Genomic DNA, 68650 nt, shown 5'->3' with positions numbered 1-68650 from the left:
CACTCTTGAAAGTAGTGTCGTAGCTTCCGGGATGCCATGAATACCGCATACGCAATCTTTTGATAATGCAGGTACCATGATTTGCAGGGAGTAAGGACAGTGGACACATAATAGACCGGCTTTTGAAGGGGGAATTTGTGTCCGTCCGCTTCTCGTTCGATGACGAGCACTGCGCTTACAACCTGATGTGTTGCTGCAATGTATAATAGCATTGGTTCGCCAATGTTTGGCGCGGCCAGGACTGGGTTTGTTGCCAGTATGGCTTTTATTTTGTCGAGTTCGGCCGTGGCTGCATCCATCCATTTGAAGTGTTCGGTGCACCGAAGGAGGCGGTAAAGGGGTAGGGCCTTTTCTCCCAAGCGGGAGATAAAGCGGCTTAGAGCCGCCACACATCCGGTTAACTTTTGTATTTGTTTGAGGTCCTTTGGGATATCCAGTTGCGACAGAGCTCGGATCTTGGCTAGATTTGCTTCAATTCCTCTACTGGATACAATGAAGCCCAAGAGCTTTCCGGCTGGAACGCCAAAAACGCATTTTTCCGGGTTGAGCTTGATGTCGTATGTTCGGAGGTTATCAAATGTGAGCCTCAAGTCGTCTACTAGAGATTCAACATGTCTTGTTTTGACGACCACATCATCTACATATGCCTCCACTGTTTTGCCGATCTGGCTTGCCAAACATGTCTGAATCATGCGCTGATATGTTGCGCCGGCGTTTTTGAGCCCGAATGGCATCGTGTTGAAGCAGAATGGGCCGTATGGTGTGATAAATGCCGTTGCAGCTTGGTCTGGTTCTGCCATCTTGATTTGATGGTAGCCGGAATATGCGTCGAGGAAACACAACGAATCATGTCTTGCGGTAGCATTGATAATTTGATCGATGCGAGGAAGGGGGAAGGGATCCTTTGGGCAAGCCTTGTTAAGGTCTTTAAAATCAACACATGGGCACCAGGATTTGTCCTTCTTTGGTACCATCACCAGGTTTGTTAGCCAGTCCGGATGTTTTATATCTCTGATGAATCCGGCCTCCAATAGCTTTGCTAGCTCCTCTCCCATGGCCTGTCTCTTAGGTTCGGAAAAACGCCGAAGAGCCTGTTTGACAGGTTTGAATCCTGTTTGGATATTTAAGTTGTGCTCGGCCAACCTGCGTGGGATTCCTGGCATGTCTGAAGGGTGCTAGGCGAAAATGTCCCAGTTCTCTCGTAGGAACTCTCGCAGTGCAGCGTCTACATCAGGGTTTAACTGTGCCCCGATGGAAGCTGTTTTATTGGGGTCCGTTGGATGGACTTGGAATTTGACTATTTCGTCTGCCGGTTTAAAGGAGGTGGACTTGGATCTTTTGTCGAGTACCACATCGTCCCTATTCACCGTAGAGCGCAGCGCAGTCAGTTCCTCAGTCGCTAGGGCTTCGGATAGTGCCTCGAGGGCCAGTGCGGCTGTCTTGTTTTCGGCACGGAGTGCTATGTCCGGATCACTAGCGAGAGTGATGATCCCGTTAGGCCAGGGCATCTTGAGCTTCATGTACCCGTAATGGGGTATTGCTTGGAAGATTGTAAACGCTTCCCTCCCTAGCAGAGCGTGATAACCGCTACTGAACGGAGCCACATGGAACGTGACCTCTTCGGACCTGTAATTATCCGGCGTGCCGAACACCACATCTAGTGTGATTTTTCCTGTACAGCGCGCTTCCCGACTGGGAATTATTCCTCTAAAGGTTGTGCTGCTTTGCTCAATGCGGTTCCAGTCTATTTCCAGTTTTTGAAGGGTTTCCTCATAAATGAGGTTCAATCCGCTGCCGCCGTCCATGAGTACCTTGGTAAGACGAAAGTCGTCCACTATTGGACTGAGGACCAATGCGGCTGGTGCTCGGGTTGTTCGAAATTTAGGTTCATCACTGGCGTTAAAGGTAATAGCCGTGTCACTCCATGGGTTTATTGTTGCTACTTGGTAGACTTCGGCAAGGCTGCGGAGTGTCCTTTTTCGCATATTATTTGATGCGAAAGTCTCGAAGACTGTTAATACCGTATTGGTGTCTCTGGGGTGGCTTTCTGTGGCCTCCGAAATTAGGAGATTTTCGCCAATTTTGGCCACCTATCGGAGTATCCAACATGCTCTGAGGCTGTGAGTTGGTGTGGCGTCCTCTGTACTGTGAATTTTACAGGGTCCATTGAGCCATCCTTCCAGTACGGTTCCATGCCCTGTAGAGGGTTTTTGCTTTTTAGTGCTTGACCCGGGTGTCTGGTGATGATGCACCCTTTTATTTCGGACTGGGTTTGTATTTAGGGCCGGATTGTCCCAAAATTTGATCTCGGTTTTCCAGGCGCTTTCCATCGCACAGTACTTTCGTACAATGGACGCCAAGTCAGCGAAGTGTGTAATATCATGGTGACTTATGGCGTTGAGTATTCCCTTGTCCGTGCAATTATTGCAGAAGATTGAGATTGCATCTTCCTCGCAGCAGTCCCTTAGCATGTTCTTAACCAGGAGGAATCTGGCCCAGTAATGATGTACTGTTTCATCGGGCTCTTGCCTGATTTTGGATAGATCGCTTATGTTGGGGTGGGTGGGTGGAATTAAATCTGAAGCCTCACCCCATCTGAGGCTCAGAGGCCGAGGAATTTCCGAACTCGAAAATTTGGATTCCTGGATGTTGTCCAATGAATCCAGCCCGTCGCCTGACTCTAAGTTCAGGTCTTGAGTGATATCCTCCCCTCCGCGGGTATCCGGCTTGGAGGGATCGGGAATCCGGACGTAGCGAGTCCTTAAGATAGATGAAGGGTCGCCGCACTGTCCCTCTACCACGGGAACATGATGGGTGACTTGGGGAGAGTTAATCTCTCTCAGATCGGGTTTAGGCCCAATCTGGTTGTAATCCGTAGCGACTCCCAGGGCGGCGAAGCGATCCAACAGCACGTTTATGGAGGAGAGATCCATTGGATCTAACTGCTCGGCGAGTTCCGAGCTGACATGAAGATTGTTTTCGATCGCTCGAGAAGTCATCGTCGCCACAGAAGCCGAACAGGCGGTCATAAGAAAACCACCTAGCCGGAGGGTTTGGCCGACAGCCAAAGCTCCCTTGGCAACGGTGCCATCTTTAAAAACGGGGCGAGGCATCCTTCCTGATGGCGACGACACATAGGAACTCTCAATGAAAGCACCAATGTCAGTGTCAAAACCGGCGGATCTCAGGTAGGGGGTCCCAAACTATGCGTCTAGGCCGGATGGTAACAGGAGGCAAGGGACACGAAGTTTTACCCAGGTTCGGGCCCTCTCGATGGAGGTAAAACCCTACGTCCTGCTTGATTAATATTGATGATATGGGTAGTACAAGAGTAGATCTACCACGAGATCGAAGAGGCTAAACCCTAGAAGCTAGCTCTATGGTATGATTGTTGTTGTGTATGTTGTCCTACAGACCTAAACCCTCCAGTTTATATAGACACCGGAGAGGGTTAGGGTTACACAGTCGGTTACAATGGTAGGAGATCTACATATCCGTATCGCCAAGCTTGCCTTCCACGCCAAGGAAAGTCCCTTCCGGACACGGGACGGAGTCTTCAATCTTGTACCTTCATAGTCCAGGAGTCTGGCTGAAGGTATAGTCCAGCCATCCGGACACCCCCTAATCCAGGACTCCCTCACAGGGGACACGATGTTTTACCCAGGTTCGGGCCCTCTTGATGGAGGTAAAACCCTACGTCCTGCTTGATTAATATTGATGATATCGGTAGTACAAGAGTAGATCTACCACGAGATCGAGGAGGCTAAACCCTAGAAGCTAGCCTATGGTATGATTGTTGTTCATCCTACGGACTAAAACCCTCCGGTTTATATAGACACCGGAGAGGGTTAGGGTTACACAGAGTCAGTTACAATGGTAGGAGATCTACATATCCATATCGCCAAGCTTGCCTTCCATGCCAAGGAAAGTCCCTTCCGGACACGGGACGAAGTCTTCAATCTTGTATCTTCATAGTCCAGGACTCCGGCCGAAGGTATAGTCCGGCTATCCGGACACCCCCTAATCCAGGACTCCCTCCGTAGCCCCTGAACCAGGCTTCAATGACGACGACTCCGGCACGCAGATTGTCTTCGGCATTGCAAGGCCGGTTCCTCCTCCAAGTACTTCATAGAAGATTTTGAACACAAAGGTAGTGTCCGGTTCTACAAAATAAGTTTCCACATATTGCCATAGAGAGAATAATATTTACACAAATCTAATCTGCTGACGTATTCCATAGTGTGACATCACACCATGGCCAAGTCTTTATTCGAATCGTTTTACTGTCCCACCTCAGCGCGTTTAGCGAGGCGGTTTCCTTGGCACGTCTTGTCAAAGCAGAGATCGTGTCCCCTTACTCTGGGATTCTCATCAATACGGGCGTGGGTAACCCAACCGCGCCATTGATTACGGCGCTTGGGAGATAAGCGAGTTTTACCAGGCTGGTGGGGACGCATAGTCGCGTCCGCCCATATAAGGGGATAAGGATCCACCTTTTCATCCACGCCTTCTTCCTCCTTTGCCTATCCATTTCCGCGCACTCGAGCTCCAGCGCCCAAGTCCGAACATCCCACCTCAACCTTCTCCAGCCATGTCCGGAGCGGGAGGCAAGTGGATGGTCTCCTCCGTCACGGAGGGACTCATCAAAAAACTGAGGAAGGCTGGATACTTGTCTAACGACATTGCGCACCGGCTTCCCGAAGAGGGGCAACTCATCCCCACCCCTAGGCCCCATGAGAGGGTGGTGTTCCTCCCCCATTTCCACCGCGGATTGGGCTTCCCTCTCCACCCATTTGTCCGGGGGCTCATGTTCTACTATGGCCTGGATTTCCACGATCTGGCCCCGAACTTTGTCCTCAACATCTCGGCGTTTATCGTCGTGCGCGAGGCTTTCCTCCACATCCGCCCCCATTTCAGCCTATGGCTCAAGACTTTCAATGTCAAGCCGAAGGTGGTGCGTGGCACCCAGGCGGAGTGCGGAGGCGCCATGGTGGGCAAGATGCCCAACGTCCTATGGCTCGAGGGCTCCTTCGTGGAGACCCTAAAGGGGTGGCAATCGGGGTGGTTTTACATCACCGAGCCGCGCGACCCTGAATGGGTCGCAGCCCTCGAGTTCCGATCCGGACCCCCTACGCGGCTCACCTCCTGGAAAGAGACGGGCCTGTCGTGGGGTAAAAAAGGAGAGCTGACCAGACTCCAAACATGCGTCCAGACCCTGGTGGACAAGAAGCTCAAACTTTTCAACGTAGTCTAGGTTATGCTCATCCGCCGGATCCTCCCGTGTCAACAACGGGCTTTCAACCTGTGGGAGTTTGACCCGGCGCAGCACCAAACTCTGAGCAGGCTCTTCGACACGACGTACGAAGATGCCTGGAAGGTGCTTTTCAAGGGCGCCGAGGCCCCCGCATCCGCTACCTAGGATCGCGGATTCAGCATGCAGCATCACGCTAGGGCGGTAAGCTGTTTTTACCTTTTATAGGGCATTAGCTTTTCATAGTTTTTCTCCATGTGGGATCTAAGCTCCCTTACCTTTGACAGGATTGGCAGGAGACGTCCGGGCAGATCAACTGTCCGGCTCCTTTGCCCGAAGGCCTAGCGGACGATCGCTTGGCGAAGCTGCTGGTTCCGGCACCCTATGTGGTGCCGTAGAAGAAGGCCAAGAAGAAGACCACGGGGACTCGAAAGAGTGCCCGGCGCCGGGAGGTGTCGGATTCATCATCCGACGACTCCAAGGCGCACTCCTCCCGTGAAGACGAGGAGGAGGAAGAAGAGACCTCTCCCCCTCCAGCGGGGGAAGGGAAGAAAAGCAAGGCCGCCCCAACTGGGGAGGCCGAAGGGTCCAAGAAGGGGAAGACCCTTCCTCCGAACTACTCCACCAACGCCGACGACGGCGAAGAGGAGTGGCCGCACAGGGCCAAGCCCCTGGCGAGATCGTAACTATTCAGACACCAGAGTAATTCATAGTGTTCCTTTCTTGCACAGCTCCTCCTTACGCCGAATATGACTATGTAGTCCGCCCAAGGCCGGGCTCGACGAGTCGTCGAGCGGCTCCCTGGATTCAACGGATGTGAATTCGCTTCCGACGGCTACCTCCCCCCATCCTACAGACGACACCGAGGTGGCGTCCCAACAGGTTCCAAGCCAGGAGGAGGTGGTCCTGGAGGCGCCGCAAGGCGACCTCCCGGACTCCAGGCGTAAAGGGGATAAAACCCCCAAGGGCTCCGAGTCCGGCCTTGAGCCGGACACCGCGCCGGAACGATCAACAGTTCTGGACTCCGGCAGGCAGCCTCCTTCCAAGAGGAGCAAGCCTGTCGAGCCAGTGACCTCCATCCAACCGGAGGCACCGGACAATTTGCTAGAGGTGCTTAACGGCGCCTCCATCGACGAGGAGCACCGCACTATTATGAGTGCAGTGATCCAGAAGGTTCAGTCCGCCAAGAGCGGACTGACTAAAGCCTGTGCCAGCCTTTTAACAGGCTTTGAGGTAAGTAAAGAATATGTAAAAATATTATCGCATAGACAATAGCCCCTGATGCTCTGTTCGGTGTTCGGAAAGAAAAGCCGAATAGAGGATCTAACAACATTCGCAGGAGTCTAACATAATCAAGTCAATATGCGTATGCAGGCCTCGCTGCTGGCCTCCGCTGCACTGACTGCGGAGGTGGATACGCTGAAGCAAAACCTCGCGCGGTCCGAGAACGAGCTCGGCCATGCCAAGAGGCAACTCGAGGAGAAGGAAGGTAAGTAATACCTTGCGCAAGTATATAGAGAAGATGCGGTTGCAAAAAATGACAGGATCAACGTGCTATTAGAGGGGCCATGACCGAGGTGGCAACCCTTAAGGAAGCGCTATCCGAGGCCGAAAACAGAGCGGCCGCGGAGCGCACAGAGAGAGGGAAGCAGGAGGCGCGGGTGGAGGAGGTGCAGAAAGAGCTCCAGGCTCTCGTGAAAAAACATGAGAGTTTGGAGCTTGACTCAAAGACGCAAGCGTCCGAGCTTGCGGCAGCCCTCGAAAGTGCGAAATCTGCCAAGGCCGAAGCCCATAAAGCCCTCCAAGAAATTGCAGCGATGAAGAATATAGCGGCAGGTAAGGCATTCATTATGCAAAGCAAGCACGTGAAAGTGAATTACTTGTTACTTACCCGAGTTCGGAGCTCTCCAGGAGCATTCGCAGATTTGCCCCACAGTGCGTCTGATGCCGCCGCCTATTACCGAGCCGAGGAGGGGAGCTCGACGGAGAAGATGTTCTGGTCTCAGTATGCTGAGGCCGGACACCTGGTGCCTTTGAGCGACCAGCTGAAGCAAATGGTTGAGCTCCACAAGGTGGCCGAACAGGCCATAAAGGGCCTCATAGTTCGGCTTTGGCCTGGAGAGGCTCTGCCTGGGAGCTACTTCGGGCTGGTGAGGCGGCTGGTGGATGCCTGTCCGCGGCTTGAAGTAATCAAGCACTCCGTCTGCGTCGAAGGTGCCCGTAGGGCGCTTGCCCGTGCTAAAGTGCACTGGGGCAAGATGGATGCGGAGAAGCTGGTGAAGGACGAGCCGCCGCCGGGCAAGGAGCATCGCGTCCCGGAAGCGTATTATGAGGGCGTCCTGAAGGGTGTCCATCTTATAGCAGATGAATGCTCCAAAGATGTAATTTTTGAGTAAACTCGCATTTGTGATCCTGTGCGCTGAAAACTTGTTCATATGTGCTAAGCAACGCTTTTGAATTTAAAATATTACCTTCTGTGCGGCCGTTTATCAAATTTGAGAGATGGCGAGTCGTCGGCTTCTGCCCCCATGCCACGAGTGCTGGGGTGTTTGAGATAAACATGAGCGCTCTTTTTCCCATTCTTGGGTCCTTCGAGGGAGGCGCTCAACACAACGAACAAGGCAATCGGACTATAATGCTTGAACACTCTCACTTAGCCATAGAATTCTATAATTTTAAATTTCAGCGAAGCCCCTAGTGTTCGGAAGACCGAGTTCGGGGCGCTATCCACGCCTAGGCCGGACAAAGCCGACTCCTCGCTCTAAGCGGCATAAGTCTTTAGGGACTCGAAAACCTCTCGAACAGCGACCAGCTCTCGCCTCATCATGACGGTCAGTTTTAGCTTTCTCTACTGAGGTGCTTAGCCCAGCTCAACTGGGGCACAATCGCTGTAGTTCTCCTAGTGCTACCTTAGCCGATATAATGGAACGTAAGGTACCAAAACATAGGAGCCGGGCAAACCCAACTATTGACCCAAGACATGATTCGGAGCCGATGCATATAATGCTATAAGTTCGGGGTGCCGCACTTGTGAAAGTGTTCGGACTTCTCACACCGTATTGTGGGGTACTTAAGCCCCTGGCGTATTGGCCGTACCAAAGTGTATGGGTGCAACATGTCATTAATGAACATATATTTGTAAAAAAGAGTAATGCAATAATAGACGGAAGCTATGCATTGTTTATTTAAAAAAAAGGCTGCGATCAAAGCAGAACGATATAAATAGTGCAATAAGCAAAAGATGGGACTATTTAACATGTCCTTTCCAGGGGCGAGCTGCGGAATGTTAAGTGAAACAGGTATACTGCTCATTATAGAGACCACCTTAGAGTTCCATAGTGCGGCGTAGCTTTCTGCTTCCCTGGTTGTATCGTTTGTGCGACAATTGTACTGCTGGACAAGCCTTCCGAAGAATGGAGTCCTGAAAATAAGAGAAAATTAAGAAATCGGCAGCCCCTAGTGCGGTTTAAGCTGCGTTTCGGGGGTGCCGTGATGGTGCCCCTCCCCCTGTGCCCATGGAATTTCCAGAGCGTAGTTATGTACGTGCAACACTAGTTTCGCAAGTTCGCGAGGGCTGGGGTTGCGGCCGCATTGCTACGCTTGCTCGGAACATGCCAGGCGGTCTTGTTGTAGGTTACTCCGGGCACGCTTGACGGTGTCCAGACGTTTAATGGCCGGACTGGAGAATTGCCTTGAGAGGCTGCTTTGTACTTCCGCTGCGATAGCCGCCGTATGCTCCTCCGTTCGGAGAGAGCGTTCGGTGTTTCCATTGACCGTGATGACTCCTCGAGGGCCTGGCATCTTGAGCTTGAGGTATGTGTAGTGCGGCACCGCATTGAACTTGGCAAATGCGGTTCGCCCGAGTAGTGCGTGATAGCCACTGCGGAACGGGACTATGTCGAAGATTAACTCCTTGCTTCGGAAATTATTCGGAGATCCGAAGACCACTTCAAGTGTAACTGAGCCTGTACAGTTGGCCTCTACACCTGGTATGACGCCTTTAAAGGTCGTTTTAGTGGGTTTAATCCTCGAGGGATCGATGCCCATTTTCCGCACTGTATCCTGGTAAAGCAGGTTCGCGCTGCTGCCGCCGTCCATAAGGACTCTAGTGAGGTGAAATCCGTCAATAATTGGGTCTAGAACCAATGCGGCGGATCCACCATGACGGATGCTAGTGGGGTGGTCCCTTCGATCAAAAGTGATCGGGCAGGAAGACCATGGGTTGAACTTTGGGGCGACTGGCTCCATCGCGTATATGTCCCTTAGCGCACGCTTCTGCTCCCTCTTGGGGACATGGGTTGCGTATATCATGTTCACCGTCCGCACTTGTGGGGGAAAACCTTTCTGTCCACTGTTGTTCGGCGGCTAGGGCTCCTCCTCGTCATCGCTATGCAGCCCCTTGTCTCTGCTTTCGGCATTTAACTTGCCTACCTGCTTGAACACCCAACAATCCTTGTTGGTGTGATCGGATGGTTTTTCGGGGGTGCCATGTATCTGGCATGAGCGGTCGAGTATTCGGTCCAAACTAGACGGGCCCGGAGTATTTCTTTTGAGTGGCTTTTTCCGCTAACCAGGTTTAGAGCCTCTGAATCCGGCATTAACTGTCGTATCCTCAGCATTGTCGTCGTTAATGCGGCACTTTTGCCTTTTGCGACGCGACCTGCCACTGCTGTCCTTGGTATCCGAATTACCAGGGCTCTTGGTCATGTTATTGCTGCAAGCTAGCCAGCTGTCCTCTCCCGCGCAAAAGCGGGTCATAAGTGTCGTGAGGGCTGCCATAGATTTCGGCTTTTCCTGTCCTAGGTGCCGTGCAAGCCACTCGTTGCGGATGTTATGCTTGAAGGCTGCTAGGGCCTCTGCGTCCAGACAGTCGACGATTTGATTTTTCTTGGTTAGGAACCATGTCCAGAATTATCTGGCCGATTCCTCTGGCTGCTGAATTATGTGGCTAAGGTCATCGGCGTCTGGTGGTCGCACATAAGTGCCCTGGGAATTGTCGAGGAATGCGGCTTCCAGGTCCTCCCAGCAACCAATTGATTCTGCCAGCAAGCTGTTAAGCCAATGCCGAGCTGGTCCTTTAAGCTTGAGTGGGAGGTATCTGATGGCGTCTAGTTCATCATCGCGGGCCATGTGGATATGAAGGAGATAGTCCTCGATCCATACCGCAGGATTTGTTGTGCCATCATATGATTCTATGTTCACGGGTTTGAAACCCTCGGGGATTTGATGGTCCATTACTTCATCTATGAAGCATAGTGGGTGTGTGGCGCCTCTGTATTGGGCTATATCACGACGCAGCTCAAACGAGCTTTGTCTACTGTGTTCGGCCCGGCCAGATTTACTGTATCCGGAGTGACGATTACCGTCTCGTGCCGTGGGGCGCCCATGCGATCCGTAGATCGATCTTGTTTGCCTTGCCTTGTCCTCCAATATATCTCGCAGGTCTGGCGCATTTTCCCGTGCCTTGGTATTTTTTGAGCGGCGCCGGGGTGCGGCTTGAGTGGAGGGCCAAGAGGCCTCTCTGTCGCGGCCACGGGGCGGTCGGTCGGCTGCATCATGCACTGGTGATGTAGGTTTAGGTGCTTCCTCCTCTAATCGGGGTAGCAACCTGCACTTTGGGTAGCTCTTGGAGGGGCGTTCGAGTTCATACTCTTCGGCCGCAAGGACTTCAGTCCATCTGTCGGCTAGCAAATCTTGATCAGCTCTAAGCTGTTGCTGTTTTTTCTTGAGGCTGCTCGCCGTGGCCATAAGCCTGCGTTTGAAACGCTCTTGTTTGACGGGATCCTCCGGCACGACAAATTCATCGTCGTCGAGGCTTGCCTCGTATTCGGAGGGAGGCATATAATTATCGTCCTCGACCTCTCTGTCTGCCGCTCTCTCATGAGGGTTGGCTTCTCCATCCTCCTGTGCTGAATCTTGCTGGAGGTGGTTGTCTTCGGCACTGTTCGGGGTGTTATTATCTCCCGTGCCGGAATCACCGTTTTTTCTTTGGCGGGATTTAGAGCGACACCGCTGACGCTGGCGCTTAGGCTGCTTCTTGGAGGGGTCATCCTCCGCTGTTCCATCGCCATTGCCTTCTTTTGGAGTGTCCACCATGTATTTGTCATATGACGAGGTGGCTTTCCAGTGCCCTATAGGCGCTGGTTCTTGATCTTCTCCTGCATCGGCGTCCATACCGTCGATGTCTTCGGAGTCGAAGTCGAGCATGTCGGTTAAATCATCGACAGTGGCTACGAAGTGGGTGGTGGGTGGGCTTTGAATTTCTTCATCATCCGCATCCCAACCTTGCTGACCATAGTCCGGCCAGGGCTCTCCTGATAAAGAGAGAGACTTTAGTGAATTCAGAATATCGCTGAAGGGCGAGTGCTGAAAGATGTCCGCGGTGGTGAACTCCATGATCGGCGCCCAATCGGGTTCGATCGGTAGGGGCGTGGAGAGCTTGGAGTCTGGAGAGGAGTCCGGCTCCTTGGAGTCACGGGCTTCACAGAGAATAGGGCTGGTGTTCGGCTCGATTGCCATAGAGATTGCAGCCCCCGAGGCGGTGTCCAACCACCCATCCTCGATTGGCGCAGTTGGCTCCGAATTAAGGGTCGGAGCTGATGCGGGTGCGGCCTCCAGGGCACTGTTCGGCGGCAGAGCTAGATCATGCCCATCGTGATAGTGTGGCGTGCTCGGCTGCGGCTCGAATCCGTCGAAGATCAAATCTCCGCGGAGGTCGGCCGCGTAGTTCAAATCTGACCTGATGGCCAGGGGCGTAGCTTTCGATCTGCTCCAGATAACCAAGCGAATTGGCCCGCAGTGCAAAGCCGCCAAATATGAAGATCTATCCGGGGAGAAAAGTCACACCATGGATCGCATCATCGTTGATGATCGGAGGAGCCATCAGGCCTAAAAGTGACGACATAGAGGAACTCTCAATGAAAGCACCAATGTCGGTGTCAAAACCGGCGGATCTCGGGTAGGGGGTCCCGAACTGTGCGTCTAGGCGGATGGTAACAGGAGGCACGGGACACTATGTTTTACCCATGTTCGGGCCCTCTTGATGGAGGTAAAACCCTACCTCCTGCTTGATTAATATTGATGATATGGGTAGTACAAGAGTAGATCTACCACGAGATCGAGGAGGCTAAACCCTAGAAGCTAGCCTATGGTATGATTGTTGTTCGTCCTACGGACTAAAACCCTCCGGTTTATATAGACACCGAAGAGGGCTAGGGTTACACAGAGTCGGTTACAATGGTAGGAGATCTAAATATCTGTATCGCCAAGCTTGCCTTCCACGCCAAGGAAAGTCCCTTCTGGACACGGGACGAAGTCTTCAATCTTGTATCTTCATAGTCCAGGAGTCTGGCCAAAGGTATAGTCCAGCTATCCGGACACCCCCTAATCCAGGACTCCCTCACTAGCCATAGACATGAGTTGTCATTTGATTAACGAGGTCACATCATTAGAGAATGATGTGATCGACTTGACCCATTCCGTTAGCATAGCACTTGATCGTTTAGTTTGTTGCTATTGCTTTCTTCATGACTTATACACGTTCCTATGACTATGAGATTATGCAACTCCCGTTTACCGGAGGAACACTTTGTGTGCTACCAAACGTCACAACGTAACTGGGTGATTATAAAGGTGCTCTACAGGTGTCTCCGAAGGTACTTGTTGGGCTGGCGTATTTCGAGATTAGGATTTGTCACTCCGATTGTCGGAGAGGTATCTCTGGGCCCTCTCGGTAATGCACATCACCTAAGCCTTGCAAGCATTGCAACTAATGAGTTAGTTGCGAGATGATGTATTACGAAAAAAGTAAAGAGACTTGCCGGTAACGAGATTGAACTAGGTATTGAGATACGACGATCGAATCTCGGGCAAGTAACATACCGATGACAAAGGGAATAATGTATGTTGTTATGCGGTTTGACCGATAAAGATCTTCGTAGAATATGTGGGAGCCAATATGAGCATCCAGGTTCCGTTATTGGTTATTGACCGGAGACGTGTCTCGGTCATGTCTACATTGTTCTCGAACCCGTAGGGTCCGCACGCTTAAGGTTTCGATGATAGATATATTATGAGTTTATGAGTTTTGATGTACCGAAGGAGTTCGGAGTCCCGGATGAGATCGGGGACATGACGAGGAGTCTTGAAATGGTCGAGGCATAAAGATCGATATATTGGACGACTATATTCGGACATCGGAAAGGTTCCAAGTGATTCGGGTATTTTCGGGGGTACCGGGGAGTTACGGGAATACGAGGAAGAAGTAATGGGCCTCATGGGCCAAGTGGTGGAAGAGAGGAGGCAGGGCGCGCGGCCCCCCTAGCCCAAACCGAATTGGACTAGGGGGCCGGCCCCCCTTTCCTCTTTTTCCTCCTTCTCCTTTGTAGGATCGAAGTATGTCTAGAGGGGGGTGATTAGACTACTTGACCAAATAAAAACTTAACCTTTTCCCAATTTCAGTTCTTGGCAGATTTTAGGACAAGTCAAGCAATCATCACACAATTCAAGCAAGCATGCAAAGAGTTTATGGGCAGCGGAAAGTAAAGCATGCAACTTGCGAGAATGTAAAGGGAAGGGTTTGGAGAATTCAAACGCTGTTGAAGACACGGATGTTTTTCCCGTGGTTCGGATAGGTGGTGCTATCCTACATCCACGTTGATGGAGACTTCAACCCACGAAGGGTAACGGTTGCGCGAGTCCACACAGGGCTCCACCCAAGGGCAACGGTTGCGCGAGTCCACACAGGGCTCCACCCACGAAGGGTCCACGAAGAAGCAACCACCCACAAAGGGTCCACGAAGAAGCAACCTTGTCTATCCCACCATGGCCATCGCCCACGAAGGACTTGCCTCACTAGCGGTAGATCTTCACGAAGTAGGCGATCTCCTTGCCCTTACAAACTCCTTGGTTCAACTCCACAATCTTGTCGGAGGCTCCCAAGTGACACCTAGCCAATCTAGGAGACACCACTCTCCAAGAAGTAACAAATGGTGTGTAGGTAATGAACTCCTTGCTTTTGTGCTTCAAATGATAGTCTCCCCAACACTCAACTCTCTCTCTCATAGGATTTGGATTTGGTGGAAAAAAGATTTGAGTGGAAAGCAACTTGGGAAGGCTAGAGATCAAGATTCATATGGTAGGAATGGAATGTCTTGATCTCAACACATGAGTAGGTGGTTCTCTCTCAGAACATATGAGTTGGAATGGTGTGTGTGTTCTGATGCCTCTCTCCTTGAATGAGGAAGGAGGTGGAGGGGTATATATAGCATCCACACAAAATCCAACCGTTACACAGTTTTCCAATCTCGGTGGGACCGAATCAATAAACTCGGTCGGACCAAAAATGTAAACCTAGTGACCGTTAGAGATTTTTGGTGGGACTGACATGCAACTCTGTAGGACCGATTCGGTTAGGGTTTGGGCATAACTTAATCTCGGTGAGACCGATTACACAAACTCGGTGAGACTGAATTTGGTAATTAGCTAACCAGAGAGTTGGTCAGGCAAACTCGGTGGGACCGATTTGCTCTTTCGGTGAGACCGAGTGGAACTCGGTGAGACCGAAAAGTTACAAAGGGGAAACACTGAGTTTACATTGCAATCTCGGTGGGACCGATTCGCTCTTTCGGTGGGACCGAAAAGTTACGAAAGGGAAACAGAGAGTTTGCAACCCCATCTCGGTGGGACCGAGATCCTTATCGGTAGAACCGAATTGCTAGGGTTTGGCAGTGGCTAATGACAAGTGAAACTCGGTGGCGCCGGATAGGAAGAATCGGTAGAACCGAGTTTGGCTTAGAGTTTAGGTCATATGTGGATATGGGAAAGTAGTTGAGGGTTTTTGGAGCATATCACTAAGCACATGAAGCAAGAGGCTCATTAAGCAACACCTCATCCCTCCTTAATAGTATTGGCTTTTCCTATGGACTCAATGTGATCTTGGATCACTAAAATATAAAATGAAGAGTCTTGATCTTTTGAGCTTGAGCCAATCCATTGTCCTTAGCATTTTGAGGGTTCCACTTTCACATCCATGCCATGCCAATCATTGAGCTTTCCTGAAATAATCATCTTGGAATAGCATTAGCTCAATGAGCTATATGTTGTTATGAATTACCAAAACCACCTAGGGATAGTTGCACTTTCAATCTCCCCCTTTTTGGTAATTGATGACAACATATAGATCAAAGCTTCGACAAAAGATAATAAGCATGAAATATATCGTCGCTTTGAGAAGTATGTGATAAGTAAGAGCTCCCCCTAAATTTGTGCATATTTAAAATTTGCTTTGGACTGCAAATGCACAAAGAGTTAGAGTCATGGGTTACTCTTCCATGTCACATACATCTTGGTGGAGCGCTCAAAATGATAAGAATGAAATACATGCACTCATCACCAAGAATAATAAATGATCACACAAGATAGATAGGATAATAGCATTAAGCAAGCATTAAGTGTAGCTTATGATCAAACACATGATCATCAATGTCTCATAAGCATAGTATCTCAAGCACTCAAAAGCAAACAAGTTCGAAAAACCACCAAATAAAGCAAGAGAGAAAAAAGCAACACTCTCTCTCTCTCGAAGCCTATGATCTATACATCTTCTCCCCCTTTGGCAACAAGTTACCAAAAAGTTCCTAGAAAATGCATAGCACTAGATTGACGCTCAGGCTTGATCTTCTGGTGGTGGTGGAGTCCGGAGCACTCCAAGGACAAAGCCTTTGGTAGACGTGGTCGGAGTCGAGGCTGAAGTGGATGCTGGAGCTGGTGGAACGGAGGCTGTGGCTGGTGCAGACGTTGTAGCTCTGGTGTCAGCAACTGGCAGTGCATACGACCTCGGACCTCGTGGCACCCTCGCAAAAGCATGAGTCATGGTCCTGCCTCTCCTCTCATTCATGTCGTCCTGGAGCTGCTCCACGGCAGTCTGTATCTCTGTCACCTTGATGTCCAAGTCATAGAATCTTTGTTCCATGATCCTCTCTAAGCTCGCCTGGTTCTGAGTCAGGGTGGCTATACTCTGCTCAATCCGCAGGGTGGACGCAATCAAGTAACTGAGCTGCTCTTGTTTGGTTTTCAGGAAGTAATCAGATGCCTCCGCTTGAGTAGGCATCCTGGCAGCTTTCTCCTTCTTCGCCTTCTCCTTCTGAGCTTGTGCATGGGCAGATGATGGTTCATTCTCTGTCATCACAACTTCATTGTTCTCGAAATCTGGACGGATGGGCAGGTGTTCCTTATCCAACAAATATACGCCCGTGCCCATCTTGGAGTTGATGAGCTCCTGAATCTGAGGGGCATATCCACAGCTCCTCTTCTGATCTGCCGCAGTCCTTTTGATCGTTTCCACTAGGAGGCTCATAACTTTCAATTTTTGAGGCACGTCAAAAACATGAAGCAAATTGATTGCGTGACCTCTGATCATCTTGTGATCTCCAGACTTGGGCAGAAGGGTGTGCCTAAGGATCCAGTTGATCGTAGGCAATTCTGAGAGCAGATAATGCACTGAGCCAAACTTGAACGTGTCAAGTGCTTCATTCGGAATCTCCTTGTACATGTTGGACATGGAGTTGTGGTCCATCTTTTTCTTGGCATAAATGTCCAAGTCATCTGCTTGCTCCTCTGGGGCATTGATCAGCTTCGCCCATTCCTCAACAGTAGAGTGGTACCTCATACCCTCAGACATCCATGTAATCCTCCCATCTGGATAAAAGTGAGCTGTGGAGTAGAACTGCATGATGAGTTCCTCGTTCCACTTTGTGAGCTTCTGCCCAACAAAGTCCTCTACTCCACACGCCTTGAAGCTGTCCTGAACTCCTGGGTAGTACTCTTCATTGTCCTTGATATAGGTCCAGTCGACCCATCTCATGTCACATACGATTGGCTTCTTGTCAAGTAGCACTGTCTCATAGAAATCTTGTTGCTCCTTGGTATGAAATATGTAGTCCACTGCAGTCCTTCTCCTAGAAGCATATGGATCTGCTTCTCTCCACTTCCTGAGCCCTGAGTCTCTCCTGAGCTTCATATCCTCAGCCACAGGATGAGCATCGTTGTGGTCTGGGATCTTGGGCTTGAGCTTCCAAAGGACACTCTCTTCCTCTTCCTCTGCAACAGTCTCGGGTACTGGGGCCTTGTTCTTCTCAGTGGCTGGGATGCTTCTTGTGTTTCTCTTTGGTGCACTCTTAGGCTTAGATGCAGCCTTAGGTGCTTCCTTGGGCTTGGATGCAGCTCCCCCTGACCTTATGGCATCTCCTATGAGTTTGGCTGCCTTGGGCGCTGGTGCAGCTGCCTCTTCTTCCTCCTCCTCTTCTACCATGATGGAGGCTTTCCCAAGCACTCTGGCTACAGTCTTCTTCACTCTTTCTTTCCTCTTCTTGCCCTCAGCTGCAACGGGCTCAATGGGAGCAGGCTTCTTAGTTGAGGCTCTAGCCTTTGACATGGGTTGCCTGCCTGCTGGCCTCTTGATTTTCAGGCCTGGCTTTGAGCCTTGAGCTGGCTCAACTCTCTTGGAGGTGGCCTCTTCCTCTGCCACATAGTCCTCATCTTCAGAATCTGAGGTTTTCTTCTTCCTTTGTCTCGTGGCAGCTTTAGGCAGGTTGCTGGGTGTGCTCCTGCTGCCATCATCTGAGGAACTTCAGGGGCTAGTGCCCTCACTCAACTGCACTTGCTGCTCTGACAAGTTTTGGCTGTCACTCTGGTCTGACATGTTGCAAACTGACTGCTGACCCTGTGAATAGATTATAGAGGAGATAGAGTGGGTGAGCATCACAAAATGCAGAGATTTTTGCAAAAAGAATGATCCAAAAACTTAGTTTTAGTTTCCCACTGAAATCATCTCGGATCTACCGATTTTCAAACTCGGTGATACCGAAGCAGTTTTGGAACCTAAACTAGTAAACTCGGTCAGACCGAGTCACAGTTCGGTGGCACCGAGACTGCTAGGGTTTCACTGAGTTCAAAAATCGGTCACACCGATAGTAATTCTCGGTCAGACCGAGTTTTACTTGTGCAATGGCATAAGCCAAATCGGTGGGACCGAGTTTTTCAACTCGGTGGGTCCGAGATGGTTTCGGCAGAAACCTAAACCTAGAATTTTCAAATCAAACCTAATCTATGAGCGTTTTGACTGGATAGAAGTTTATCAAACGTGGCCAGAAACAATGTGATCACAATGTGCTAGGAATCAGATTGAGGAATAGCACAAAGATCAAGTCCATACCCTAGTTCGGCGGGGACTTGCTACGGCAGCAACGGCTGGGCAGAAATCCCGTTGACGGCGACGGAGACCAGCGACTAGAGGCTGCTGGCGGCGAGAAGATGATCCGGAGACCTCGGGGGCAGAGCAGGCTATCGCGCGGGCGAAGGGGTTCGGAGAAATTTCCAAATTTTGCCCGTGACTATATATAGCCCGACCCTGTCGGTGTGACCGAGTTGAACAACTCGGTGGCACCGAGATTCATAACTGCGTGCAGTTACTGAAACTCGGTGAGACCGAAAGGTTCAAATCGGTTGCACCGAGATTGAAAACTTAGATCAACTTAATGATCTCAGTAGGACCGAAATGCACACAAAAGATGATGTCCATGAAAACTTTTAGGTTACCTTGTCCCTTGTCTTACCAACAAGAGGGTTTGTGACTCCTTGAACTAGTGCAAGATGTGGAAGTTGATTGCACTTGTTCTTGCCAAAATGATAAGAGTGAAGTATGTTGGCGGAGTCACCCTCAAGAACTTTCTAGTTCTTCTTCTTTTGGATCCACATCATCTTGATGGGAATCCTTGGAGTTGTAGTCGTACTTGATGAAGTGGACCTTGAAGTAGTCTTGGGAATCCACTTGACTAAGGTCTTAGGAGCTTCTTCAAATGCATCAATTTCCTCTTGAAGCTTGTTCTTGCCTTTTTGCTCGTAGTCTTGTGGTGGAAGATCATCTTGAGCTTGTGTCCCCTTGAAAAACTTCTCTTGTTCAGGGACAAACTTTGTCGTGGGGTATTGATCTTCTTCCCATTCAACTCCATTGGCATTGAACTTTCGTTCAAAACCAATACCTTGATTCTTCCGGTGCATTCCTTGCTTGCGCACAATTTCCTCAAATTGCTTACTCCCGGCAAGGCTTTTGTACACTCCTTTCTCTATAATTCCCTTCAATAAGCTATTTTCTTGCTCAAGTGTAACTTGGCTAAGAGAATCATTAGTGGAATCAAGAGAACTACTAGAAGCAACAATATTGGATTTAGCATGATCATTGTTACTACTAGCGGAAGAATCTTTCTTGTTAGATTTGACTTGAGGCATGTAAGTGGATAAGAGTAAATGCTTGGCAATGTAAGAAGAACTTTTCTTGCGGAGATCATCATTTATTGCCCTTAAGAACTCATGCTCTTGCTCAAGATTGAGCTTTTCAAAGCGTAGCTTCTCATGAGCTCTTAAAAGTTCTCGATGATCTTCGAAGATAGTGTCATGAGCTAACTTAAGAGTTTTTAGTTCTTTAGTTAGAGCCTTAATCTTCTCCTTATCATTGTCATTCGTTTTATCTTGATTAGCATGATTAATTGGTCTTTCATCATAGTATTCATCACTAGAGTTGTCACCAAGCAAATCATCACCTAACAAGTCATCTTCATCACTATTGAAATCAACATACTCGGGGTGTGTTACCTTAGGACCTTTGGCCATGAAGCATCTTCCAATTCCTTCATTTGGTGAGTCAAATATGTCGTAGGAGTTGGTTGACACAAGTGCTAGACCGGCAACACCTTCATCTTGAGTATCTTCGGAGTCGGAGTGATAACTTATCTCGGAGTGCCTGTCGGAGTCGGAGCCGGATACCCATTCACCAACATGAGCTTGATGTCTTCGTCTTGTGTAGCTCCTTGATGATTTTTCCTTCCTTTCCGAATCCTTGCTTCTCCGTGAGTATCTTCGTTCATAACGATCATCTCTACTCCTTCTCTCTCTTGGTGGTGATCCTTTGCTTCTTCTTTTTGGAGAATCTTCTCTTCTCTTGTAGGGAGCCGTACACTCGTTGGAATAGTGTCCGGGTCTTCCACAATTGTAACAGTTTCTCTCTCGACTAGAAGATCTTTTTTCATTGTAGGACCTTGACTTGGAGCTTCTATCTTTGCTTCTACTCTTGTAGAACTTGTTGAAGTTCTTCACCATTAAGCTCAATTCTTCATTGAAGTCTTGTTTCTCACTTGATGATGTAGGGGATTCACATGAGGCTTTATAGGCACCACTTGACTTGTTGTGAAGTTCCTCTTTATCCTTAAGTGACATCTCATGAGCAACAATTCTTCCAATCACTTCCGTTGGCTTGAGATCTTTGTAATTGGGCATCATTTGGATCAATGTGCACACGGTATCATATTTTCCATCCAAGGCTCTTAGGATCTTCCTGATGATGAATCTATCGGTCATCTCTTCACTTCCTAAGCCGGCAATCTCATTTGTGATGAGAGCAAGCCTAGAGTACATTTCAGCGACACCTTCACCATCCTTCATCTTGAACTTGTCAAGTTGGCTTTGAAGCACATCCAACTTGGATTCCTTGACGGAGTCGGTACCTTCATGCATATCAATCAAAGTGTCCCAAATTTCCTTTGCATTCTCAAGGGGGCTGATTTTGTTGAATTCTTCTGGGCATAATCCGTTGAAGAGAATATCACAAGCTTGAGCATTGTATTGCAACATCTTCAACTCATCCGCAGTAGCTTCACGGTTTGGTTCTCTCCCATCAAAGAAGTCACCTTGCAAACCAACACACACAATAGCCCAAACAGCGGGGTTATGTCCAAGAATATGCATTTTCATTTTATGCTTCCAACTAGCAAAATTAGTACCATCAAAGTAAGGACCTCTACGGTGATAATTTCCCTCGCTAGACGCCATACTCTCCTAGGTTGTGAAACCAAGGCTATGACCACCAAAAGCTATGGAGATCAAGCAAATGGAGACCAAAGCTCTGATACCACTTGTAGGATCGAAGTATGTCTAGAGGGGGGTGATTAGACTACTTGACCAAATAAAAACTTAACCTTTTCCCAATTTTAGTTCTTGGCAGATTTTAGGACAAGTCAAGCAATCATCACACAATTCAAGCAAGCATGCAAAGAGTTTATGGGCAGCGGAAAGTAAAGCATGCAACTTGCAAGAATGTAAAGGGAAGGGTTTGGAGAATTCAAACCCTGTTGAAGACACGGATGTTTTTCCCGTGGTTCGGATAGGTGGTGCTATCCTACATCCATGTTGATGGAGACTTCAACCCACGAAGGGTAACGGTTGCGCGAGTCCACACAAGGCTCCACCCAAGGGCAACGGTTGCGCGAGTCCACACAGGGCTCCACCCACGAAGGGTCCACGAAGAAGCAACCACCCACAAAGGGTCCACGAAGAAGCAACCTTGTCTATCCCACCATGGCCATCGCCCACGAAGGACTTGCCTCACTAGTGGTAGATCTTCACGAAGTAGGCGATCTCCTTGCCCTTACAAACTCCTTGGTTCAACTCCACAATCTTGTCGGAGGCTCCCAAGTGACACCTAGCCAATCTAGGAGACACCACTCTCCAAGAAGTAACAAATGGTGTGTAGGTAATGAACTCCTTGCTCTTGTGCTTCAAATGATAGTCTCCCCAACACTCAACTCTCTCTCATAGGATTTGGATTTGGTGGAAAGAAGATTTGAGTGGAAAGCAACTTGGGAAGGCTAGAGATCAAGATTCATATGGTAGGAATGGAATGTCTTGATCTCAACACATGAGTAGGTGGTTCTCTCTCAGAACATATGAGTTGGAATGGTGTGTGTGTTCTTATGGCTCTCTCCTCGAATGAGGAAGGAGGTGGAGGGGTATATATAGCCTTCACACAAAATCCAACCGTTACACAGTTTTCCAATCTCAGTGGGACCGAATCAGTAAACTCGGTCGGACCGAAAATGTAAACCTAGTGACCGTTAGAGATTTTCGGTGGGACTAACATGCAACTCGGTAGGACCGATTTGGTTAAGGTTTGGGCATAACGTAATCTCGGTGAGACCGATTACACAAACTCGGTGAGACCGAATTTGGTAATTAGCTAACCAGAGAGTTGGTCAGGCAAACTCGGTGGGACCGATTTGCTCTTTCGATGAGACCGAGTGGAACTCGGTGAGACCGAAAAGTTACAAAGGGGAAACACTGAGTTTACATTGCAATCTCGGTGGGACCGATTCGCTCTTTCGGTGGGACCGAAAAGTTACGAAAGGGAAACAGAGAGTTTGCAACCCCATCTCGGTGGGACCGAGATCCTTATCGGTAGAACCGAATTGCTAGGTTTTGGCAGTGGCTAATGACAAGTGAAACTCGGTGGCGCCGGATAGGAAGAATCGGTAGAACCGAGTTTGGCTTAGAGTTTAGGTCATATGTGGATATGGGAAAGTAGTTGAGGGTTTTTGGAGAATATCACTAAGCACATGAAGCAAGAGGCTCATTAAGCAACACCTCATCCCTCCTTAATAGTATTGGATTTTCCTATGGACTCAATGTGATCTTGGATCACTAAAATATAAAATGAAGAGACTTGAGCTTTTGAGCTTGAGCCAATCCATTGTCCTTAGCATTTTGAGGGTTCCACTTTCACATCCATGCCATGCCAATCATTGAGCTTTCCTGAAATAATCATCTTGGAATAGCATTAGCTCAATGAGCTATATGTTGTTATGAATTACCAAAACCACCTAGGGATAGTTGTACTTTCATCCTTCCTTCTCCTTCTCCTCCTTCCTTTCCTCCTCCTAGTAGGAGTAGGAAAGGGGAGTCCTACTCCTACTAGGAGGAGGACTCATCCTCCTGGCGCGCCCATAGAGGGTCGGCCGGCCTCCCCCCTTGCTCATTTATATACAGGGGCAGGGGGCACCTCTATACACACAAGTTGATCTCTCCCAGCCGTGTGCGGTGCCCCCCTCCACCATATTCCACCTCGGTCATATCATAGCGGTGCTTAGGTGAAGCCCTGCGTCGGTAGCAACATCATCACTGTCACCACGCCGTCGTGCTGACGGAACTCTCCCGTGAAGCTCTGCTGGATCGGAGTTCGCGGGACGTCATCGAGCTGAACGTGTGCTGAACTCGGAGGCACCGTGCGTTCGGTACTTGGATCGGTCGGATCGTGAAGACGTTCGACTACATCAACCACGTTGTGCTAACGCTTCCGCTTTCGGTCTACGAGGGTACGTGGACAACACTCTCCCCTCTCGTTGCTATGCATCACCATGATCTTGCGTGTGCGTAGGAAAATTTTTGAAATTACTACGTTCCCCAACAGGAGCATCCTCCGTCCTTTCTTGTCTATGCAAAAATGTTGTGTTTGCTGATCTAGGGCATGCGGTAGTACTGCTCCTAGGAGCAGTAGTACCGCAGGCCCTTGCGGTAGTACCAGCCTCTGGTGCGGTAGTACCGCAAGTGCCCACGGTAGTACCGCTTCCTTCGAGCGGTAGTACCACGCGAGCTGCTGCTATTGAGGTAGTAGGGGTGGATGTAATTTTTTACATCCGCGCCCTATGCGGTAGTACAGTGCGCTTTGACCAAGCTTAGCAGCTGGCATGGCAGTAGGAGCGGATGCAATTTTTTACATCCGCACCCCGCGCGGTAGTAACTCTCCTGGCTTGCAGTACTACCGTGTCGGATTTTTGCATAGATCCCATCTCAGCGGAAGTTGCCACATATGTATTTTTATATGTCCGTGCCTTCCCAATATCTGGACCATCCCAGCCTTGCGGTAGTACCGCAAGAGGGAGCGGTAGTACCGTGCCAGCGATTCTACCGCCCTCTGCCTCACAGCTTCAGGGTTGTTCTGGTTTCTGCTGCTCGGGCGGTAGTACCGCGGGGCACAGCGGTAGTACCGTGTGCCCTTGTGGTAGTACTGCGTCCCCGGCGGGGTAGTACCGTGCCACGCAGGCTGAGTTGGTGGATAACGGTTGGATTTGTTCTTCCACTATACAAGGGGTGTCTTCTTCTCCGAGTTGACTATCTCTTCCATCCCCAAGCCCCATTATTGCTCCAAGCTCCATTTTCCCCCGATCTCTCTCCCTAGCCAATCAAACTTGTTGATTATCTAGGGATTGGTTGAGAAGGACTAGATCTACACTTCCACCAAGAGAAATTTAATTCCCCCACTCATCCCTTGCGGGTCTTGTTACTCTTGGGTGTTTGAGCACCCTAGACGGTTGAGGTCACCGCGAAGCCATATTCCATTGTGGTGAAGCTTTGTGGTATCGTTGGGACCCTCCAATTAAGTTGTGGAGATAGCCCCAACCTTGTTTTTAAAGTTCCGGTCGCCGCCTCCAAGGGAACCAATAGTGGAATCACGGCATCTCGCATTGTGTGAGGGCGTGAGGAGAATACGGTGGCCCTAGTGGCTTCTTGGGGAGCATTGTGCCTCCACACCGCTCCAACAGAGACGTACATCCCCGCAAAAGGAAGGAACTTCGATAACACATCCTCGTCTTCACCGGCTCCACTCTTGGTTATCTCGTGCCTTTACTTGTGCAAGCTTATTCGTGGTGTGTCCCTTGCTTGCTTGCGTACTTGTTCTTTGTGCATCATATAGGTTGCTCACCTAGTTGCATATCTAGACAACCTACTTTGATGCAAAGTTTAAATTGGTAAAGAAAAGCTAAAAATTGTTAGTTGCCTATTCACACCCCCCCTCCTCTAGTCAACTATATCGATCCTTTCAGATGTGTTATTCTCAAGATGAGTGTTTATTCACTTGTCATTACATGAGAGTACGACAAAGGTATTAGGGATGCCCAGTCCCGAAATGAAAAATGAATTTACTTTATGTTGTCAAATAATAAATTCCTTGGAAAGTGTTGGTATGGAAGGCACCCGTGGATACGTTTAGCCATGGAAAGTGAAAGTATGGTAGAAAAAGGAATAAACTTTATTTTCTGTTTGGGAACCGCCTATGATATATCTAGCATGGAAAGTATTGGCAACTACTCGATCGTTTTCGTTGACAGGAAAAGCATGTCACCCAAAATGTTTTATCTCTATCTTTTTCGCTTTGAGCTCTGGCACCTCTACAAATCCTTACTTCCCTCCGCGAAGGGCCTTTCTATTTACTTTATGCAATTTTTATTTTTACTTGAGTCTCCATCTTCTCTTATAAAGCACCAACTAAGAGGCACTATGATCTTACTTGAGCATTGGGTGTAGCTAATATGCAAGTGTGTTTCATGAATGGATCAATGATTCAGCATAATAGGCCAGGGATATTTTGAAAGACATGGTTGTTTGTTGATATGCTTGAGTATTAAAGTCCAATTGCTTTGAACCATATAAAAGTCCAATTGTCCATGCTATAAAAGAAAGAATATGTGATGAACATGTTAGGCGGCATTCCACATTAAAAATTATGTTTTTATCATTTACCTACTTGAGGACGAGCAGGAATTTAGCTTGGGGATGTTGATACGTCTCCAACGTATCTATAATTTGTTATTGTTCCATGCTATTATATTATCATTCTTGGATGTTTTACAATCATTTTGTAATCATTTACATTATTTTTGGTACTAACCTATTGACATAGTTCCCAGTGCCAGTTGCTGTTTTTTTGCTTGTGTTTTACATCGCAGGAAATCAATATCAAACGGAGTCCAAATGCAGCAAAACTTTTTGTGGAATTTTTATGGACCATAAGACACCCAATGGGCCGGAGAAGCACCTGTGGTGCCCCGAGGGGGCACAACCCACCAAGGCACACCTGGGCGCGCCCAGGTGGGTTGTGCCCACCTCGGTGGCCTCCCGCATCGCCTCTTTGCTCTACAAATACCCCAATATTCCAGAAACCCTAGGGGAGTCGACGAAAATCAATTCCAGCCGCCGCAAGTTCCAGAACCACCAGATCCAATCTAGACACCATCACGGAGGGGTTCATCATCCTCATTGGTGCCTCTCCGATGATGCGTGAATAGTCCTTTGTAGACCTTCGGATCCGTAGTTAGTAGCTAGATGGCTTCCTGTCTCTCTCTCTCTCTTGATTCTCAATACAATGGTCTCTTGGAGATCTATTTGATGTAACTCTTTTTGTGGTGTGTTGATCCGATGAACTTTGAGTTTATGACCAGATCTATGTTTTTATCCATGAAAGTTATTTGAGTTTCTTTGATCTCTTATATGCATGATTACTTATAGCCTCGTATTTCTTCTTCGAAACTTTGGTTTAGTTAGGCCAACTAGATCAATTTTTCTTGCCATGGGAAGAGGTGCTTTGTGATGGGTTCGATCTTACGGTGCTTGATCCTAGTGACATAAGGGGAAACAACACATATGTATCGTTGCTATTAAGGATAACAAGATGGGGTCTGTTTCTACATAAATAGATCTTGTCTACATCATGTCATCGTTCTTATTGCACTACTCCATTTCTCCATGAACTTAATACACTAGATGCATGCTGGATAGTGGTCGATGTGTGGAGTAATAGTAGTAGATGCAGACAGGAGTCGGTCTACTAATCTTGGATATGATGCCTATATAATGATCATTGCCTGGATATCGTCATAATTATTTGAAGTTCTATCAATTTCCCAATAGTAATTTGTTTACCCACCGTATGCTATTTTCTCGAGAGAAGCCACTAGTGAAATCTACGGCCCCGGGGTCTCTTCTTTATTATATTTGCCTTCACGATCTATTTGTATTTGCTTTTATTTTTAGATTTATTAATTCAAAAATACCATGCTGCAATTTTTATTTATTTATTCTATCACGCGTTCCCGCAAGATCTATTTATCTAATCTACTACAATTTTACCTATCTTTTTACCCATGAGAGATTGACAACCCCTCTCTTACGTCGGGTTGCAAGTATTTGTTCTTTGTGTGCAGGAGCTGTTTACATGGTGTTGTGTGGTTCTCCTACTGGTTCGATAACCTTGGTCTCATCACTGGGGGGGAATACCTACCGTAGTTGTGCTGCATCATCCCTTCCTCTTTGGGGAAATACCGACATAGTTCAAGCTGCATCATGCTACAACCGATGTCATGGGGCTGCCTGGACAGCCCTGTGGGGACAAATGAGGCTAATCGCCTGGAATTGCCGGTGTTTGAGTAATGGCCCAGCGATTCGCAGTCTTCTGGAACTCCAGAAGAAGGAGGACCCCGATGTTCTGTTCTTGTCGGAGACAAATATGGAGCAAAGAAGGTTGAAGTGGTTGAGGTGGAAGATGAATATGACATGCATGATAGCGAAAAACTGTGAGGGCCAAAGCGGTGGATTAGCGATGTTCTGGAAGAAGGATGTTAACTTGAGAGTTGTGGGTTTTATGTCCAAATACCATATTGATTATGAGATAACCGAAGAGGATGGTTTCAAGTGGAGGTTTACGGGCATCTATGGTGAACCAAAGATGCAGGAGAAACATAAGACATGGAGGCTCCTAAGAACTCTGAAACATCTGAACCATATACCATGGCTTTGTGCTGGTGATTTCAATGAAGTGTTGCATGAATGGGGAAAAGAAGGCAGTGTGCCAAGGAGTCAAGTGTACATGGAAAGATTTAAGGAGGCATTGGAATTTTGCGAGTTGGGAGACCTTGGCTTTGTGGGAGATATGTTCACCTGGAGGAACAATAGTCATACAGCTGATAAGTATATAAAATAAAGGATTGATAGAGTTGTTGCTTCTCAGGCTTGGTGCGACCGGTTCACCGTGTCATAAATGGCGACCCCCGCCATTCATACCACGGGTCGATCATAATTGATACAGCAGGTGCAGCAGCTGTTAGACGTGGGTAGAACGAGCAAACTACCCAAGGTTTGAGGGTGGCTAGCTAGAGGAGGAAGGATGCAAGGAGATAGTGAAGAATGCATGGGAAAGGGAGACTATGTTGGAAGGAAAGGAGGTGGCGCGGGCGATGAGAGGCGTAATGCGAGAGCTAATAGACTGGAGCAGGAATGTATTGGGTGATCTGGAGAAACGCATACATCGGGTCAAGAAGGAACTGGAAGTGGTGAGGAGGAAAGAAATCAGCGAGGCGCAGGTTAGGCGGGAGGGCGTACTTCGCTTCAAGCTGAACCAACTAGAAGAGCAGCTGGAAACATACTGGAAGCAACAATCTCATGTCAATTGGTTAATGAGAGGAGACAGAAATACAAAGTTTTTCCATGATGTAGCCTTGGAAAGAAGAAGAAGAAGAAGAAGAAGAAGAAGAAGAAGAAGAAGAAGAAGAAGAAGAAGAAGAAGAAGAAGAAGAAGAAGAAGAAGAAGAACAAGAAATAAAACCAGGACGTTGCGGAGGGAGGATGGTACTATTGTTGACAAGGAGGAGGATTTGAAAGAAGTTGTTACTAATTATTTTCTGAACCTCTTCATTTCACCTACAGGTGCTAGGCAGGATGAGTTGCTGGCTTGTATTGAGCCACGTGTTACCCCGAGTATGAATGAGCTCCTCCAGAGAGAATATACCTGGGAGGAAATTTTCAAAGCCCTACAGAGCATTGGTGACTTGAAACTCATGGCCCTGATGGTATGCCCTCAGTTTTTTATAAGCAGTGCTGGGATGTGGCGCGAGACAACATTGTGGCAGAAGTGTTGAATGTGCTGAACGGCGGCCCTATGCTAGAGTGATGGGATGAGACTTGCGTAGTACTCATCCCAAAAGTAAATAATCCCGAAAGCATGAAGGATCTAAGGCCGATCAGCCTGTGCAACGTGGTTTATAAGTTAATCTCCAAAGTCCTGGCCAATCGCTTGAAACAAATTCTACCAGACATCATCTCCCCAAATCAAAGTGCATTTGTGCCCGGGCGACTCATTACACACAATATACTCCCAGCCCACGAGTGCACACACTATATGAAGAGGAAGACGAGGGGCCAAAAAGGGTATGCAGCTATGAAGTTGGATATGAGCAAAGCTTATGACCGTGTTGAGTGCCATTTTTTAGAAGATGATGTACAAGTTGGGGTTCAATGAGCAATGGATAAACTGTATCATGTTATGTGTATCTTCGGTGTCATATAGAGTCAAGGTCAATGGGGAGTGCATAGAAGTGATTGTACCACAGCAAGGGTTGAGACAACGGGACCCACTATCCCCCTATTTGTTCCTCATATGTGCGTAAGGATTTTCATCACTGTTGAATAGGACGGAAGTGGATGGAGATTTGACTGGAATTCGGATTTGCAACGCTGCTCCAAGATCTAACCATCTTTTGTTTGTGGATGACTCCCTAGTACTCATGAAAGCTAACCGTGAGAGTGTTATGTCTCTGCAACATGTACTAAAATTGTATGAGGTTTGCTCAGGACAGGTTGTGAATTATAAGAAGTCGTCGGTAATGTTTAGCAAGAACACAAGAGAAGCAAAAGGAGAGAGGTGTTGGACGCTCTACTTATTAGGGTTAAAGCTTGGACTGAGAGGTATTTGGGACTCCCAGTATATGTTGGTCAACCTAGAAAGCAAATTTTAATATTTAAAGGACATGATATGGCATAAAATACAGGGATGGCAAGAGAGATTACTATCAAAGATGGGAAAGGATTTTCTTATAAAAGCATGTGCACAAGCGATTCCGACCTTTGCAATGCCATGCTTTGACCTTACCAAGCCTTTGTGCGAAGAGATTGGGATGATGATATGTGGGTTCTGGTGGGCTAAGCAAGAGAAAAATAATACGATGCACTGGTTGAGTTGGGAACCGCTGACTAAGCCGAAGAAGGATGGCGGGATGGGCTTCCGGGATATATATATATATATGGTTTTAATCTCGCTATGCTGGCCCAGCAGGCTTGGCGCATGCTGTCCAATCCGGACTCTGTGTGTGCCAAAATGCTGAAGGCGAGATACTTCCAAAACACCACCATTCTTAATGCAGTGCCACACCCAGGCATCTCTTATACATGGCGTAGCATCTTGCGGGGTGTGAAACCGTTGAAAGAAGGCATCATATTCCGTGTGGGTGATGGAGCTTCGATCAATATCTGGTCCGGCCCATGGATGAACAAGGATGGTGTACGAACTCACTTATACATGGCGTAGCATCTTACGGGTGTGAAACTGTTGAAAGAAGGCCTCATATTCCGTGTGGGAGATGGAGCTTCGATTAATATCTGGTCCGACCCATGGCTGAACAGGGATGGTGTACGAACTCCAAAGACCCCTCGTGGAAGATGCTTGCTAACCAGAGTTTGTGAGCTTGTGGACCCGGATACCCATGAGTGGGATGAGACCCTTGTAAGGGACATATTCATTGCGGAGGAAGCAAGGATTAACTTGGCAACCCAAGTCCAGGATGATTATGAGTATGACAGTAAGGGCCAGCTGTTAGGTCAGCCTATAAGCTATATGTACAGAAGAAAGACAAAGACTAGCCAGAGTCACCCAGCCCGCACTAGTATGGCTGGGACTGGAAGGAGATTTGGGCCCTGCCTTGCCAGCCAAAAATTCAACAATTTATATGGCAGTTTGCACATAATAGTCTACCCCTGAAGCTGAATTTGAAACGCGGGGGTGTTGACTGTGACACCTGCTGTGTGTGCTACAAGAGATTGGATGAGGACGGTGGGCACCTATTTCTTCGTTGTAAGCTTGTCAAACCCATTTGGCGATCACTGCAACTGGAGGACATCCGAGAGCAGATGTGTGCGTGCAGTAATGCAATGGAGGTGATGCTAGTAACCCTCCGGCTACCAGAGAATAAAAAAGTACTTGTTGCATGCCTCTTGCGGAGATGGTGGACCTGGAGAAATAAAATAAACGCCAGTTAGCGCAAATGATCAGTGGATGGCCTGCCAGCTGAGATAAATTATTGGGCCATGGAAGCTTCACTACTCTGCAAACAACCTTGCCCTGAACCACCAGCGCAACGGGAGCAGCAATGGAGGAGTCCTGAGGCAGATTGGCGGAAGATTCATTGTGATGGGGCGTTCTTTGCGTCTACTAGGACTGGTGGATCGGGCTTCGTTATCCCGGACCACTCGGACGATGTACGAGGTTCTAGAGCCGGCCGTCTCCACAATGTTGCGACAATAATTTAGGCGGAAGCTGAAGCTTGCGCGGCTGCTCTGGCGGCAGCAAATTGTGGCATGACAAACATCCAGGTTGAGCTGGATTGCCAGGAGTTGGTCAGAGCGCTTCGGGGCAAGGACTCAGACTTGGCAGTTGAAGGTCTCCTCTAGTCCTCTTTAGAGAAATCCGTGACTTCGCCCGATTCAATTTTAATCATGTACTCTTTTCTTTCGCCCCAAGGGCGTGTAATAAGCTAGCACATGCTTTAGCTGCTTTTGGCGCTCGCCATGCTGTTGACCGGGTGTTATGGACTGACGACATCCCAAATGATGTAAGTGTTTGCGAGGCCAGCATTTAGACTAGACCAGTATAGTGTATGGAATAGCAGTGTTCCATCTAAAAAACGACAACATGTGGGTGAGAGAATGAGAGTATTTTCATTTTTTTGTTTTTTTTTCTTAGCCAGGTGAAAGCAACATACTGGAGGTAGTGCACGCCCCCTGGCTTGTGGACCCAGCGAGGGTCTTCTCCGGTACTTCTTTATTTTTAGTATTTTTTTTATATATTTCAAAATAAATCTCCCTAAATTTGCACATTATTTTCAGCTCTGGAGAATTGCTATATGTGGAGTAGCTTTTTCAGGTCAGTATTCCAGCTACCGGTAATCTCCCTCTTTTAATATATCTTGCATTTTAAGAGAGAAAAGACATTAGAATTGCATCATAATATGGAATATCTCTTCAAAACAATATAAATAACAATAGGAAAAAATAATGCAAAATGGACGTATCAAAGTTGCTCACCTTGAATATCGATGCCGTTGTGCTTGGGCCACCGGTTGCAATGGGGGCGCGTGACCTCCCCTTCAACTTCAGATAATTCCGAGCTAGGGTCTCAGTGCCATTGTTTGGCTAAGCAAGCGTCCTCCGTGGTGCAATAGTTTTTCATTAGGTCAGAGAGTTTGGCGAACATCCTCAGACGTTGACTGTAGACTTCCCTAATAACCCCTTAATTGTAAACGTTTAGGCGGAATGCTGCTAGGGCTTCCTGTTGGGAAACATAGTAGAAAACAAAAAAATCGCCCTACGATCAACCACGTACACTATGAAGATGCAATAACGGTTTGGATCAGATCGTTACCAACTCTGAGTTGCAGGGGAAGAAGACGAGTCGGAGTAGGTCGTACTTGAAGTCCCTCGAACCGTCGATGAACAATCCCTCGAACAGAAGACCGAAAGCACAACCTCTGCACAATTTGCAAGTGTACAGTCTTCGCTTTCCGGCAATGCTTTGTCGTCCAGAGCTAATCGTCGCCAGGGAATTAGAGGGATAAGATTAGAACCACATTGGGCTTCTAATTATGAGGATTAGAGGATCTAGATCTACCTCTAATTAGATCAACTAGAACTAGAACTAGAGAACTAGAGGAGCCTCCAAAAACTTGTGTATCCAAAGGGCCAACTCCTCAAGTATATATAGGTTGGAGGAGAGGGGAGGGGCACCACAGGGGGGTAAAGAATCCTTCCCCCTTTGGTCGGCCAAGGAGGGGAAGTTCCCCTCCAATTCGGCCTCCCATTGGTTTCTCCAAGAAGCAAGGGGGCGCCTCCCCTATGGGGCCCAAGTGGCCCAATATTATTTCCATCACTTGGCCTTTTTAGACCCGTTGATATTTCATTAAATATAAAAGTCTCCTAACTATTATGAATTTAACATCTTCGGAAACATTTTCACCTATAGATTATTTATCGGTATTACCTGGTAAACCCCGAAACCCTTCTAGTAACCCCGAAACGCTTCCGGTTCCTCTCGAAACTATTTCGAACATTAATGAAATAATTTCATAAATTTTCCTCATTACTCATGTCCTACTAGTACTCAGCAAATCAGGATTTCCTTAAGCTTGTGACCATATAGGTTCGGTAAAACATAGACACGAACAAAACCCCTTTCGTTCAATAATCGATAGCGGAACCGTGGGCATCCATATCGGTCCCTATGAGTACATGAATGACATTAGAGTGAACATTTGGTTATCATGTGCTATTCCCTTAGCTTCGTGACACTTTACAAAATCCAAGGTGAGATATATCGGTATCCTCTTGAGTCATACGCATACTCACTATACCGGTCTCCTCGTTGCCGGTTTTGTTCTTCTTTCTCGTTGACATGTTCCGGCATCCTCGTGACCTAGTCACCTGTATCTGGCCAGACAATGATGGATGCCGTCACACCGAGAGGGCCCTAAGAATATCTCTCCATCGTCGAAGGAGCAAAACCCACTCTTGAGCTATCTAGCCCCTTGTCAAACTTTTCAATGAACCTGTAAGTTGTCGTTATAATCATGGTGTTACAGATGACGTTTGAGCAACCCCAAAGTTCATCATACGGTAAAAAGTGACTATGATAGTCTCTTGGTCTAAGGAACTAAATCACATGTTAACTTTCCATGTTATAACAATTAACTTATGACGATTGTATCTTAAAGTCTAACAAATAAGTTTGGGTCCATTCAATATGATCGTTCTACCAACGTCATATTCACAAAGTTGTTTTAGGACTATCGTTACACTTAACGATATCCTAAGATTCGAAAAAACATGATGAACAAAGTAAGCAGCACCTGCACACAAGGCACAAAAACAAGTTGTCCCCAACACGGAGGGTTGTCAAGCCCTCGTCTTGCTAGTCACAAGATTAAACGCAAGTGATAAAGATAATTGATAGCAATGTAAAAAGATAACAAGAGCAATTCTGTAGAAGAATTCGGTAATGAAGGGTGCACCGAGGGGGCCATATAGGTTCACTAGTGACACTCTCTCAAAACAAGCAAGTGACATGATAAACAAATTATAGTTGGGCAGCGATTAAATTTGCAATAATTATATTTATAACTATGATTGTTTATGGTATAATATAAGCATTACGTGTGTGATAAGTAGACCGTTAATCCAACTGCGTCTAGTACTAATACTCCACACCGAAACCGCTATCCGATATGCATCTTGAGGAATTAAGTTTGCAACAAACATAGTATCGCAATAAGCAAGATGTGATAATGCGATGCATTGCAATCGCAATATTCGGTAATTGAAAGGTCGGGGGTAGCTCATCGGTTGCTTGGTGCCAGTCACGAGAGTGACACTCATGTGATAGCAGGCAGATAAAACTAACAAACCACTTGCAATTAAAGAAGGTCGGCCCGGTCCTGGCTTCATCTGAGCTCTCAAGATCGATCGTCCAAACCAGCAAACTCATCCAAGAATCAATCAGACCTCGTCTTGGTTGCAACCGTTGATAGGGTCAAGGTGCATACAAAAGCGCCTAGCTAATAAGGGTATGGCCCTGAGACTGAGAACAATGCGAAACCCGGCCGGCCTGAGAGCCGGAGCGAGGCGCTGCCGGCCAAAACCAACCATTTGGACGCACGCCGTGCGGCGCGACCTGTTCCCGTTGTTGTCACCTCGGCGAATTCGTCCACGTACCAACGGCGGGCAATCGCCGTGGCCCATGCCAACAACTGAGCAACAACCACCGGTGCAGCTGCACTGCTAGCAGAGACCCGGCCCCTCTTCCGTAATCGCCGTTCACTGCCTGCGCCACCGGGGCACCGATGGCGCCGCCGTCGTCCTTGCTGCGCGACCTGCTCAGCGTCGATGGCTTCAAGAAAAACCGCAAGCAGCCGGACAACAACCCCTCGGCCGCGCCGCGGACCACGAGCATGCCCCTCCAGCACCGGCGCCCCACCAAGCCCGCGCGGTCCCAGTCCGACGTCCAGCAGGCCCGCGGCCGCCTCAACCTCGACGCCAACGGCGACGGCGCCGGCGAGGAGCAGACCCCGCGACGGAAGTCGTCGGCGTCGCTGAGGACCGCGACGAGCTACAAAGTCAAGGACGGCGGCAGCGGCCCCGGCGCGATACCGGCCCTCGACGAGTCCGCCCTCAGCGCGCTCATCTCCCTGGCCGCGGGCACGGTGAAGCAGTTCGCCAAGGACGAGGCCTTCCGCGCGTTTCTGCGGAGCGGCTGCACGTCGTGCGTCGGCGAGTCCGACCACCGCGCCGTGCTGGACCTCCGCGTGACCGTGCAGACCGTGGAGAGGGCCGCCGCGGTGGGGGAGGCCCTGCTCGACCCGCGCGAGCTGAAGCGCGCCTCCCTCAGGCTGCACTCCCTGGCGTCCCTCGACGCGGACGAGGCGCTCTCGGTGACCGCGTCGGGGGTGCCCCACGAGCGCCTCGCCGCGTGCGCGCACCTCTACATGTGCGTCGTCTCCAAGCTGCAGAAGAAGGACCACTCCTCCGCCGTGCACGCCCTGGAGGCCTTCTGCCTGGCGCCGCGCGAGGCACGGACGGTCCTCCTCCCCGCGCTGTGGGACAGGCTCTTCCGCCCGGGCCTCTCGCACCTCAAGGCATGGCGCGACCGGGAGTCTGCGGCGGCGAGATCGAAGCCGGACGCGAGGGTGAAGGACGTCGTGGAGAAGCTCTTCGTCGAAGCGCTGGACGAGGGCACGCGCGCGCTCGCGTGCTACTACAGGGACTGGCTGCTGGGGCGCACCGAGGCGATGGCGCTCCCGTCCGTTCCCGCGCCTCCGAGCACGGCTCCTCCCGCCACCGCGCCGAGCACTGCCCCTGCCAGCGCGACGAGGTTCTCGACGTCGACGACGTACGACATCGGCTCGGACGTCGCGTACAGCTCCGGCACCCCGAGTCCTGCCATGTTTGTGATCGAGGAGACGCCGCGGCAACCTGAGCGGGTGGTGCAGGAGGAAGGCAAGGCCGCGGACGCCGACAGCTCAGGGAGCGTGTTCCACGAGTGTGACGACGGCGAGGTAAGGAGCTGCAGTCCGACGCCACGGGGAGAATCAAGCGAGCCCGTGCCTCCTAATATGCTCGCCAACGAGGCATTTGAACCACGGGTAAGAAGCAATTTTATCACTGCAAATTACGTATACATACCAAGATTCGTGACAGAATTCACACTCGACTATCTTTCAGATCGAAGATGAACGGGGCAAAGGAGCAGAGGAGTCGACGAGCTACCTGCCGGCTCGCGACATGTCAGCCATTGACCTCCTCACACTCGAGTTCTGGTACTCCGAATCCATCTCTCCCCAATCTTCCAATCCTTACCAGTAGAAGAACACGTACTGATCCATGTTTGTGAATTCCCCAGCGAAGGGCCGCTCGAGATCAGTGGCGCGGACGGCGGCCAAGTCCAGGCCTCCATTTTCTCCACCGCCCCGAGCGACTTCCTCTGCCCACTGACGCGGCAGATCTTCAACCGGCCCGTAACAATCGAGACGGGCCAGACGTTCGAGCGGCACGCCATAGTGCACTGGTTCGACCGAGGCCTGCGGACGTGCCCCGTCACGGGGCAGGAGCTGGAGGCCCTGTCGGTCCCGGACACGAACCGCGTGCTCACGCGCCTGATCGACGCCTGGAAGGCGGAGCACTGCCGGAGCCTGCGGGTCGCCGACGGCGGGGCGCCGGAGGAGAAGCTGAACGTGGCCGTCGTCGACCGGGTGCTCGACGCGGGGCTCAGCGTGTCGGAGCAGACGGAGAGGGCCAGGCACCTCATGGCGATCGGCGGCGTCGACTTCCACCTCCACAGGCTTCGCGACGGGAAGGAGGAGGAGCAGAGGGCGCGCGCCGCCGAGCACCTGCTGCTGTGCGTCCGGGCGGAGGGCAGCGTCAGGAGCTACGTGGCTGTGCGGGTTCATGGGGAGAGCGTTGTTCGGCTTCTGCGGAGCGAGGTGGTCTCTGCCAGGAGCGCTGCCGTGCGGCTGATGGTTGAGCTGCTCCGGCTGAGAAGGTATAGTTCGTTGTGACTGACATGAAAATACATACGTACATGGTTCTGTATGTTTCCAACATTTTGTCTGATGAAACGAGTCAGTAATTGTTGCACAAGGGAAATGGTGGAATTGTTCATACGCGGATTGTGCACGGGGTCGGTCACCGAGACGATGGACGTGCTACTCCAGCATCTTCGAAGCTCGCCGGTCGAAGAGCGAGCTCTCGTTGCTGTTCTGCTGCTATACTTCGATCGCACACTGTCAGTGGTATGCTCCATCAGCCCTACACATTTTGTTGCTGCACACTTTTCTTGTCATTGTCGTGGATCAACGAGATAGTTTGAATATCTGCAAAAGCATGTTTTCAGTCTGCTCAAGAACTCTAGTCAAGAAGTATGACAAAAAACATATACGTAGTATTCTGAAACTCAGTCTGTAAATTATGTGTCAGGACGAGCCCGACAGAAGAAACAGCAGCGTATACAGAGAAGAGGCTGCCCGGATCCTCACGGAGTCTCTGAGACGCTGCCTGATCGACGAAAACGTGGTGCCCAACACCCGTAAAGCTCTGCTGATGCTGGGAGGGAATTTCTCCTTCTCAGGCGACCTCCTCGCCGAGGACCGGATGCTGGAGCAGGCCGGCTTCGCCGACGACACGCCTGCCGCCACAGCCGTCACTTCCGATGCCACAGTGCAGGTAACGTGACGTGACGATGCCACAGTGCAGGTTCAACGGTTTCTCAAGTATGAACTCACTCGACTGAACACACTGGTGTTCTCTTGCCGTGAACAGGAGACGGAAGCGGCAGAAAATGAGGCGTGGCTGGAGCACGTGACGACGGCGCTCCTCGGCAGCGGGAGGCGGCCGTTCCTGGCGGCGCTCTCCGGGTGCATGAGCTCTCCCGACGCCGGCCTGGTGGCCGCGTGCCTGACCACGGCGGGGTGGCTGAGCCGCTCCCTGGCGTCCACGCCGCTCCGGGACACGCACACGGACATGCAGCTCGCCGCGTTCTCGGCTCTGGTCCCACGGCTGAAGCGGTGCCTGGCCGGCGGCGCCACCCACCTGCAACCCCGGCACAGGGTCCTCGCCGCCGTCACGCTGCACAACTTCAGCAAAATCCCAGGTAACTAATTACTTATCACTTATTATCAGCGCCTCATATCCACCACGAAAACCAGACGGAACTATCAAATCATTGAGCACGAAAACCGCACGAAGCTATCAAATCATTAAGCATTTAAGCCCCCGTTCACGTCGCCGACGACACGACGTTGGAGCTGAGCTCCTCCATTGACTGAGCTACGTGAAGACTGCAGGGTGCTGCTGATGCTGCTGGCGGACGGGCTGCGCGGTCACCTGGCCGACCTCGCGGAGCTGACCCGGACGGCCGGTCAGCTGTACGCCGAGCTCCACGAGTGACGACGACGACCTCGGGCCCGCACGCGAGTCGCCGGCCGGCGGGGCCTCTCGTGCTCTCCGCGCGGAAGATTCAGCGGAGAAAAGTATGCGCGGGAGGCGCTGCTGTTCTTTGACTGTTTCAGGCCAGGGCGCACACGGATCTGCACGCATGCCTGCTGGAAATGAAATTGTTCTCAACTCTTTTAGTAGCAGTTTTGTCGTCGACAGCGACGAGGGCTTAAAGGATAAGATCCAACTGTACAGGGTGATTTCTTGTCTCTCCGTCTCCCACTGTTTCGAATTACTCGTCGCAGAAATGGGCCGGCTGTAAATAATACGCAAGTTGATGCTTTGGACAGGGACACATTTGTGCTTTTTCCAGGTCGCCACATGTGCTGCTTGTATATAAAATGAGATATCATCGGTCTTTGAATTGGTTATTTCCACTTGGAAAATTTGGGCGGTGGATTAGGGTTGGCCATTTTTGGATCTACGAATTGGAACACACAGCAACATTCGGTCGATAAAAATGAGTTTTGCTCTGGTGGGAGGGAGTCACAGACCTGTCACCTGCGGGGCTAAGATGGGTTTGGATAGATGCTTATCGTCACTGGCTGCCCTTCGCGTGTACGCCAGCGTAATCGACTTTGGTCTTCAACTTTCCCGTGCACTTAACAGGTAATAGTAGGGTTTTGGCCTTATCGCGGCGACTCACATGGCGTTAGAACTAGTCGTTGAACTGCTTCTCCTTGAAGAGCAGACTTGCAGGCATCGCAAAGACAATCCTGAGTGAGGCTTATCACAAATATTAAAGTCTGCAATCGCAATCTTGGCCTATTGTCCTTGGCTCACTTTTCTTTTCTACAAGATCTAGTCTTTCACGAATGACTCGGCCGTTCACATGAAGGTGCGTCTGCTTCGCTCGCCAGCGGCTGACCGATTGGAATCTTTGCCTGGAGACTCCTTGCACTGTAGAAACCACACGAGCCCTCGCTGGCTGCTACAGCAACGGTCTATTCAGATTCACCCATCGGAACGAACATCTCGCCATCTCTCCAAAGCCGGGGCGCATGTGAGCAGAGCGCGTCAGTCACGCAGCGTGGCAGTGTAGCTAGCAGTGGCACACATAGCAGGAGCAGCGTGCAGGACAGGGCAACGCAAGAAGATGCATATCTTTCCCCGCACGCGGTTTCCAAACACCATATACATCCATCATTCGCTCGTTCGTTCCGGCGGTTAGCTGCCGCGGCGCGTATGATGATGCAGCAACCTAATCATGGAGCCGTTATCTACCCGTTCCATGTGCGCGTCGCCCCCGACCATGATTGCGGCGAGCATCATCGTACGTTGTAACGAACGCCCCGGCATCAGCAGGGTTTATTAACGAGCGACCGACCGGTGATGTGCTATCATCATTCGAGCGGTTCGGCGCGCCATCGTTGTCCGTCACGGCGATCGGCAACGGTGAGATCGAGCATCATCCCGCAGCCGCAGATCATGCCAGTACCCCCAATTATATCCACCCTCTCAAAGAAATTTTATATCGACCCCTACCTTCCGGCACTGGAATATCTTGCCCATTAAGCATGTCCATCCATGCCGGGGCCTTCGCACGCAAACAAGGTATCCGGGGATCTGCCAAGCATCTTCTGCTTAAGGCCAACTTCACCGCGCGATCCCAAATAGACGTCTGTTTTGTTCGGATTCTGTCCGTTTAGGTAGGAATTTGGGTCGTGTCCGGACGTGTCCTGGAATACGGTGGCTGTGCGCCTAGCACGCGGACGCATCCCGGCCGCATCCTTTCCGCGTGCATTTTTCTTTGCAAGTCCTTAACTTTTTTTATCATTCATTTTTGGTACAAGACAATACATCATCACATTTTGACTAGTAAAGCAAGGCCAAAGAAAATAAGAACAACAAAAATACATTTTAGAAGATAGCCAACTTTCATAACTGCCTCCTTGAGTTGGGTTAGGGCTTTCTCGATGCACTCATTGTTGATCGGTGGAGGAGGCTCGATCTGCCATCCTCCTTTCTTCTTCAAGCCAGAAGTAGATGTTACTTCCTCACACGTAGTCTCGTGTCTAGTCTCTAATCTAGCAACAAGTGCACTTGTCTCATTTACAGCCTCTATGCTATCTGAAAGTGCACAAACATGTACTAAATTTCGCTCTATCAATATATCGATGTACTCTTCTTCCCAATAACCAAACTTGCATCCATTCTACACAACAAAATTTGAAGTTAGCGCAACTAGTCAAATCTAGAGCACAAACCGAAGCTAAAAAGGGTGCATACCCCATCGTTTAAGCACTTGATGAACACCCATCCAGGATGTTCCGGCGTTGTAGACACGCGGTGCACGACCATCCTTGGGCAGTGGTCGCACTTAATGAGTGGCAACAGTGCGTCGACGAGCTTTTGGGCAAGCACCGAGCCCGGCCAACCGCCATTCGTGTATTTGTCGGCAGACCACCGACGGTGCAGATCCGATCGGCTAGAGGAGGAGCCACTGCCTGCATGTGGCCTTGCGGCCCTGCCAGGGCCTTCCGGCGAGGTGCCCAGCCAGTCCATGGCGCGGCCCGGCCTCCCACAGCCGACCGAGCTCAAGACCGACCGGATCCGCCCCAAATCCGGCCAGCGAGTGCGCAAACCAGGTGCCGTGGTTGGGTAGCTCGGCGGCGCCGAGGGGAAGGGGCTGGGCGAGCTCGTGTCCCAACTGCACGGCTGCAATGGCAGCGACGACGGCGGCAGCGAGGGAAAGAGTGGGAAGAGTGGAGGGGGTGCGGCCGAAGGGAGGGAGGGGGCGGATAGAAAAAGACCCACCCTGTGCCAGCGACGGGCGGGCCAGGAGAGGACACGCGCAGACGACCCGCGCGTCCGTGTGGTGTCCATTTCATCCCAAAAGCGACGCAAACTTGGACCACGGATGGGTCAAAAGCGGACATAAAACGAACAAAAATCCGTTTGCTCCCGCGCGCTGGGCCGCCTCGTTTGTCTGTTTTATCCCAAACAGACAGAACCGAATAAGATAGAGTTGCGCGGTGAAGTTGGCGTAAGTCGATCGATCTAGAGAGGCGCCTTTCGTTGTCGAGGAGGAGGATACTCCATCATGGAAGGAGAAAAGTTACCGAAAGCAATAGGGGACGGGAAAAAATGGAAAAGGGGGCGCCGGGCCTACATATATAGGTTCGCACAGAGAAAAGGCAAAGGCGCTGTCTATTGGTCCTGCATCTGCTTTGCAGAAAGTGAATGAATGAATGAATATCCTGCAACTTGCACGAGCGGGGAACAGTTCTATTTCCGTGGATAAAAAGTTTTACGTCTGGGAAAAGGAAAGGGGGCGGACAGGCGTGGTGTGACCGGTGGAGGTGCTGGCAGGATTCAGATTTGGTTTGATTCGTGTCCGCAAATGATACAAACCTTGGTGGTGACGGCACGATCGTTTGCCGACGGCTTGCTGGCCGGCTAGTGGTTCACCGATTATCTTAGTGATGACGTGGATGATAAAGGATGTGCTTTTGTCATCGACACTACTGTTGTTGCTTTTGTTGGTCCGGTGAATAGGACCGTGGAGGATATTAATGTCGACCGCGAAGATGTAGGCCCTGTTTGATAACAAAGTATTTTTGAAGTATTTAAAGAATACTGCAGTTTTTCAAAATACCATAGTATTAATTACTATGAGCTGTTTGGCTATGACTAAAAACGGTGGTATTAAAACAGCAGTATTTACAAAACCACAGTATTTCTCTGTTTAAAAAAAAGAACCCTTGACCTCTTTTTTAAAAACAGAGCATGCACAAGAAGGTAGGAAAAGCCGCGTAGTTATCTTCTTCCTCCCTCTAAGCTGCAGCCGCCATGTCGCCTGTGGATATTGTCTCCGCCGAGGACAAACCAAGAGACGTCAAAGGCTCATTTTTATTTTCCTATGAAATATGAATGATAGAAATCAATCCTATGTAGGAATAGGAATTCATTCCTATGAACCAAAGGGCTCTAAAAAAATCCTATAAAAATCCTATCCTCTGAAATTCCTATAAATTTCTGCAAACCAAAGGAGGCCCAAATGAGAGAAGAGCGTGAGTATGCTGATCTTTGTCCTTCGTCTCTTCTCGCTGACCGCTAGCACTTGCCTCTGTGGCCGCTTCGTACCCCTCCTACTGCACAGCGCCAGTTGAGAGGAATGAGGCACCCTTGAACTTGGAGAGCGAGCCCACGTTTAGCCGCCGGCAGCTCTGTGTCGTGTTCAAGTGTCTTCTTTTCCTGTAAGCTAGTTTTGTGCATGGTAGTTCAGTGCATGCGGCTGATTGTCATGCATGCCCGTTCAGTGCGTCCAGCTAGCTAGCAAGGCGCGCATTGCAACTGCTTCATATGCTAGCTAGCTAATTGACGTTGGTGCATATAAGCATTTGCCAAACGGGTCACATTATTCTCAATACTTCAAGATACTTTGCTATGTGAAAACTGTAGTATCTTGTACCTACTGACTAAAATACTTTGGTTTTTAATACTTCGGTTTTTCTAGTACTTTGCTACCAAACATAGCCATAGATGATGGGATGCTCGGTAACCAGGGGTGAATTAACGAGTTGTTTGGCACGTTAAGCTCGTGCCCGTTAAGTTTGTTAAGCTTAACAAGCAAAAGCCTTGTTAAGCTCTTAACGAGTTGTTTGGCTTGTTTTTTTTGTTCTTTTTTCCGAACATGCAAAAGCTTTGCGGGTCGATGTATATTAGAAGAGCGAAGAAAATAACAGAGGTTCTGACGGCTTTCCGCGGTTATAGAGCTTCCACGGAAGCACAAAGGTGAGCAACCCAAACACACCGGTGAAACATGCAACGCCCTGCACATAGATAGGTCCTATCTCCAAATGTCCGACAACCCTTTTGCACCAGAGAGCTTCCAAAGCTCAACCCCGGCCCCTATCCGCCTGCAAAGCTCACGAAAAACCACCGCTGATTGCTGAAAAACGCGACCATTGCGCTCCTTCCAGAGCACCCACACGGTGAGAAGGACCATGGAGTCGAATCCCTTCCTCTTGGCCTTGGGGACGATCGCACGAGTAGCCGGCCACCACTCCACATTGGCGTCGTCGGCTTCTGGCATGTGTTGATCAATACGCAGCGAGCGAGGCCATAGTGCCACACCTCTATAGAGAACACGCACCCCAACGCAAGGTGATCAACTGTCTCATTGTCCTGGTCACATAGTGGGCAGGTGACATGCGATTGTAAACCATGCCTAAGGCGTTGTTTGGCTTTGTTCAGTTCGTGCTCGTTAAGCTCATGCTTGTTAAGCTCGCGAGGTGCTCGTTAGTAGGAACTACCCACTTTTGTATTAGCTACAAGGTTTGTGGCCAATAACTGGTGTGAATTTTATGAAAGGAGATGATGACCACATGAGGAGATGCATTAGTTGATGCCTCCTATGAACTGGGTTGGGTTGATTAGATTAAATAGAGGGGTTGACGTGCCACCAAATATTGCCACTTAAGATAAAAAGACATGTTGTGTTGTACAACCGAGTTTAAAGAGCTACTCGTCAAACTTGTTAACTTTGAGGTCTAGTGTGTCGTGTTGATCTTGAGGATCTTCGACATATGTTGTTCTCTTGTGATAGAGCAAAAGCAGCATGGGATGAGCTAGGTTTGAGAGCCACCATCGACGCGGCTACGACACATGAGCGGTTAGTAGATCTTTCGGGCAAGGTCAAAATCCCAATTGCAAATGGAATTGAGACAGATATGGTCACATGGTACTTATGGTGGGATCGCTGGAAAATCACTCATGAAGAAAACTGTGGTTCCTTAGTGTGGTCACCTATGAACATACGAGGTATCGTAGCGAATGCACTTGCTACTAAGGTGAAAGCACCAATGAGAAAATCAAGGTGGGTCAAAAAGTGAATGTAGATTCTAGCTATCATGTTGATGATGGTGCCGGAGCTATGGAATAGTACATGGGCTTTCATTGCAGCACCTTGTGTTAGATTGATCTCTTCCCAAATGGGCCCAACGTCCCATTGGACGGCCCATTGGACCCTTACCCATGTCTTGATCGGGGGCGTCCAGCCCAAGTAAGGCTGGTGGGCCCTTGTCGCGCAGTGCCATATAGAGGAGGTGGGGACTACGGCACAAGGTACGAGGTTCGCCGCCGCCACTGTTCCCACTTCTAACCCTAGTCCGATTGAGAGGGAGGCACTGAAGCGGTGGGAAGCCCACCGATGCCACGACTACCTCGGAGTCGCCCTCTACACCGACCGTCGCTGCCCGTGCGCAGACCTTCACCGATGAACCAGCGATGGCCGTAAGGAAAAGGTACAAACCCGAATAGAGTCAATATCCCACTAATCTACTCCTAGTTGATCCAGTAGAAATAACACCTTGTTCATATAAACAACACGGCATGGACGTTGCTTCTATGAGGGCGTACACACTATTGGAAGGTTTGCGGCTCGCCGATGAGTTGGGCATATTTTCAGAGAGTGATCCCTTGAAGATTGTCCAAAGTATTCTAGATCCTTTGGAATACCATGCACCCGGGGCGGTGGTAACAAATAATTGCCGTAAGTTGATGGGTTCTTTGGACATGACGACGATTATGCATTGTGCTCGAGAAAGTAATGCTACCGAGCATTATCTTGCCCGAGCGGGTTACAGAAGGAAACGGGGTGTTGTGTGAACATCCCCTGATTTCTTAATCCCCTTCCTTGTAACAGATATGATTATTTTTAAATAAAGGCCGCCCAAGTTTTTTCTTTTAAAAAGAAAATAGGTAGAGCTACCGTTGGTTTTCTCGGAGAGAGAGAGAAAAACATAGACCGGCTATGCGCACACACGGATGAAACACTGAAAATACACTCGCTACATTCAGCCCGTGAAATGTGTACGCGTACCTAGTGCTGCCAGTCAAAGATTCCACAAGTCAAAGCCAGCAAATTCACATGTTCATGCGCCCATTTTATAAGTTGAACTCTTTGCTTTGATGCTAGATCTGATCCCTTGAGCGGATAAACCATGCACGGGTTATCTGCACACCACACTCTCCCGTGTCTTGCACGTACACTCAGGCGCTTCCTCTCAGACTCGCCTGGAGCTGGAGGTCACATCCGTGCACACGGAACAGAAATCCCCTCGTGTTTCATCCGTTTCTTCCTTGCGTGGCTCCATGCCTCTTCTTTTTTTGTTTATCTACGTATGTAAAATGAACATCTCTATATCTAGTAGGAGTATATACTTATATGTTAAAGAAAATTGAACATCTCTATGCGATAGTGTCATCAGTACTCCCTCTATTCCAAAATATAGTGCACCCGCGCTTCCCGAGGTCCAACTTTGACCATAAATTTAGCCAACGAGACCAACTGCGGTGGGAGAAAAAATTATATAATTGAAAACTTCTTTTGAATACGAATTCACTGATATAATTTTTGCTCCCGCTGCAATCGGTCTTTGTAGTTAAATTTACGGTCAAAGTTGAAGCACGAGGATAGAGGAAGCACTACATCGTGGAATGAAGGGAGTATATGCCTGCATCCGTCTTTCTTCTTTCTGTGCTCAAGTTGCTTTCCCCGAAGGACAGGACGGCCAGTGAGGCAAGCAACTTTATCTAGCTGTTGGGCAAGCAGCTCTGACGTCAGGAGGCGCACGCCAAGCCACCGTCACGGACACGTGGGGCCGCGCAACCCTCGGGCCCTCACGTAAGCGATACGCAGAATGATTAGGCCAGTTGACGTGGCCGGCGGGGGGAGAGAAGCATCGGCGCAGCCCGCGGCCACGGCCCACGGACGGCCGCACGGCACCTACCCGCCGGCGCGCGCGCACGTTGCCTCGGGGTCGGGGCGGCTCGGCCCTTTCCGCGCGGTCTACGGCTACGCGCGGCGGGTCACCATCCCAACCGCCCCCACCATCACCTGACCACCCGCAGCTGCCATGAGTGTAGTTCAGCGCACCTGTCCTCTTCGCAAGAACCGAGCCTCCTCCTTCGCGTCACCTTCCCCAATCCCTCCCCACCACCAGCCGCAAAAATCCAAGACCACGCACGCCAACGCAAGCACACTGTGCCAACTAAATAAACCGGCGTATCCTCGAAACCAACGGCTCTCCTTTTTCAAAGAACAGCTAGTAGTAAAAATAAACGCCATTCTTCCAACAAAAAAGCTGAAAAAACAGCACTAGTTTTTCCGAGACGGTGATCTTCTTTTACGAACATTCCCCGCGATCGCACGGGCGGCGGTGAGGCTGACCCGCGGTGCAGGTCGCGGCGCCAGCGTGCGTACGTCCGTCCAATACGCAGGCCAATCAATCCACACGCTCCGGGCAGGCAATCCAAACAGTGCGCGCTACTAGCTGTTGGCACCCGCCCGCTAGCTTTCCCCGGACCAAACGTGACCGCCGGGTGGAGACGAGAGGAGAAGAAGCCGCCATGAAGCAGCCTCTGCCTTTCCCACCTCCTCGATAAATCCATCCTCCCCAACGAACCCCACCCAGCTCCCTCCCCTCTCCTCTCCTCTCGCCTTCCTCCTCCACCCAGCCAGCCAGATCAGAGCAGGTCGGTTTCGCCGCTGCTTTGCTTCCGCTGACGGCTCCGTGAGAGCGAGGCGGGGCGAGGCGGCAACCACCAACCAACCGAGGCGTGGGCCGGAGCTGCCTTTGATGCGCCAGGCGCGGCCTCTCCCCGTCCTTTGATGGGCAACGCATGCGGCGGTTCCCTTAGATCCAAGTACCTGCACAGCTTCAAGCACCCCGCCTCCCAGCGCCACGACCCCGACCGCGACTACGACCACACCGCCGCCGCCGACTCGCCCAAGAAGCAGCCAGGCTCCCAGCCGACCGCCACAGCCGCCGCCAAGACGGACGGCCACGCGGCCCCCGCGCAGCCCGCCGCGGCCATGAGGCGCGGCGGGGCGGGCGCGCCGGCCGACCTCGGCTCGGTCCTCGGCCACCCCACGCCCAACCTGCGCGACCTCTACGCGCTGGGCCGGAAGCTCGGGCAGGGCCAGTTCGGCACCACCTACCTCTGCACCGAGCTGGCCACGGGGGCCGACTACGCCTGCAAGTCCATCTCCAAGCGCAAGCTCATCACCAAGGAGGACATCGACGACGTGCGCCGCGAGATCCAGATCATGCACCACCTCTCCGGCCACCGCAACGTCGTCGCCATCAAGGGCGCCTACGAGGACCAGCTCTACGTGCACATCGTCATGGAGCTCTGCGCCGGGGGCGAGCTCTTCGACCGCATCATACAGCGCGGCCACTACAGCGAGCGCAAGGCCGCCGAGCTCACCAGGATCATCGTCGGGGTCGTCGAGGCCTGCCACTCGCTCGGGGTCATGCACCGGGACCTAAAGCCCGAGAACTTCCTGCTCGCCAACAAGGACGACGACCTCTCGCTTAAGGCCATCGATTTCGGCCTCTCCGTCTTCTTCAAGCCTGGTGAGCTACATTAATCCCTTTCTGCTCTAGTCGGTCAACGACTACGATGTGCTTTAATTAATTGGTTTGGTACTCCTACTACAGTAAGAACGAAACTAATGCCCGCATAATTAACTGTGGCTTGGCTTGCGATTGGATTTGGATAGTACTCCTACTAGATGCTTACAGGGCAGAACCTTATCTGGAATCATGTCACTGAAATATGAAGGATTAATGAAGTATTAATGGTGATTAGTCATGAGACCCTTTACGTGATGACACTGGACAACATTCCCTTGATGTGATTTCACATTAGTCTTTCTATAAAATACAAGCTCACTGGGATCATCATAGTTGAATGGCAGTGGAAGTCTGAAACTGATGGGAAATGGTATATTTGGGGAAAGAATATTCTGTAGCAGACTATTCTAGAATCTAAATGGCATATTGTAAACTTTGTGATGCACTCAACACTCATGCCTCCCTTTCTCATTCTTTCTCTGTTCTTTCCAGGCCAAATTTTCACCGATGTTGTTGGAAGCCCATATTATGTAGCCCCAGAAGTGCTGTGCAAAAAATATGGACCAGAAGCTGATGTATGGACCGCTGGTGTAATTCTCTACATTCTGCTGAGTGGTGTACCCCCATTTTGGGCAGGTGCGATATGTTTAACCCTTCAATTAACTTGGAAGCTTGCCGTCTGACGATTGTAGGCTTACCTGTTTTATGAACGTATATAATGCAGAGACACAGCAAGGAATATTTGATGCTGTACTGAAAGGTGTCATCGATTTTGATTCTGAACCCTGGCCTGTGATATCTGACAGTGCAAAAGATCTGATAACAAGAATGCTCAATCCTCGCCCAGCTGAACGCTTGACAGCACACGAAGTTCTATGTTAGTTTCTTTCACTACCTTATACTCCTGGTTTCTCTCCTTCTATACTCCTCAATACGTTTTCATTTGACATACTTGCAACCGTTGCATTCAGGCCATCCATGGATTCGTGATCAGGGAGTTGCTCCTGATCGTCCTCTTGACACAGCTGTCTTATCTCGCATTAAGCAATTCTCTGCGATGAATAAGTTGAAGAAGATGGCTTTGCGGGTGAGTTCAATTCTTTTTAAGCTCAAGTTCTTAATTGCCTGTTCGGATCTATGAGCTTGCAAGGAGGCAATTTTGGGGGTTCGTCTCTTCAAAAGATTCTTGTTCGCTCTGTCAAAATTGCTTTACACATTCATTCTTTGCCAGTTGTTGAACGATCTTCTACGCGAAATAGTACTTTGGCTGTTCCATTCGTTCTGTTTGGGCTATCTATGATTTTTATTGGGCTGTCAGCCTGTCACCTACTGATCAAAGTGCTTACTTGACTGGATTCACATCATCTTGTACTCCCTCTGTAAAGAAATATAAGAGCGTTTAGATCACTATAAACGCTCTTATATTTCTTTATGGAGGGAGTACTAATATGAGCAATATGCTTGATGATATGTTCCATTCTTCCTTTGTATGACACGAGGGAGCTATCAAAACAAACTGTATTGAGTTCTGAAAAATGTCTTCGTGTGATGAAGCACACTTAGTGAATTGTGCATTAACTGACATCTCGTGATCATTCTACCAGGTAATAGCTGAGAGCCTCTCAGAGGAGGAAATTGCAGGCTTGAAGGAGATGTTCCAGACTATGGACGCTGATAACAGTGGTGCAATTACATATGATGAGCTCAAAGAAGGCTTGAGAAAATATGGCTCCACATTGAAGGATACTGAGATTCGTGATCTTATGGATGCGGTGAGTTAGCCAAAACATAATACTGGCTTGGATTTCTTAGTCTTAAATGACCTAGTACCTTAAGTCCCCTAAGCTTAAATCCTTGTGAAAGGAAACTTGTGCTGCCTCCGGCCAGTTCATATATTACATGATTATGAGGAAATTTGGAACTAGGCTGCTTAATGCACAAGCTGTTCTTCTTACAGTTGCATCTTTTTCTTGGTGGCTTTCTTTAGGGCATATATAATTAGGAAGCATGCAGTAGACATCATTTTACCTTTATATTAGTCCTTTTGTCTGTTATGTTCCAAACAGGGGCACATAACTGTACTTCTGATATGCAAAACTGGATTTCTGAGAGTAAATGCTATATCAAATTTTAATTATTTTTTAAAGCACCTGGCATTTGATGTCTCTGAGAATTTGTGCTTAAGCACCAGCAGGCAGCAGATGCGTATCTGTGGAAGCTATTTCTTAATCAACTAGTGTAGCAAGTCCACAGAAATTTACTCTGATGGCTGATAAGTTCAGCTTGGCTTTATGCCCCAGGATTTGAAATCATTTCAAAGACAAGTTATATCATGGTAAACAAAGGAACTTACATGTCTCTTTTGTACCATTGATTCATTAGGCGGACGTGGACAACAGTGGGACCATTGACTATATAGAGTTCATCGCTGCAACATTGCATCTGAATAAACTGGAGCGTGAGGAGCATCTGGTGGCAGCCTTTTCATATTTTGACAAAGATGGAAGTGGTTACATCACAGTGGATGAACTGCAGCAAGCTTGCCAAGAGCACAACATGCCAGATGCTTTTCTTGATGATGTCATTAAAGAAGCTGACCAGGACAATGTAAGTGTGGTCTTAATTCTATATATTTATTATTCTCTAGATATGGTATATCTTGGTCCATTACTGTCTTCCTAGCTTGGATATGTATGTACAATCAATGCTAGTAATGGGATGCAATAGAGCTTGTTCAGTAGTCTAGCCAAGACAACAAAATAATTTATACCGAGGTTTCCAGTCTTTCGAAGAGGAACATGGTCTCTCAACCACTTAGGTCTTAACCACTAGATACTTGCAATTAGGATCAAATACTTTTTGGGTGTGGGAAACATATTAGGCCAAATACTTGTCCAATAAATTCCACTTGAAGCTATGCACTATTCAAGTTCAAGCAAGGCTTACGGATTAAATTTTTGAAATTCCAGTGGACATAGATTTGTGCCCTATATAGTGCTGCTCGAAAAGATAGTTTGGTTCAGAGAGGCTGTCTTCATCAACCAACATAGCTCATTTGCTGCTTTATTAATTAATTAATGCTTATGGTTCTGTTAGTAACAAAAATAAGTTAGTATTGTCCTGATTTTGCTCTCTTTTGTCAGGATGGGCGCATCGACTATGGAGAATTTGTTGCCATGATGACCAAGGGCAACATGGGGGTGGGGCGAAGAACAATGAGAAACAGCCTGAATATCAGCATGAGAGACGCACCTGGTGCAATCTAGACTTCCACGATGTACATACAGCTTGTGGCTTTAGCTTCTTCCTGTCTTCATGCTCTACAAAGACTTCCTGCAATTTTCGAATCTTGTAAAATGCCTGTGTGGATGTGTGTTTCTGGGGATTCTGATTTAGCTCGTCAATTGATTCGACGGAACGCATGCTAAGCTGGGTTGAAATGATCTCACACGTTGCTGCCGCTTAATCCCTGCAAAATGTTCAGTGAATTACCTCCTACTATATCTGCCTGGAATTGTTAACTCTTAAAATGGCTTGTCCCAATGAAGCATGTCCAGTTTGATGAACAGTCCTGGATGTGATGTTATTTCCTTTTCTCTCTACATATCACTCGCCATGCTACCGTGTGAACTAGACATGCTTATTGTCAATATGACATGACCAAGCCTCTGTTTTCTAGTGTATGCTCGCTGTCCCTGGCATCCCCACTGCATTCTTTGCATATAGCTATCACATGGGTTTTTCATCGGCGCTTTCAAGGTTCAAGGAAACCAACTGGCGAACCTAAACCTCAGACAAATAGTGGGCAGATATAACACGCATAATAATCAAAGAGTAGACATTTTACTCCTCTGTTGTCTCAATGAATCTGACGGGCTACAGAGCAAAAGAACTACAGGGGGTTTCTGTGGTCACCAGTAATCCCCGCAAGAGCAGGAACCACCTTTGAAGTGGTGAAATCGAACGGCGTCTCGAATCACAAACTCCCGACCGGTCACCGTCGATATCAACTTGATCACCGTGTGGCAGTCACCGCAAATGCGTAGGTTCTTCATGATGTGGATGGGCATCCAATCAGGCAGGTTCATGATCCCAAAAGCCACGGCCAGCTTCTCGCTGTGATGAATCTCAGACCGCAGGGACTCGGTCCTCACGTATCCGAGGTGCGCGATCTTCTCCATGAGTTCATCCAGCTTCTCCCGAATCGCGATCACCTGAGGGTGGCTCACGTCTTCTGCTTTGAAGACGTGAACTTTGTTCTTAACTTCCATCCAGCTGTAGCCGGGATTTTTCTTTATCCCTTTGTCTCGCATTAGCTTCCTGACTTGTGCGGAATCATCTGATTTGCCAGCATCAGCATAGATCTTTGCCAGAAGCATGTAGCCTCCAGAATCAGGCGAGTCCAGGTTGAACAAGTGCTTAGCTGCCAATTCTGCGAGGTCATTGTTGCCATGTGTCTTGCAGGCGCTAAGAAGAGCCCCCCAAACCTCAGCGGTTGGTTTCATGGGCATCTCGTCAATGAGATTCTTGGCTTCGATCAAATTCCCTGCACGGGCTAGAAGGTCCACCATGCACGAGAAATGCTCCAACCCTGGAGATACGTTGTGGTCTCTCTTCAACATATCGAAATAAAACTTTCCCTCCTGCACGAGTCCAGAATGGCTGCAGCTTGACAGAACTGCAACATAGCTTATGTAGTCAGGTTTTGCCCCTTTCTTCAGCATATCATCAAATATCTCTATAGCTTGCTTCCCCATGCCGTGCTGTGAATAACCGGTGATCATGGCATTCCAGGAAACCAAATCCTTCCGACTTAGAAACTCAAATATTTTTCGAGCTTCTGTTATCCTTCCGCATTTGGAGTACATCGTGATAACCGCATTCACGACTGAGGTGTCTAAGATGAGACCAACCTTTACAGTATGACCAATGATTTGATCTCCAAGTTTATTTGCACCCATATCCGCACATCCTCTGAACAATGTAACATAAGTAACCCAGTCAGGTATGACATCCTTCTCAGTTAGCATAGCACTATACATCTTGAGGCCATCTTCCTCAGCTCCATGTTGTATGTATGCCCCCAACATTGCATTCCATGTAATTACATTCCTTGTGGACATGCCATCAAAGAACTCACGAGCTTTCCCTATGTTCCCCACTTGAGAATATGCAGTAAGCATGCCAGTCCATGATACAATATCCCTTTCGGCCATCGAAGTGAATATAGATTCAGCATTCTGGAGATTGCCACACTTTGCATACATAGAGATAAGGGAATTAGAGATGACAACAGCTCGAGTGTGCCCACTTTTCAGAGAAAGAGAATGCAGCTGCCTCGCAAGACACATATCCATCCTGTTGGAGCAGCCACTTATTATAGTTGCCAGTGCAAACTGATCAACTGTCATCAGCTCAGCTCTCATCTGATTGAACAGTTCAAGAGATTCACTGAAGCAACCATACTGCAAGAATCCCCCAATAAGAACTGTCCATGCCACAGTGTTCCGATCACGTAAGGAACTGAACACTCTCTTTGCTTCCTCAAAACAGCCACATTTTGCATATAGTTCAACCATAGCACTGGCAACATGTGGGTCAATGTGTGGTAGGCTCCGAATCACCTGAGCATGGAGTTGCTTACCCCATCCCAATGAAGACAATTTAGCACATGCAGTCAGAGAACTAGTGTATGTTGTTGAGTCAAGACGCACACCTCTATTGTGCATGTCTACAGCCATACAGAGGGCTTCTCTGGCTCGCCCACTCTGAGACAATGCGGACACCATCATGTTCCATGAAACAACATCTCGTTCAGGCATGCTCTCGAAAAGCTCAAGAGCGTGATCAACACCGTATGACTTGGCATAACCCGCTAGCATACTGTTCCGGCAAAAAACAGTTGGCCTTTCAATCTGACTGAACTGCTTCGAAGCAAAATCCACAGCCCCGCATCTCACGAACATGTCAACAATGGCAGTCGCAACGTCAGGGTCATCCTCGAAACCAAACTTGGTTAACAACCCAAGCAGCTGCGGCGCCACTTCATGCCACCCGAGAGCGCCGCAGGACTTCATGGTGCACCCGAAAGTGAAGGCGTTCGGCAAGGAGTCCGCGATTCGGCGCATGGACATGAAGGTCTCCAGAGCATCCAAGAACTGTCCTCCCTGGAAGTAGCCAGACATGAGGGTGTTCCACGAGGTGACATCCCTCCTGGGCATTCTGCCGAACAGCTCCACCGCGTCGCTCAGGCTGCCCAGCTTCGCGTACCCATTCATCATTATGTTGTGGGTGATGACGTTGGGCCCCGTGATCTCGCCGCGCAGCAGGCTTCGGGCGTCCGGGAGGGCTCCGCAGGAGAGGTAGGCGTGGAGGAGCGTGTTCTGGAGGAAGACGGCGGACGCGAGGCCCACGCTGACGAGGCGGCCGTGCAGAGCGCGCGCGCCGGAGAGCGCGCCGCGGGCCCCGCACGAGCGCAGCGCGTCCGCGAACGCCTGCGTGACGGCCATGTGGGAGGCGGCGGCTGGAGCGGGGAGTGGAGGAGGAGGAGACGGCGGTGGCGCCCATGGCGTCGCCACCATTCAAACACAGGCCGCGGCGGAGGTGAGGTGGACGTGAAGCGGAGTATGACAAGTGGGACCGAGATGTGTGGACCTTTCCTGAGTGTGGACCAAAAAGGTACTGGCGCAGATACCGTTTTCCAAATGTGAAAGCGTAAAGTGTTCCTCGCATTGCCTGCACACCCGCCTTCTGTAGCTCTGCTCCGTCGTCTGCGTCTCTCTGACTCTGTCCTTGCTCGCGAGGCGCGCCCCAGCTCGATCCCACGCCCGGCGAGGAGGAGCAGCGCTAGGGTACAGGGTTTGGGGGCGAGGCCATGGAGGAGGGGGGAGACGGATCCCTGGAGGCGCGGCCCGGCGTCCTGCTCGTCGGCGCCCCCGGCGTGGGCAAGCGAACCATCCTCTCCCGTGAGATCCCGCCCCCTCTCGCACTCCCCCCATCTCACATCTGTACATGTCCTGATTGGGATACGCGTTTAGGGTTCGAATCCGCCGTTTCCTGATTACATCCTGCTGCTAGTGAGAAGATTTCGTGGTCTGTTGGTGATTACCGATTTCAGTGCGAGAAATAGTTAATGTGGAGTTGACGGGGAAGGGGAGGATCCGAGAATCAAGTGTGTTCTAGCTGATAATTTAGTTCCATTTTCAGTTTCATCACTGGCTTGACAAAATTCCTTTGTGGAGATTTAGGTTTATATGCTTTGGCACATCCACCACTTATGCTCTTATCATTTCCATATCATCATGAACTGCAGGGTTGATTGGGACGGAAGTGCCGGACACATCCGATTTGTCGTCAGGTGTGCTCTGTCAGGGGTATGTGTTTGAATGCCTACACGTTGAATCACTCTGTTGTGTATGAGTGATGGAGTGTACTTGCAGAATTAGTGGACCTAGTTTTCAGTTAAGCTGGTATCTGACAGAACCTCTGTTGCTATTGATTGGTATCCAGGTGGAAAATTGACACGAAGTACTACTCTGCTGATCTTTCCATTTGGACTGCACATCTTGAGGAAGGGTTTTCTGTCGGCTCACTACCTCATCTGGACCAATTGGCTGCTCTTGTTATGGTCTTCGATATGAATGATGTCAGAACAGTGAACCCGTCACACATTTTTTGATTCCTGCTGTTATTTCTAGTTCCGTTCTCACTCCAAATTCCTTTATTTAGCTCTTTTGAACCTTGTAACTACTGGTGTTCAATTGTTTGATCCTCAATTCTGCAGTAGGCTAATCGTCTCAGCAATTATGCAGGAATCGTCCTTACTTACCCTCCGAAACTGGGTTGGCAATATTGATGTTCAGAGGTTTGAAGTTCTGCTGTGCATAGGAAATAAAGCAGATCTTGTGCCTGGCCATGGTGCGCATGTGGAATACAGGAGGCACATGCAAAAGATTGGCGAGTCAAGTAGTGATCCACACCCTGAATATTTGGATTTTGGGATAAATGAAAATGAAGGTTGTGGTTTGTTATCAGAGGAAGAACCACAAATAGAGATCAGAGACTCCACTTTGCAGTGGTGCATTGAGCAGAATATTGAGTATATTGAAGCTTGTGCTTCCAATGCTGACTTTGACAAATGTAGGTAACTAAGTTGTCCTGTGGGCTGCAATTGTTCGACAAAACCACAGTATTTTTACCTTTTACCATCATCTCACCCTACCATGTGTTTTAAACTGAAGATCAGCTAATTAGGTGCGCACTTAGTATATAATGATAGTGCTCATCTTCAAGTCAATTGGCTCTCTTATGACCTCTTACTCATGTGTGTTTTTTCTGATACTTAACATACTTCTACATACTATTTTGGATCACACTTTGGGGTGCCATCAACCTGCTTTTCACCATCGTACATTTATTTACCATCTCTATTGTGTATGATTCACTTAGCACTGTGCTTTTGTTGACAATTTTCTGTGGTGATTATGATCCTTCTTGGAGGGCCTAAGTTTTGTTAGTGGCATCATAAGCTTGCCTTCTTAGTGAAGCTCTGGACATTGAGCTTCTTAGTAGAAAAGGTCATGAAGCTTAAACTTCTCTGAAAAATGCATGTAGCAGAACCGTGTTTGGGAAGATTTAAGCCTTTGTAAGCTTAAACTCAAGCCAGACCAAATTTGGCCTATGCAGATTCCCATTTATTTTTCAGCGCTGTAGTATCTTGGAGATCAGTAGCACCCAATTAATTAAAAGTCACATTTTATGTTGGTATTGGTCTGTTGATCAAATTGCATTTGGTATTTTTCATGGTAATTTATGTCTGAACCTGCAAAATTGAAAAGGCAATTCAAGTACATATTGTTTTATACCGTATTACCGCTTAGTATTAAATGCCATACACCAAAAGGCTAACAAGTTAAATGGTTGATCCACATGCATGGCATCGGTGGCTGTTTTTATTGTGTGTGAATTATGAAATTTTATTATAATTGTTTGATGGAGTCTAATAAAAGGAACCTAATTTCTATCCAAAGTTGAATATTGCTTGTATTTAAATAGATCTTTTGGATGCTCTTTCAATTCTGAACTGTCGTCTGTTTATAATTACCAACAGGCCTATCAGTGGATGGTGATAGCCAAGGCCTAGAGCGACTCTTTGGAGCCCTTTCTGCACACATGTGGCCTGGAATGATTCTGAAATCTGGAAATAAAATTACTACTCCATCCTTGGTCGAAAAAGATGGTGAGTTATATAAGAAAACAATATAATTACACGTTTAACCATAAATTGTTAAATTAGCGCCATGGTTTTGTGATGAGTCATGCTTGCTCTAACAAACAACCATATAATGTGCAAAGCTGGAGCGATTTTGATAATTAGAATATCTTGCCCTCCACAGTTCCATTATTGAATTTAGAACCCTGTATTTGGCCTTAAGTATTCTGTTTTCTACTGACAGAATCTACAGATGATGAATTGACTTATGAATTTGACTACGAGGTCCTATCCCATGCATCTGATGAGCAATGGGAATTCATCGGTGAATCGAGTACATCAAGAAGCTTGGAAGGATTGGATGAAGCTAAATCTATGCAGGACAACACACAGCAAGTTGTGAACGGCAATGCTAGTTCTTCGGCGCCCAACCCTCTTCCAAATGACAGATCTACAGAACCTGCTGAAGAAAATCCTGTAACTCAGAGTCACGCAACTGAAGATAGTAGTAATCATGTGGATAACACTGGAGCAGATACTTCTGAGGACCAGCGAACTGACACCCCAGAGGTCAATGCACTGTTTGAGGATGATCATTATGGCGTAGATGATCTGGAGCGACTAATGTCAGAGATTGGCAACATGCGCTCCAACCTAAGGCTCGTTCCTGACTTCCAAAGGAGGGAGATGGCTGCCAAGATAGCCATGAAAATGGCAACCATGTTTGGTGATAGTGACGACGAGGGCTTCCATGCTGTCTAAGCCAAATTTCTTATCTTCACACAGGATTACAGGTTATGGCAAGCCTATTTGTATAGGGAGATCGGCATCATGCCACCTAGGCATTTTTTTAATAAAATCCTGATGCCATTTCCCACCAACACAAATTTTGTACTCATAGTCCTTCCAGATATTTAGTCATTTACCTTCTGTAGAGTTATTCATACTTTCTACCGTTATAGGGTTTGTGCTGTATCATTAAGAATTTTATCTCTCTTGATTCTTGAATCAACTAGCTGTTGTATATGTAGCTTATCAAATGTTACGTTACTGTTGAATTGCGCAAAAATATGAGTGATAAATGAGAGCATCCTACCAAATTATCACATGGTTCTAAGAGGCTGAAAATGAGATCGTGCATCTGGAGATCTTCGGGCAAAAAAAATATCAGATATACAACAGCACATAACAATAACACTGCTCCATATCATGTGTTCAGTACGTAAATCTGTTGTTCCAAAACTCCTCTATCTACAGCTAAAACCTGACAACACTACATAACAAAACAAAGTGCCGAAGGGTTTATACAATTCACACCGTTACTGTCCTTCCAAGCTTTTTGATAGTGAACCGTTGTCAGAGCTCTTGGGCTCAGGCTCAGGCTCTAACATTGGTTGGCCATTTTGGTCATTCACCATGTCAGGTTTAGACTGTTGCAGATTCCCAGATGGCTCGTCTGATAACTTCGATGATCTTGCACTATGTTGCATACCCCTTGGACCGTTAGAGAATGGTGTTACCTGCGAAACATGGTAGAGATCAGGGAGAGTTTTTCCAGACAGCATGGTAAAACAAATCAAACTATTGCTAGTTCAGTTATCAGATTGAGCTTCAAACTTCTAAAACAACTCATTTATCCTGCCTGCAGAGAGATCTGCAAACAATATATTAATTTGAAATAGTAGCATACTTTTTTCTGGATTGTGGCATCGGGCAAGTTAAGATACCAAGTTAATTGCAAACACTCACATCATTTGAAGCCTCTAGCCTTGCCCGCAAAGCTTCATGTTCGGCTTTTACACGGGACGGGACGCCATCCTTTTGGTAAACATTCCTTTTGGCAGTCTCCTCATCTACTTCAACCGAACCAGCAGCAAATGGGTGGTTTACTGGAATCCATCTAACTGTCTCTGGATCGACATCTGGTGGCAGGGGATCACCTTCTTTAAGAAACACAGTGGGCCTTTTCCACTGATATGCATGTGATCTCCTTTTCTGATGCATTGCCTGTTGTTCATTTGTAAGCCGGACAGGAGCCATGCGGTACTCCTTGCCAAACATCTGAGCAGTAGAAGTATCTTCATCGATCTTGACTAATGAATTATTGAAAGGATCATTGTACACACGTGGCTTTGCACTGCAGGAGTTGCCTTAGTCAAAATTATTGCACGATTTCAAGAGAATACTAGACAATTACAGTAGAAGAGTTTTCACAAAAAAAGAAAAGAAAAAGATGGGTTAAAACTTAAAAGTAGGCTTGGAAACCAGCATAACAATTTTTGTCTATCCCTAAAGTTTTATTGACCATGATCACTACCACTAGTCACATAAAGTAATACTACAATTTCCATAGCAGCCAACAAGAGTGAGACATGGATTTACAATGGCATAAAGCTAGTTACTAGACACATGAAAAAGATGACAGTTCTTCCTCAGAGAAGAATTCACCCCCTATAGTTTCACATGAACAAGTTATATTAGTTCTGAATGTTTTGTAAACATGATTCAGAATACAATAAAATGTTCTTAGAAAAACAACCAATTCCAAAGCATAACATCAAAAGTGGATTTGAGTATGAATTCATTATAATTTAGAGCAATAAAAGATGTAGTCAAACCACATATTCCAAGAAAAATAGATTTCTGTACTGTCTTCCTAAATACACATATGAGTAAACCTCTAAAGCCCAAATCGTCATATGAAAAACTATGGCGGATAGTGCAGAAGGGAATCCAAACTGAAGTTTGACAAGATAGCAAGACATACATCCCACGTTGCCCAGATTTTAGATGCCCGCGCCTTACTAGATCAGAAACAGAACCACTACTATCTTGCTGTTGAGTTCTTATGATGACCTGTCTTGCGAGAGCAGCCAAAAATGCAATGCCGAAACCGAAACCGGCAATGGAATTTAGTCCAATGTTTTTCCTGATCTGCATGAAAAGATAAACAAGAGAGTATTTGTTATGTAAAGATGGAACAGCATACGACATGATCACATGACTATAACATGGTAAAGTATTGGGTACTGGCGAAGAGATAATTTAGGTCTTATTATGCTGTAAAGAAAAAGAAAAAGGCCATATAGAATATCTCAAGCTGCCCAAAATGCATAAAATGTCAAAAGCCATGTGACTCCTGGGGGTCAAAGCTTAACCAGTTCCCCTGAATCCCTGACGCATTGGGGATTGCTCATGAGCAGTGAACTAAATGTCACCTACGCAAACCTATCTTCTTTACATCTGCCACATTTTGCTTACTAGGCTAACTACATTTTATGCACAACAAGCGCTAAATCTAACAAGCAACCACGGTTCAGAACTGACAGTGGCCAACCCTCACAGTCCAAATGTGCAGAAATAAAGAGACGGGCCGTGTTACCGAGACAACAGCAGGAGGCACCGAGGCGACAAGCGCCCTCAAATCCCCCACCCTCCTCTCCAGAGCCCCGATCCTCCGCTCCCCGTTCGGGGCGCCCTTCGTGTCGCTCGAAGCCCTGATTGGGCGGGACCACCTCGGCCTACCGCGGAAGCATCTGGGCGGAATTAAGCGGACGGGGGCGGAGAGGGAGACGGCGAAGGAGGCGGAGGCGGGCGCCATTGCCGCCCTCGCATGGAGGGGGTAGCTAGCTAGGCTAATGGCCTGGGACTGGGAGTGCTCAGGGATGGTCGGCAGCAGGGAGGGGGGATGGAGAAGACGGAGGAAGCAAATGGAAATCGCAGAAGGTCACTCGCAGCGGGCCTGGGCCGGCCCTGTATGGAGCCGAAGCATCGGAGAAGACGCATCGTGACCGTCCATAAAAGAACGGACAGCCGAGGTCACCCAGAGGCCCAGGGTTGTCTTGTCCTATCCGTCGGAGGAATATGCTGATGCTGGACCGAGCGATGCATACGGCTGGAGAGAGATGAACCAAACGATTCGGGATTGGATCGAGCGCGACCCGTCCCATCCCGTCCCGTCGTTCCCCCACCCACCTCCCTCCGCCGGCCGGTAGGCGACGCGCCCCGGAGCTGCTCGCCCCCCTCCAAGCTTCCCCGCCCCGTATCCCCTTATCAGCGCGGCGAGGTGCCCGGCGGCGACCGGGGTCCGGCAGCCCTAGGTATGGGACACCAAATCACGCGATTGTATCTCTATTTGTTGATGTATATACAGTACATTACATGGACGCTTATATGCATATTTGTGGGTGCAGACGGTATTTAGTCAATATTTCTTTGTTGTAGCTTCAGGGTTCCCCATCCACACATTTTCATTCGCTCCCAAATACGGCAAAAGACAAATACTGCGTTGTGTACGCAGGCGGTTTAGACATGTTGCTGCAACAGGTGCAGGCAGACAGTTAATTTCGCCGTGACGTTCCTGACGCCTGAACAATCAAAACCATTGTTTACTGATTTTTTTTCTTGCGTAATTTTGGAAATTGCTGTTCCGAAGTTTCATTATTCAGTGAATGTGTGGTTAGTCTTGCAGTCTTCTTTTTTAATGTCATTTAGAAATTGCTGCAATGGTAGTCTTATATGAACGACGGTCCCCTTTTCAGTAGGAGCGCCGGCGCATCGGGGATGCCCCTGGTGGTAGCCGAGTCATCCTCTTCGGGCGCCCCTGCGTTCCCGCCAGGGTTCGCTCTTCAGCCGGCCTACACTCCAACGGCCACCGCTCCGGTATGTTTCATTGTTTCCCCTTTGCTCGTAGATGTAGTTCAGGGTTTGTGCTTAGTGAGTACTAGGATTGGATTCGATTTGATCCGATTGCAATCGAATCCAATCGATTTCGCCGTGACGTTCCTGACGGTTGAGCAACCAAAACCATTGTTTACTGATTTTTTCTGCATAATTTTGGAAATTGCTATTCCTTAGTTTCATTATTCAGTTAATGTGCAGTTAGTCTTGCAGTCTTTTTTATGTCATTTAGAAATTGCTGCAATGGTAGTCTTATGTGAACAATCTGTGCAAGGTCTCATTGATGGAAATTGCAGTTTTGCAGCCAGGAATTTCAAGTGCTTGATGTATTGCATGTCTTGCCTTTTGCCGTACATTTCTCACATTCGTGCTATGCATGGATTTAATTTGTTGCCAGATTCTTGCTTTATTAATCAGATCTGTAATTGTTATGGTAGGGAATGAACTTGGGACAACATGCCGATGACATGCCGGGTAACAACGGTAGTGGCAAGCAGGCTGTTTGGACAACTGCCATGTCGTCCTTTGTGCTTAAGTTCATGGCTAACCTGGTGACTAGTGGAACTAGAGCCTCCAACAGTTTCAGGCAAGTTCATCATAAAAGCTGTGCAAAGGCTTTGAACGAGCGTTTCAAGCTTCAAGTAACTGCCGCTCAGATTTCTAACCACCTTCGGAAGTGGAAAAGAATATGGGGAAGGGTTAACAAGCTCAAGAGCTTAAGTGGTGCTCTTTGGGATGAGCATACATGCACCATTGTGCTTGATCAGGAGCATTACGCCAGTCACGTTAAGGTAGGATTGCACCGTGTGTTGTTTCCACATGGTGGTGTCATTGTTGCTTCTGTTTGTCTAATATTTTGTGTATTACTTGGCAGGACCACCATAGTGATGCCGACTTGTTGAACACTCCGATCGAGTACTATCATGAGATGGCTACAATCTGTGGTAACGGTATGGTTTCAGGTGTATATGCTAGCAGGAGTAGCAATGAGCTTCTTTCCACAGACGTGGCTGATGATGAATTTGAAAATGAAGATACCAATGGGGAGAGTGACCCTCTTGCTACAAATGTGACTGAGAATGAAATGGAAAACAGAAAAACTAATGAAGCGAGTGACCCTCTTGCTATAGTTGTGATCGAGAATGTCAAAACCTGTGAAGAGGCCACACAATCTTTTACTAACACTGATGAAGGAAACTTTGGTGATCCCTCTGGCAGTTTACCACCACCAAAGAAGGCCAAGGTGATGACATGCCCAAATAATATTGATTGTACTTGTATAGTTTCAGCTATATTTGGTTAAATTCTAAAAGGTTATTCAACAAATGGAGTAGTCCTAACTGAAATGTGGTAGTTACAAACTTTCGCAGCTAGTATCAATTGTTACAGCTGGATACCTATGGTCTCGCAGTTAGCATCTGGACCCTGATCACCAATTTATCTCCAAATTATATGTAGAAGTCAATCATTTAGAGAAATACAAAAAACACAGATGATGTGAAAAAATGTTGATGATTGGGGAACTTGCAAATATTCAACTTGATCACCTGATGGACAGTGACAAGAGTTCTTTGTCATGCTTACTTCATCATGATACATACAGCATAGACCTACTCTTATTCTCTGAAGATAATGCCTGCCTTGATGTATTGATTTTTCTATGTGAAATTTGAATGCTGCAGTTTGCTACTAAATTAAACCTGTATTATGATTATACTTTCTCAACAAAATAGCATCTCCTTATTTATCCCAGATGTCTCACTTGGATTTATCACAACAACGCGATGCTCCAGCTATGCAACCAGACGTGGGTATATCACATGTAAGTTTTCTTCAAAGTGCTTTCACCACACAAGGAGTTGCATCCCACTGTCACAACAAAATAAGTAGAATGCATGCTAGCAATTGCTTCAGTCGGCTTCTCATTTTTATTTGGTAGATCCCTTATAAGGGACACCACTTACCTAGCTAGAGCCAGAGGTCCTTGGCATTGACTGTTTGGGGTAGCTTTGTAAAAAGGATATTAACCTCCTATAGCCGCCGATATCAAATGTTGAGTGTCAATTTGAATTCTTGATGATGCAATCCCATTCTTCCCCTTCACTACTCAAGTGGACAATGCCATAGTTGCATCACAATTGTGTTCTTTCACAAAGGAAGGAAAGAGCCACTGTTTTTATTCTACTGGGAAGTACCTGGGCACCTCACATGTGTAGGTAGCGGGGAAAGTGGAAACCAAGTCATGATGAAAACTCCATAAAAACCATGTATAAATATAATAGTTCTATACACATGTAAAATGTTGGGAGCATGATGTTCTACACATGTAAAATGTCAAGTTTGAACTCACAATCATTTGGGAGGCATGTAAAAACAGATTCAGCATGAATAGTGATGTTTACAGTTTGCAACCATTCATTGCTGAATTTGCTCATACCTTTCAAGTGAACTTGACTTGAAATTTTACATGTTTGCAGAACATCACCTCCCCAACATACTGTTTCCTTTAACACTGGACATTTTTCCTATAGGTTGCATAGGGATTAGGGAGGAAGTACATGATCATAGAGACATGCTCAAATTTCAACAATCCCTTGCCAAAATATCGGTTGACTCTCAAAACCACTATGACCATTAGTTTGTAATGCCTATATGTAAAATGTTGTTTTATCATATAGTATAATTTTGCTTTTGTATAATTTGTATGATATGGTTGGCAAATTATTGTTTATTACTCCCTCCGTAAACTAATATAAGAATGTTTAGATCACTACTTTAGTGATCTAAACACTCTTATATTAGTTTACAGAGGGAGTACTAAATTCTTGTTTTCTTAATCAGATCGTGTTGTTAATTTGTAGGGAATGAACTCGGAACAGCATGCGGATAACATGGGGGGTACTAATGGTGGTGGTGGGCAACTTGTTTGGACAAATGCCATGTCATCCTTTGTGCTTCAGTTCTTGACTAACCTAGTGGCTGGTGGAACTAGACCCTCTCATGTTTTCAAGCAAGTTCATCTTAAAAGTTGTGCTCAAGCTTTGAGTGAGCATTTCAGGGTTCAAGTAAATGCTGCACAGATTTCTAACCATCTTAGGAAATGGAAGAAAATATGGAAAAAGGTTAACATACTCAAGAGTTTAAGTGGCACTCTTTGGGATGCAAATACTTGCACCATTGTGCTTAATCATGAGCATTACACGGCTCACGTTAAGGTAAGATTGAAGCTTATGTTGTTTACCGGCTGTGACGACATTGCTGCATATACTTTTTAAACAATTTCCTGTGTATTACTTGGCAGGACCACCATCATGATGCTGATTTCTTGAACACTCCAATTAAGAACTATCGTGAGATGGCGACAATCTTTGTCAAAGGCATGGCATCATCCAGGCCAGCTAGGAGTAGCAACGAGTCTCTTGCTAGGGGCGTGCCTGAGAATGGAATGGAAAATGAAAACTTGAATGGGGTGAATGCCCTTATTCCTAAGGGTGTTGAAGAGGCCGCAATGTCTTTTACAAGCACCGATGAAGGGAACAGTGGTGATTCGTCTGACAGCTTACCTCCCCCACCCCCACCAAAGAAAGCCAAGGTAAAAAACGATGACAGGCTGCTATGTACGATGACCCGTGTTCTCGATCGCCTAGCAGAAGCAATAGAGAAGTGCAGTAGGAGAGACACTGATGTCCCCGACGACCTTTGGGCTAACATGAAGGGCCTCCCGGGGTTTGAACAGGAGCATCTTGCCCACTACTATGCTTATTTGTGCGAGAATGCTCACGTTGCCAGGGCATTCGACAAGCTTAGTGTGCCTCACAAAACGATCTGGGTTAATAGGTACATCAAGAACCACCTCTCGGTCTAGTTGGTACCTACGATGGTAGGGTTGGGCTATGGTAATACTTCTCTCGTAGTTTTTTGTATGAACCATAACATAGGAATGCGGCTGATCTTTATATGCGCGATCCTGTACATGCTAGAAGATGCCATGGTTTGGTATATGATAATTGGAGTTGGAGGATGTCACATGCTGAATGCCTTGTTAAACTGTTAGATCAGGCAGGCATGGCAGGATGAACCAGGAAGGCAAAGCAATTTTGGGCCTGTTTGGTTTGGGACTTAATTTGCCATGACTAAGGTTAGGCGTTGGCCACACCCGTGGCGCGCCGCAGAAACTGTGGCGAACAAAACGAGCGCCGCACCTTAGGCAAAAAAATCTGCTGCAGAAGCCCGTATAGATTGTGGCAAGCCAAACGTCAGTACAAAACCAAACACACGCCCAGGAGGTTGGGACTCGCCACACGTTTGGCGTGGCAACCGATGGCCGGGAACCAAACAGCCTCTTTATGTTTGATGTTTCAACTGATGCTGTTCTCAGCTCACTTGGTCATTGTTGCCATACTGTTGTTGGGACGCTTGCTGGTATGCTACTAGTGACGACTGATGAGTGGCATGTGATGATGTAATGCAATTTCGTACACCAGTTTTGCACTCAGAATTCGATACAGTACAGATACACATATTTTAAGCAAGGAGAGTTCGACCTTGTAGGCACTAAACAACTACTCCCTCCATCCCATAATATAAGAGCGTTTTTGACACCACTACTTGTAGATAAGATCACTGACCAAATCTCCAACAGCAACCAAATACTAATAATCAGTTGTCAGCAGATGATATCTGGTGCTGGTACTGTACTTGCCAGCTTTCAGATGCAGCTGGTGATGTCTTATAATTTTTATATTTTTTGTTGAGAAAAACATGCAAATTTATTCAACAATAGAGTACCTGGGAAAATACCAGGGTACCTGCCAGTACCCTACGAGAAATGTGGGCTGTTCATCTGTGAAATCTAATGGTGGGGAGCGATCTGTACTGCGCCAATTTTGCTAGTGGAATTGCACACGGTATGGCTTGCACCGCGTCGCTGCTGTCCTCCAGTATACGAGTCCACTAAGGTTCCGGCCGCCGCGGCGTGCGCCTAGCGACCTACGGCGGATCAGGAGGCTGCCGAGTTAGGCCCTTTTCCTCGCCATCATCGCCCCGCTTCTCTCCCCTGTCCCTCCCTCGTCTTCCTCTTCCTCCTGCCGCGAGGCGTTCGAGGACTCGCCGCTGCTCCCATGGGACACCGTCACTCCAGCGCTCACTCGCCACTGCTACCTCCTTGTCTTCGTCTGCAGAGGTCCCTGTCGGCGTCCCGCGCTGGAGTTGTGGTCCGTCTACTCCGCCGTCCTCCCCTCTGGTAGCACGCGCCGCCTCTCGCCGGCTTGGCCGCGTCGCCGACCTCAGCCCCGCCGTCTCGTCCTCCGGCGAGTGGACCGCTGCTCCGTGCATGACCTCCGAACCGACGTCTACGCCTTCTGGGCATCCAATGGCTCCAGGCGCACGCTGCTCGCCCGCGACGGCCCATGGCGGTTGGCTGCCCCGGCCCGCTCTGTAGGATTCCCGCCGCTGCCGGCACGAGCGACATCTTGATTTCTAGTTGCCATTATCCGCCGACGACGTCACTAAGGTTCTGGCCGTCACGGCATCGCAATAGCACCTTCACGGGATGGCTACAACCCCTTCACAGCATGGCTACTACCTCCTCCTCCTCCTTCGCCAGCCTGGCTACCTTTTCTCCACCTTGTTTTTGGACCGGGTGGTCAGCAGCGTGGTGCAGGTCTCCCTCCACTCGCCATGAGGCGTCAACATACGCTCTCCCATGGCTGAGCACCCCGACATGGCGTTGGTCGAGGCGGCTGGCCACGGGCGACGGCAGGGAGAAGGGGGCAAAACAGATCAATCGGCTGAGTCTAGTGTTGCGTAGAAAACAAGATGTCTATCCTACACTTAGAAAATCAATGGCCAGATTTGAATATACTGCTCCCTCTCTCATCAGCAGTACAGGGTACCGTAAAAATGCTCATAATTGATACTCCCTCCGTAAACTAATGTAAGAGTGTTTAGATTACTATTTTAGTGATCTAAATGCTTTTATATTAGTTTACAGAGGGAATACGTGCATACACGCACCCGTGGTTGGTTACGATCGACTTACGAAGCTTCGCGGTTAGTACTTAGTACCGCTCGTACTGCACTGGAGGCCAGCTTGTAGTTATGTTGCAGCTTGCCGATCCCCCAATTTACCTCTGAATTCCGTTTACGTTACACCGTTGAAATCAATCATCGGGACGACGAGGAAACGGACGCGGCCAAGCGCTCGTGGGTGATGACTGATGGGGCAGCTAGCAAATGTTTGACTTGATCACTTCACGGAGAGTGACAGGAGTTCCTTCCTTGCCAGGCTGAAGTCATGCCACATTCATAACAACCCTATTACTATTACTATAATTCTCTGACGAGAATGCAGTGATGCCTGAATCGGCTAGACCATTTTTCTGTCGAAACTTGGAACGTCGACGTTGTTAATTTCCGTCAAGGTTCTTCTTCTTCTTCTTCTACTACTTGCTTAACAAGATGACGCCTACTACTCTTAAATTTCCGTCAAGCTTCCACTGTACTTGCTTGCTTAACAAGATGATGCTCCATAATCGAGCATGCGTGCAGCTCCGCTCCGCTCCATCATCGCAAGTCAAAGTCTCATTTGGCGCCCGTCGTCGAATCCCCGGACTTCTCTGGTTCACACCGTTGGGCTGGGCAGCATTGTCACTGTCCTTGTGTACGGCATACATCCTCCCTCCCTCATGGACAGCCATGGCTGACAACGCTACCACATTTCCCCTGCAAGCAATTCCTCAACCCCAACATATGCCACCACCACACCTCGTCTTCCATCCCATCCCATGTTGCAGAGACGACTTGCCATGGCCGATCGCAGCATGACCCTGCAGCTAGCCTTTGCGGCCATCCTCCTCTTCATCCTGTGCGGCGGCGGCGGCAGCACCTGCAGCGCCTTGC

At 48.5% G+C, this 68650-nt stretch overlaps 7 protein-coding genes across 10 annotated transcripts in view; 5 read left to right on the top strand and 2 right to left on the bottom strand.

Moving 5' to 3' along the window:
* Positions 1-34458: 34458 nt before the first annotated feature.
* Positions 34459-38858, top strand: LOC123190411 (uncharacterized). 3 transcript variants are annotated; one of them, XM_044603040.1, is made up of 7 exons: positions 34459-36147; positions 36227-36321; positions 36405-37043; positions 37128-37293; positions 37478-37723; positions 37820-38150; positions 38344-38858. In XM_044603040.1, the coding sequence occupies exons 1-7, from the start codon at positions 34849-34851 to the stop codon at positions 38352-38354; spliced, it is 2787 nt and encodes a 928-aa protein (XP_044458975.1). In that variant the 5' UTR covers positions 34459-34848; the 3' UTR covers positions 38355-38858. The 3 variants fall into 3 exon arrangements, with proteins under 3 accessions (XP_044458975.1, XP_044458974.1, XP_044458973.1); XM_044603039.1 differs by having other exon boundaries at positions 34460-36147; positions 37143-37293; positions 38337-38858; XM_044603038.1 differs by having other exon boundaries at positions 34462-36147; positions 38337-38858.
* Positions 38859-46806: 7948 nt separating this feature from the next.
* LOC543461 (calcium-dependent protein kinase 13) lies at positions 46807-51325 on the top strand. Its single transcript, XM_044603034.1, has 7 exons — positions 46807-47859; positions 48352-48495; positions 48584-48736; positions 48831-48946; positions 49464-49631; positions 50242-50466; positions 51003-51325. Exons 1-7 carry the CDS (start codon positions 47112-47114, stop codon positions 51123-51125), a joined length of 1677 nt encoding a protein of 558 aa, XP_044458969.1. The 5' UTR covers positions 46807-47111; the 3' UTR covers positions 51126-51325.
* Positions 51326-51683: 358 nt separating this feature from the next.
* LOC123190406 (pentatricopeptide repeat-containing protein At3g26782, mitochondrial) lies at positions 51684-54522 on the bottom strand. Its single transcript, XM_044603030.1, has one exon. It carries the CDS (start codon positions 54438-54440, stop codon positions 51771-51773), a length of 2670 nt encoding a protein of 889 aa, XP_044458965.1. The 5' UTR covers positions 54441-54522; the 3' UTR covers positions 51684-51770.
* Positions 54523-54586: 64 nt separating this feature from the next.
* LOC123190409 (uncharacterized) lies at positions 54587-58096 on the top strand. The gene is made up of 6 exons (XM_044603035.1): positions 54587-54824; positions 55172-55232; positions 55369-55504; positions 55671-55998; positions 56969-57097; positions 57315-58096. The coding sequence occupies exons 1-6, from the start codon at positions 54734-54736 to the stop codon at positions 57830-57832; spliced, it is 1263 nt and encodes a 420-aa protein (XP_044458970.1). The 5' UTR covers positions 54587-54733; the 3' UTR covers positions 57833-58096.
* A 146-nt stretch (positions 58097-58242) lies between these two features.
* On the bottom strand, positions 58243-60811 carry LOC123190410 (protein MULTIPLE CHLOROPLAST DIVISION SITE 1). The gene is made up of 4 exons (XM_044603037.1): positions 60453-60811; positions 59838-60004; positions 58820-59207; positions 58243-58590 (listed from the first exon to the last, which is right to left on the bottom strand). The coding sequence occupies exons 1-4, from the start codon at positions 60669-60671 to the stop codon at positions 58390-58392; spliced, it is 975 nt and encodes a 324-aa protein (XP_044458972.1). The 5' UTR covers positions 60672-60811; the 3' UTR covers positions 58243-58389.
* Positions 60812-60913: 102 nt separating this feature from the next.
* LOC123190408 (uncharacterized) lies at positions 60914-65873 on the top strand. 2 transcript variants are annotated; one of them, XM_044603032.1, is made up of 7 exons: positions 60914-61170; positions 61612-61732; positions 62188-62541; positions 62625-62993; positions 63504-63572; positions 64612-64965; positions 65052-65873. In XM_044603032.1, exons 2-7 carry the CDS (start codon positions 61634-61636, stop codon positions 65613-65615), a joined length of 1809 nt encoding a protein of 602 aa, XP_044458967.1. In that variant the 5' UTR covers positions 60914-61170; positions 61612-61633; the 3' UTR covers positions 65616-65873. The 2 variants fall into 2 exon arrangements, with proteins under 2 accessions (XP_044458967.1, XP_044458968.1); XM_044603033.1 differs by having other exon boundaries at positions 60963-61170; positions 61615-61732.
* Positions 65874-68421: 2548 nt separating this feature from the next.
* The window catches only part of LOC123190407 (probable L-type lectin-domain containing receptor kinase S.5), a 2369-nt gene continuing 2140 nt past the window's right edge, over positions 68422-68650 (top strand). Inside the window, exon 1 of the mRNA XM_044603031.1 lies at positions 68422-68650. This exon is cut by the window's right edge and continues 2140 nt beyond it. Within this exon, the coding sequence (XP_044458966.1) occupies positions 68536-68650 (115 nt within the window). The 5' untranslated portion in view covers positions 68422-68535.

The sequence above is a fragment of the Triticum aestivum genome, chromosome 2A, assembly GCF_018294505.1.
Source record: "Triticum aestivum cultivar Chinese Spring chromosome 2A, IWGSC CS RefSeq v2.1, whole genome shotgun sequence".
Taxonomy (NCBI): domain Eukaryota; kingdom Viridiplantae; phylum Streptophyta; class Magnoliopsida; order Poales; family Poaceae; genus Triticum; species Triticum aestivum.
Note: the sequence above shows the minus strand (reverse complement) of the source record. Positions and strands in the feature narration are given on the sequence as shown.

Excerpts from the sequence above, each read along its gene's own strand:
- LOC123190409 (XM_044603035.1), top strand. The coding sequence starts at position 54,734 with ATGGAGGAGGGGGGAGACGGATCCCTGGAGGCGCGGCCCGGCGTCCTG. Across the intron at positions 55,999-56,968 it reads CAATGCTGACTTTGACAAAT|GCCTATCAGTGGATGGTGAT; the intron begins GTAGGTAACTAA and ends AATTACCAACAG. Across the intron at positions 57,098-57,314 it reads ATCCTTGGTCGAAAAAGATG|AATCTACAGATGATGAATTG; the intron begins GTGAGTTATATA and ends TTCTACTGACAG.
- LOC123190411 (XM_044603038.1), top strand. The coding sequence starts at position 34,849 with ATGGCGCCGCCGTCGTCCTTGCTGCGCGACCTGCTCAGCGTCGATGGC. Across the intron at positions 37,294-37,477 it reads TCGATCGCACACTGTCAGTG|GACGAGCCCGACAGAAGAAA; the intron begins GTATGCTCCATC and ends ATTATGTGTCAG. Across the intron at positions 38,151-38,336 it reads CAACTTCAGCAAAATCCCAG|ACTGCAGGGTGCTGCTGATG; the intron begins GTAACTAATTAC and ends AGCTACGTGAAG.
- LOC123190406 (XM_044603030.1), bottom strand. The coding sequence starts at position 54,440 with ATGGTGGCGACGCCATGGGCGCCACCGCCGTCTCCTCCTCCTCCACTC.
- LOC123190410 (XM_044603037.1), bottom strand. The coding sequence starts at position 60,671 with ATGGCGCCCGCCTCCGCCTCCTTCGCCGTCTCCCTCTCCGCCCCCGTC. Across the intron at positions 59,208-59,837 it reads AAATCTGGGCAACGTGGGAT|TGCAAAGCCACGTGTGTACA; the intron begins GTATGTCTTGCT and ends CAACTCCTGCAG. Across the intron at positions 58,591-58,819 it reads GGCTAGAGGCTTCAAATGAT|GTAACACCATTCTCTAACGG; the intron begins GTGAGTGTTTGC and ends CATGTTTCGCAG.
- LOC123190408 (XM_044603032.1), top strand. The coding sequence starts at position 61,634 with ATGCCCCTGGTGGTAGCCGAGTCATCCTCTTCGGGCGCCCCTGCGTTC. Across the intron at positions 61,733-62,187 it reads CTCCAACGGCCACCGCTCCG|GGAATGAACTTGGGACAACA; the intron begins GTATGTTTCATT and ends TTGTTATGGTAG. Across the intron at positions 62,542-62,624 it reads ATTACGCCAGTCACGTTAAG|GACCACCATAGTGATGCCGA; the intron begins GTAGGATTGCAC and ends ATTACTTGGCAG.
- LOC543461 (XM_044603034.1), top strand. The coding sequence starts at position 47,112 with ATGGGCAACGCATGCGGCGGTTCCCTTAGATCCAAGTACCTGCACAGC. Across the intron at positions 47,860-48,351 it reads CTCCGTCTTCTTCAAGCCTG|GCCAAATTTTCACCGATGTT; the intron begins GTGAGCTACATT and ends TGTTCTTTCCAG. Across the intron at positions 48,737-48,830 it reads GACAGCACACGAAGTTCTAT|GCCATCCATGGATTCGTGAT; the intron begins GTTAGTTTCTTT and ends CGTTGCATTCAG.